Here is a 60,948-nt window from a genome sequence, read left to right as displayed (position 1 = left end):
CTTCTTGTTCGACGATCATGTTGTGCATGATAATACACGTGTATATGACATCAGCAATGCATTCGTCATACCACAACCATATTGGACCCTTCACCGCCGCCCATCGAGCCTGGAGCACACCAAATGCCCGCTCTACATCCTTGCGCGCCGACACTTGTCGTTGCGCAAAGTAGATCTTCTTTGGATCTGTTGGCCATCTGATAATCTTCACAAAGACGGGCCACCTAGGGTATATCTCATCCGCCAAATAGTAGTCGATATCGTTATGGTTGCCATTGGTGACGAAACTGATGGCCGGACCAACGCCCATGCACTGCTCGTTGAAAATGGGCGACGATTTGAAAACATTGACGTCGTTGTTCGACCCGGCTACCCAAAAATATGCATGTCATATCCACAGCCGGTAGTCAGCTACATCTTCGAGGATCATCGTGGGATTCTTGCCTTTGAAGCCGGTCGTGTACATCCCTTTCCAGGCGGCGGGACAGTTCTTCCACTCCCAATGCATACAATCTATGTTGCCCAAACCGCGGATGCTCAGCGAAATAGTCGTCTCACAACCGTTGGTATGCAGCAACGTGGTCCCGGGGAATTACAGCTCGATGATGGATGGGGCGAGGTACCGCCGGCTGCTGCTGCAAGACCGCTTGTATCAGACGATTTATCTTCAGGGACGTATAGGGCACCTCTTCATTAATTAACTGGCGTACGTCATCAGCATCCCCACCACTACCACCCGCATCAGCCATTTCCAAATGTAGAGTGAGAGAAGAGAAACTTGTTAACACAAGTGGTGCAAATGAAAATGAACTGCAACGAGCCGTATATATAGAGTTTTGAAAAAAAAATTGAAAAATCATTAGTCCGTGCTCTAGTCCGTCAGGAGCCCACAATAGCGGACAAGCGCCATATGCGATAGACGAGAGGTCGTCCGTCGCGCTAGCCGGTCACAATTGTGGACTAGCGAGTTCGCGCTCGTTAGTCCACTATTATGGATGCTTTAAACGAGAACGAGAACGAGAACAGAAAGTCAATAGGATAGCAAGTGTGAATTGAGAGGGACGGCAAAATAAGTAGATAGGATTGATGATATTAGATATATTTTCACAACAATCATTTGGTAAATATTTTCATCTTAAAAATGACTCAAACTACCCCATAATAAATGTGCCATTTTTTATGGGCACGAATTTTTTTTAAAGTTGTTTGACTTTATAAAAAAATAGATTAATAAAGTTATTGGAATATGAATCTTATTTTATATGTTAATTTAATACTAATAAAATGTGAATGAATGAGTTAGTATAATGTATTATGGTTTACATGTCAAAAACAATAAAAATAAAATAAAAAATTTATTGATAGAAGAAAAAAGGAAAAATAAATAAGACGTATAATGACATACGAATGAAGTAGAGTAGTATTAATTCAGAGTGCAAAATGCATTAGAAGTGTGCATGCATATATGGGTGTTCCAAATGCACTATGTACTTTATTCACAGTTTATACAAAGTTTGAGCTTGCTTTTCGTTTGAGGAGTAATTATTTTCTCGTATAACGGTTTCCTTTAAGTTTAATAAAGTATAGCTTTTAGATTTTCGTGATGCCGTTTATCAGTTTTTTGTGAATCATAAATTATTCTATCCTAGTATCATAAAGTGCATTTCCTAAATCAACACTTAGTTAAAAAAAAGGGCGGGACATGTGGATGATAAATTATAAAAAGTGGGTATAAAATGGATAAAGACAAAAGATTGGATGATAAATTATAAAAAGTGGGTATAAAATGGATAAAGACAAAAGATTGACAACTGTGGATAGGCTGGAATTTGTTCCATCATATATTCTGCTAATTTTAGTCGCTTCTTTCGAATAGCGAGTAGAACATATTTTTAAGGATGGAAATATTTATTTTCGCGCAAATACAATTTTCAATAGTCATCACTTCACTTAATTAAACGAACTAATAATTATTGAGTAAATTATTAAGTTATTCACATTTGGTACCCAAATTAGAATGGATTTCTTGCTAGTCAATTAATATGCCCGAAACAAGATCCTCTCTCAAAGGCGATATTTGTGTAATTATGCGTCTTGGACGAATTATGAAGGCTTGAATAATGTGGAAGATAAGTTGTTGACCTATTAAATCAATAATTCATACTTAATTAATAAAGTTCTTATTTCTAATCAGCGATGATCGTTTGCGAATGCAGAATGAAGTAATTAACAATAGAGAAATGATTTAGAGACATAAGAGCATCATTAACCATAGCCCGGTTTCAGGCCTTAAGTCCCCTTCACGTCATTATTTCCCCAAATTTGAGTCCCAGGCCCCAACTGCTCCTGCAAGCCACAACCCGGGCCGCAACTAATAAATGACACTATTCACAACTTCAACCTATTTTACACGTAAAATAAAAAATGCCGAAAATTTATAACACGAAAAAGTTAATTTTCAATCGAAGATTGAAAATTACAACATAGAAATTTAAAAATACAAAAAAAAAAACATTAAAAACATATCGTCAATGCCGGAATACGTTAGTGCGAGTCCAAATCTCTTCGATTAGATCGGCTTGGAGGCGAGTGTGTTGTTCCTCTTGGCGCATCACGGCTGAACGGGCCATGACATTGCGGATGTCGGGAGGAAGGCCTTGCACGGGCGAGGCGGTGACAACTTAGTCACTCGCGGTGCTGGCGAGTGGATCGTCGCTCCACAAAGTGACATTTTCTTCCTCGTCCTCAACGATCATGTTATGCATTATGATACATGCACACATGATGTCGGCGATTAGTGAACGCTGCCAACCACAGGCCGCTCCCTTCACAATTGCCCACCGTGCTTGGAGGACTCCGAATGCACGCTCCACATCTTTCCGAGCCGCCTCTTGCCTTTGGGCAAACAATGCCCTCCGTTCCGTTGTCGGACATGTGATAGTCTTCACGAACACGGGCCATCAAGGGTAGATCCCGTCTACCAGATAGTACCCCATACTATACCGACGGTGGTTGGCCGTGAACTCTACGTTCGGCGCTCGCCCGGCACACAAGTCATTGAACAATGGAGACTCGTTCAACACATTGAGGTCATTGTTGGACCCCGCGACACCAAAGTAGGCATGCTAGATCCACAATCGTTGGTCGGCTACGGCCTCCAACACAATCGTGGGATGTGTGCCATTGTGCCCGCTAGTGTATTGTCCTCTCCAAGCCGTTGGACAATTCTTCCACTGCCAGTGCATACAGTCGATGCTGCCAAGCATCCCCAGGAAGCCGTGGGTCCGCTCGTGCAAGTTCACCAACTTCCTAACGTTGTCAGTCGTTAGCTTTCTCAAGTATGTAACCTTAAATGCTTCAACGACTGCCCGACGGAATTTAGCTAGGCACTCCCGTCCAGTATGCTCGCTTACATGGATCGGGCGCGAGATCGGGACAACCGATCTTTCGGTCGCGTGGCTCGGGCTCGGGCGCCTGCAGTGGATGCTCGAGGACGCCAGAGCCCGATCTCTGGCGATCGGGCATCCACTGTGGATGCTCTTAAAATTTCTCATTTTCTTATCCTTGTCAATAAAAAATAACCCATTCTTATCTGTCATTTTCACTCTAAGAAGGGATAATATTATTGCACCAATAATGAAGTTTCACTAAAAAAAAGGGACAATATTATTGCACCAATAATGAAGGATAATGTTATCCCTCTTAACATGATTTAGCTTCCTTGCTATAGATAAGAATGAAGAAGAGGGACTAAAAAAATGAAAAAAAAATTATCTTCCATTTTCCCTTCCCACCAAAGTGAAACCCATAGAAATGTAATGGCTCAAACAACAAAACAAATTGAATTATACATTAAATAAAGAAGGAAATGCTATAAAAAGTTCTACATTGAGAGGTGAGATAAGAGAGAGTTCATGAATCGAATCAAAAGAAACAATCTCAATTTCTACTATATCCACAATTAGAAACTGCTATATATCCACAATTAGAAACAGCCCAACAACTAAAACTTCAGTCATTTTTACTTGTCCAATCTGGGATCTAAGATGACTCCACAGTTAAATTAACAGCAGCAGCAGCAGCAGATCAAAGCAAATAGTTCCATTTAAAGATAGGCATGTAGAGCATAAAAAGGTTCAAGTTTACCAGTTTCATCTGTGTCAATAGCACCCGAGAAGTGCAATCAACAATACTGGAGAGATAACAGAGCTGAGGAAGGACCAAAGCAATCAATCAGTCTAGGAGGACATCAAAAACCTATGATGGGAATCAGTAAAAGACCGATTCTTCAAGGATTCGGCACATCCTACTGAGACATAGAGGTGATCAACCAGGTTCAACTCTGTAAATAAGGCTATAAAAGAACCAATCTTGAAAATGATCATGGTGAACCTTTCTACGCTTAATGCTTTTCATCACGAGCTAACAACATTTCATTTCTAAGTTATACCTCATACGAATTTCTAATAGCTAAATTCTGATAAAGCCTCACAGAAATGGCATATATCTCATCCAGTCATTATAATGAACAGGCAAACGAGGCATACAGTGTTTTCACAAGGTCGGACACAAAGTATACCAAGCAGTAGCACACCAACAAGACATAGAGAAAGATGACAACAATTGTAGCAGACACCAAGTATTCTAAACGACAGGACGACTCATATCATTTCAAAAAAGAGCTACAAAAGTTTTTATTCACACTCTCACTACAGCTGCATCATACGATAATAACTGCCACAATCAGAGCAAAAATATACCTCTAGTAGGTTATTATCAAACAGCAAGCTAACAGAGCATCTACACAAAAAAGTAGCGAGTTTACCCAACTAAAAGCAGCAAGAAAACTAATCAACAAAACCTAAACTACACATGTAAACAAACTCGTATATGCACTATGCTTTTTCAGCAAAACGAGCATCCAGAAACTCCACCAAAGAAGCCTCGCCATCACGAATACATCAAAGAAACTCATGGGAACCATCTATCGAGTTTCTGGATAGACGAATACAGTTTCCTTCGTATCCCAACCTCATTAATCCCCATATCCTTGAGATCTTCAAGAGTCAGTAACGGCAGAACAGCGTCGTCCACCCCATGAATCTCAAACAGTGTCACATATTTTCCTAATCCCAAATCATTCAGCCACATTCTCACACCACTACTATCTCCATCTTCTTCCCCGGCCATCAAGGATCTCCCTATTTCACTGGAATGGCGATTATCACCCAATCCCCTCTGCTTTCCACCCACATTGTCACGATCTCCACTCAATTTTCGATTCTCAATATCATCATCGTCACCTAACGACTGATTAGGACTAGACGGATCAGAATCCTCAGCTACTAAATCGTTGCTAAACCGATTCCCACCCAAATCCCCTTCTTCTTCGACGTCTACGTGTTGTTGTTCGAGCTCCCCACTCTCACCATCACTAGACAATCCAAGATTTCCATTTTCTTGATCCCCAATTGCCCGAGATTTCGAATTGGACGACCTAACCCTCTTTCTCTGGAAATCCCTATCCTTATTCGCGGCAGTGAAATTGCTCCAACCCCCAATCGCCGCATCGTATTCGAAATCAAAATCCCCCAATCCCTCGCCCTTGCCACCCTCCTTAGCGGCGGCGTTCTTGGCGAATTTGGAATGCGAGGTTTTGGCGGAACGAGGCTTTCTGGGTGTGGGGGCGCCTTTCCTGGGCTTCCATTGCTGCTGGATCTTGCGATGGCCGGGGTTCTCGTAATAGGGCTGGTGCAATCTGACGCTCGGCCGCCGCATCCGCTTGGGATGCTCCTGCGGCGCGGCCGCCGCATCTTCGCCGTCGTGCTGCATTGCTTTCCACTCCGCAGCGGTTGTTTTTGTGTGCGCGCAAATTTGAGGAATATAGTGGGTTCGGAAACAAAAGAGCTAGAATCGGGAATGAATTATTAGTAATTCAATTGAGGCGGTGGGGAGAGGGGGAGAGAGAGAGAGAGAGAGAGAGAGAGAGAGAGAGACAGAGAGCCGGCGACGGGGCGCGGTAAATGAGTTACGTGTGCGTTTGTGTCTATATAGGGACCATTTTCATTTTTATTTTTATTTTTGTAAAAAATAGATTGTGGAATGACACATTTGATTGGACTTACTGTACAATATTTATTGCTATTGATATTAATAATGATTAATAGTTTCTACCTGTTTTTGAATAATTGCATATTCTATATATTTATACTCTTATCTGCTAGCGAGTCAAAAAATGATGACATTAGGAAAGAATTAACATGCCTGATAATGACAATGGAAAACTAATAGGGTGAATATTTTTGCGACAAAAAAAAATACGCAAGCTCAAACCTCACAACTACTTTAAGAATATTGAGTAGCATCAAAATTTTCTATTGCAATATATATGTGGTTTATTTTAGTACAAGAACACGATTTATTGATGCAAAAGAATAAAATAAAAATGCACTGTATACAACATAATGCAGTATAACATAAGCTAATTATTTAGATCTTGGTCAAAAAAATAATTCAGTGTAGATTGTAGGATACGATTTAGAGGGAGTTTCCTTGAAGGCGGTGTTTATGTATGGTTTGAGAAGTTTCCTTCTTGAGAAGAAAAGCGAAGCCACGTGTTGCTTATTACCTTTTGTGGTAAAGAAAAGTGGATAGGTGGAAACATAGAAACATTATGACAAGAGTTTCAATAGATTGTAGGTGGGGGCAATAAATCTTGAATTTATTCGTTGCTCTAACATCACTTAAATAAGTAAATTATTAATGTCGTGGCACAAGAATACAATAATACTTAACGGAATATTATGACAAGATAAAAAGCTCATGTCAACAAGGGCTCATTCTAAAAGCTACAAAAAGATGACCCTTTTTTTTTTCTCTCAATCATCAATGTTGAAAAGCTCTGTAATTTATCTTCTTAGTTTTACCTGGATGGAACTGTGCAGAGCTGGCCATGCCTAGATGGTGCTCCACAGGATACATCGTCATGCCTTTCACGTATTTTTGATGCTCAATGGCAGCTTTTCTTGAGCTCGATACTTGCTTTGACTTGCCCCTGATTTGCTTTGAGACGATGGAGCATTTGGCTAAGGGATCGGAAGATCCAGCTCCAACTCTCCTACGATACAACACGACACAAGTTCATTAGATGAAACGTAATGAATCAGAGATATCCATTACATATCGACAGAATTTAGTGGAGTCTGTGAAAAAGTATGAACTTTCGACCGAGTAATATTTACTTGCACAGATGATAAATCAGATGATCATTCATTACATATCGACAGAACTTACTCCAAGACATTCCATCATTTGATAGTATGCCCGACCATGCAGAGGGGTATGCCTTGTCGAGATTCTGAAAAGTACCTAGTCCTGAGATGAACAAAGGGTCCATTATTAGGTAAAGAGCATTATATAAAAATGCTAGTCGTTCAGCACATTCTCCAATCATACGTACCATTCTTTATAACCAGGATCAACGGTAAAACCATACATATCAACAGTGTCACAAATGGAGAGAGCAAATTCAAGAGCCTTTAGCCCGGTGCCTTTTGCAGCTGAACCAAAGGATGCTCCGAGCATCAGATAAACCGGATTTAGTATGGGAACTTCCTACAAAAACGAAAAAAGATAAACTTAAAAGTAAGAGTATTGCATGTTTAATCGCCTATATTTCTAAAATGAGTTCCATTTGAAGGGAAACACAACTGGCTAATGATAGAAAAACTCAGACGATGGATCTGAGGGAAAACAATAGTGACTTGCAACTGGAAGGGGAAAACGTATTCTGTAGGCAGAAGGAATATGATGATCCCATAGAATGAACCTAACATAATAGATGGAAAAAAGTACACACCCGGATCATCTTGTTCATGATATCATGGATTGTTGTTTTGACGATCAAGACCTCCTTTCCCTTCTCTGTAGGTTTAAGATCATTAATATGCCTGCTTATGTAAGCTAACAAGATGTGAAATGTGTACATACCATACAACTCTGCGACTTTATCAAGAGCTTTTGCAGAACCCCTGTTGAGGAGGCGAAACGTGTTTTTTGTACCAACGCATTGTGTAAAATTCTGCATAAAAGATTAATTTGTATGCAAGAAAAAGGATAATCTATATAAGTTAAGAATGTTACACCAGTATACAAACCTCTATAGGTGCTCCATTTTCTCTGAAAACAGCATCATAGCTATCTATTTCTTCTCCAAACTTGTTCCTTAGAAGATCACCAGAGTTACCAATGACAGCACATTGGCTATATTTCCATGGTGTAAAAGGAGGATTGTCCGGAAGCACCAGTAATAGTTTCTCAATGCACAGAGTTTTATTCTCACATTGATTCCTGCAGCAAAGAAAATCAAAATTTGGTCCATATAGCTTTATTTTGAGAAAAATCAGCATTAATTTACATTTTAGTTGCAAAGATGATCCAGAAGTTTTTCCCAAAGAAAAATTTTACATCTTCACCAAAGATTATATACTAAACATACAAGCAAGCTTGCAGTAAACTGTAAAAGAGAATGAGAATGTTATTTTTCAGCATTTGGAGGTTTCAGATTTCAAATTTCAATCAGATCTTCCAAGCCATCAGTCACCACGAACATAATGATGATTCAACAATCTAATTTATTAATCATCAATATAACGTATTTTTCAAGCCATGTACAAAACGATGGCATTTTAGGAGTCATACGAAATATCGAAGAGGGATAGGTTGTCTCTCCCCGTCCCCCCCGTAGCGCGTACGCTATCTTCAACCTTTATTTGTCAAACTACTAATTTCTTTTAAAAAAAGACATTGCATGTCATTCAATTTACGTTAATATGTCAATATTAATTAAACCTAAGGAGTTACTCCATTTAACAGCTACCACATAAAAGCTGCAATAGTAGTAATGATTTGGGCCACGTATGTGGGATCACAGCTTATATATGAGATTATTATGCAGGGTTTAAGTATCAAACTTACAGTAGTGCTCCCTTATTGATCCTCTGCCAAGCATAATCTCTCCATCCATTTGGCAAAGCATCAATGTATTCTCGAGTCAGAACAGTAGTACTATTTCGCACCTACAAAAGTCCCTCACTAAACATAAATCAACTATAACACAAGATAGTTTCCAAAATAGAATGCGGACCAAAGAGCTATTAAGTGAAGAATTTAAGATTATTCATCTACAGAAAGAAAGATGGAACGCTATTAAATTTACACAAGCTGCGCATTTAGAGACAAGTGGTTGTTTCATTCTGTTAAGTGTTAACGAATAGAACATGAGTATTCTATATATATCTTGCATAGCACACCAATAACACTAACCTGCTACCATGTAGCTACAGCTTCGCAAAGATTGAAATCAAAAGTCAAGCCTTCAAGTTCTCCCGATTTGGGATCTTTCTATTCAAAAAATTTAACAACAGTATCAGTGATAAAAACACAACAAAATACACCCAGGGGCCGAAAATATTAACTTTCAGATTTTTGAAAAATTATGGTGGGAAGACCTGCAACTTAAAAATAATTTGAAACAAACAATGACTGTTAAAGTACAGCATTTACTAAATGCATACCCATTTTGGGACAGTGTCACTGGGGAACTGCAGCGAAACCTCACAATCATCCCTACCCCTTACAGCTTGTAAACCTAATCCATTTGCACTCTGGAAGGTATCGAATGCATCAGATGAATGAACTACACAATACCAATTAAAATCTCAAACATGATTATTGTAGAGTCTAATGAGGGAAGCAATAAAATACTAGTAGATCTTGTCACCAGAAACTCAAGAGATGAAGCTAGGTTGTGCTGCTATTTTATCCTTCATTAGGAATATTAAGGTCAAAGTGGAATCTACCAATTCATGCAAGGAAAGGTTGTCCCTAGAACAGGCCAACTAACAGCAGAAAATCCTATGCTTGGAATACAATCAGGGACTGGGACTGCAATGGCCGCCATTTCATCCCACTTTCAAATAAAAAGATCATAACCCTTATTTATGCAACATTCTAGCAACCTTTCTAGCTCTACAATCTAAACTGAAAAGTACTATATAGCATGGCCATGAAACTTTTCAAGTATTAAACTTAAACAATGTTTTGATACTCAAGAATTAGTTTTGATATAAAAAAAACATTGTTCTTGATATATACAGTTACAATCCAATCAGAATATCATAGGATTAAACAGAATAACGAGTAAACGAACTTATTCACTTCAGACATAAATAAAATAGCAAAAACACCAACCACACACTTGCCGAAATGACTCTGTAAAAAACTCAATGCCTCCAGATCATCACTGGAAAGAGGAGCCCCATCTGCACACATATTCCCACACAAAATTTCAAACCGATCGAAATTTTGAATGCAAACTGAAACGAACCAAACTTGCATGTTGATTAACAAAATTCGAAACACCAGTAATGTAAACGAGAAGAGCTCCAATCCCAGAGGCTAAAGCAGCAAAAAAGGCCAGCTGCAACAGTCTCATCTAAACTCTGCAATTTCTCCGCTAATATTTCGCCTAATTCGAACGAGAATGCATCAAATCAGAGTTTTTTCTTTTGTTAATCACTTGGATGTGAAATTTAAGATTATTTATATTTTCTGTATGATCCTTCCTCTTTTGACAACTACGATAGCACCCCTAAATACTTTCATAATATAACAATGTGGTCCCTTTTGTTATTTTAAAGGACTAAATTGAAATTTACTAGGAAACCAAAACGGAGAAAAATCACAGGTTAGTCGTTATAACAGCAAGAGGAAGCAGGAGCTAATCGATTTCAATCATCACATTTCACCTTCGATCTGTGTGCGAATATTCGATCGAATCGCTCGATCTATCTGTGATCGGCGGCAATGGCGACTCGTTACTGGGTGGCGTCTCTCCCCGTTGGCCAAGGCGGCTCCGCCTCGTCTGTATGGAGTCGTCTTCAGGAATCAATCTCCAAACAAGCCTTCGACACCTCTCTCTACAGAGTATTGTTGATGCACTCTACGTTTTTGTTATTCGTTGCAGATCTCTTCCGAAACTCGTATTTTTTGCCAATCCTGATTCGCCAATTATGTTGTTTTGTTCAGTTCAACATACCGAATCTACGAGTAGGCACCCTGGATTTGCTTCTGTCTCTCAGCGACGACCTATCCAAGGTGAGTTGTTCAAAAACCTTAGCTGATTTGGTTTAAATTTCTATCCTGTTGTTTCGCTGGAGTGTGATTTATTGTTTTGGCAGGCTAACAACTTCATTGAAGGAGTGTCGCACAAAATCCGTCGTCAGATTGAGGAATTGGAGAGGGTGTCCGGAGTTGTTAGTAGCTCGCTAACTGTGGATGGGGTTCCTGTGGACTCTTATCTTACAAGGCAAAATTAGATGCAAATTATTGAGTTTTTGTTATGGTTGAAGTTTGTTAGCGTAAGGATTTGGTTAAAGGTTCATGATTTCTGTAGATTCATGTGGGATGAGGCAAAGTATCCAACAATGTCGCCGCTGAAGGAGATTGTGGACGGAATCCATGTACAAATTGCCAAGATTGAGGATGATCTCAAGGTAAGCACACTCTTTTAAGTCGAGGCCAGTAGACATTGGTTTTTATAACTCTATATGATATAGTATAATATAATCTCTTGATATTTTGTTTTCAATATGAACCTTGTCAAATAAACAAGCCTAGCAAATGAAGCTTTGGTGGTACTTTAAGTATTGGAGAGATTAGTTGTGTCATCTAACGTTAACCTTACTTGCTTATTGCGAGAAAACCACCAAAGTCGGTTGGTTACTCTCTAGTGCACTAGTTGCCTTGTTAGATCCATAATATTCAACAAGAGGTTCCAAACATGTACTATAAAAAGAGTAAGAAGAGATGTTTTCTCTAATATTTAAGATGTTGATGTTATGTATGTACTCCTTTCCCCCCCTTAACACTCATTTGATGTACCTAGTGCCAGGTGCTCCAAATAAGGCAATTAGTTTTCTTCTGACCCAGGTCTTCATTAGCTGCTAGCATTACGCACTTGGTCTTTATCCTATACTCCCTCCGTCCCATAAAAATAGACTACTTTACCATTTTGGTCCGTCCCATAAAAATAGACTACTTTACCATTTTTATTAACTTTTCTCTCTCTAATGAGGTGAGTCCCATTCTCCACTAACAATTCTCCAATCACTTTTTCTTTCTATCTCTCTCCTACTTTACCAATTGTGCATTAAAACACGTGTCATTCCAAGACGTGCTATTTTTATGGGATGGAGGGAGTATAAAGTATGTGGATGGCCCTGCGGCAACCACTTTGCGCTTCTTTCCCCATATGAAGCGGAATTAGTTGGTATCCTTTGAACTTTGAAGAAATCTCTCCAGTTTCATGATAAATTCTATCTTGCTAAAATCCATCTGACCTGACTGTTTTCTGGCTCGGGAAATATTCTATGCAGCTTTAGAGAAATAATATCATTAGAATAGACAGTGATGATTAAAAATTTAAAACTGCTATTATTGGTTATCTTGTGTCTTTCTCTGTTCTATTGTTGTGATTGTTGTCTTATAGTATGTTTCTTACAGTAACTCAAACCGCTAGAAGCATTCACTGGTTAATAGTAAATTTTTTTTGCAAACACTTTGTAAATCTTCAATATACACTTTTAAAAAATATTACAATGTAGTATGAAACAATAAAGCAAACTTTTTTGTTATTGCTAAATTTTCGGAAGCAATTGTGATCTTAGCAATTCAGTGCTAATATACATGCCAGGTTCAGTGTGATTATGTCAGTTACCTGGTAAACGGCATTATGGTCAATAGGTCTAAATAGATGTTCAGTCACTAGATATGATGGAATATTTGATTCTATGAGTGCATTGCTACTGCACACCATCCCTTTTTTTTGTCTGTTATGTATAGTTTTTGTTTATGTAAACAATATGTATCTACCCATGGTCTTGTATGCCTTGTATCTGGGCCTGGAGACATTAGAATGCGCATTAAGCTGGTTGATTTATTTCACAGGTTCGTGTCTCTGAATATAGCAATGTGCGCAGCCAACTTAATGCTATTAATAGAAAGCAGGCTGGAAGGTATGTGACTAATTTAAGCTTTGATATATCTGGGATTCTGGGGTTTTTGGTATTGTAAGTTTAAGAATGAAATAAAATATTCCCTTCGTCCCAGTTTAGGAGTGCAATTTAGTTAGGGCACGGGTTTTAAGAAATTGTTGGAGTGTGTAATAATTGAAGTGAGGTAGTGGAAAGTGGGACCTTTTGACTTTTTGTATGTTTAGGATTTTGTTTTGTTTTGTTTTGTTTTGTTTTTATGAAAGTAATGGCATTGAGTGTAAATTTCATCAACAATGAGGTTAAATTTTATGTTCAAATATGGTAAATTCTAAATGGGACTCTTAAACTGGGACGGACGGAAATGGCAAAACAGGACTCTTAAACTGGGACTGAGGGAGTATAAAATAGGAGTATTAGTTAATGAATAAAAAAATTATGCTTTGTAAGATTAAAGGTATATGCCGAAAAGCTGTTCTTTTGCATACCATATAACTATTAATTTAGAACGAGTTCAACTTTTGTTTGGATCTTGAATCCTGATTGAATGTTGTGAGTACTGGTATTCCTTGCTTTTCGTGTGTGACAAACATAATCACTTGTTCATAATGCAACCGGCAACCCTTGCTGACACAAGTTGTGGAATAAAACTTGGAAGTTCATTTGCTATGAACTCTATCAGGGTTAAGTTTCCCATTATGACTGTCTTGGTAGTTCCTACTGCTTTTGAATATAAATGCCTGTTTTCTCAATTTGGTGGCTGTTAGACGTGAGCGGTTTGGTGTCTCACTCACGAAAAGGATTATATCTTTAAAAAAGAAGTTGGAATAAAGTTATTTTGGTGTATTGAAGAATCATTTATGAGAAGGCACCTGGTTGAGGATTATAAGTCTATAATATAAACAATGCAGATGATGAAATGTCTTCTTTTGAGATGTAGTGGTTTCACAAGCTATAGCTCTAGTTTCTTGTTTGGTATAAATCCTTTATATTCCAAGATAAACCCATATCCAACTACAATTCCCCAAAAGCTGGAAAAAATTCAATATAGTTATACTATTTGTATCTATGATCTACATATATTAATTCAGTCCTCATAATTGGCTTCTGAGAGGTGTTCTTCTGGATACCCTTCTATCTTTAACAAATCACTTGAGACTTGAAACATCATTGTGAAATCTAGAAGTATATCAATGAGAGTTTCCTAATACTTTTATTAGGAAATCACCCTCTCAATAACTATTAAATGAAATATGCAGTTGGTATTTTAGAATTTTCTACTCCTTACTAAGACTTATTCTTAATTTGTTAAAGAAAAATACTACTTCCAGAATGGTCATTAGATAATTGTTAGAAAGGAGAGAACTTTGTGGTTGGAGGCTTGGTGTTCGTGTGTATTCACATTCTGCTGGAAACAAGAATGGTCTTCTATCTCTCTCTCTCACGCACAAACACATGCATGCATGCACGTACACACAGTTGCTTGCACTCAGTTTGTGCCAACAGATTTAAGTTTCTCGGTGATAATAGCACTAATTCATCACTTTATTCAACTATGAATGTATTCTAACTCCCGGTTCAAATGATTTCTGAATGCAGCTTAGCTGTTCGAGATCTTTCAAATTTAGTGAAGCCAGAAGACATTGTTAGTTCGGAACACTTGACAACCCTTCTTGCAGTTGTGTCAAAGTATTCCCAGAAAGACTGGTTATCAAGCTATGAGTCTCTGACATCATATGTGGTAATTACTCTAGTTACTAGATGGGAGGTTTTCTCATTATTCATCTTGACTGCAGTAGAAAACCTACCCGTCCTTTTTCCATTACTGATTTTATAGATTAAGTGCTGAGGAATAAAGAAGCTTCTCATCAAACAAATTTTTTTGGCATAGAGCTTGTTGTCATTTAACAGCTTAGTTTAGTTTCCTTAGTGGGTGTTCGGTTTGCAAAATTATATCCCATGATTAAATTTGTATTATGTTTGGTTCATGAGATTGAATCTCATGACTTAATCCTAGATGGATAGTCATGTGATAATTAGTCATAGCCAACCCCCCCTACTAAATAATCTCACAACTAAATCCTAGATTATATCTTCCTACTATTTTATCTAGGAAAACAAACACTACCTTAATGTATACTTTCAATTCGGATTTGAAAAATACAACCTCTTGATTATACTTTTTTGTTTAGGTTCCCAGATCTTCAAAGAAGTTACATGAGGATAATGAATATGCTCTTTACACTGTGACATTATTCAGTCGTGATGTTGACAATTTTAAAACCAAGGCCCGTGAAAGAAATTTCCAGGTAAGTAATGGTATATCCCATTTCTTTTACTATTTTTTTATCATCTCTATGTGGTTTTATAGTACACCTTGCAACTATTGCACCAGTTATGTTAAGATTTGTATTTCTCGAAAGCTGTATTTTTAATAAGACCCTTCACTAATTTATTCTTTTTTCTTTTACTAATATTGATATATAGGTTCGTGATTTTGAATATAATCCTGAGACACAAGACAGTCGGAAGCATGAGCTTGAAAAACTGGTGCAAGATCAGGAGACAATGAGAAGCTCTCTTTTGCAATGGTGCTATACTAGTTATGGAGAGGTCTTTATTCCCCCTTCTATTTCTGAAATTAGTTTTCTCAAATGTATATGTGTGGACATCTATGAAATATGTTCTCTGAGTCTCAGTGACTTCGATGGAAATAATAGAAAATTATCTGTGGAGTTAGATATGGACCATGTGGTTTCTTACATGGTTAAACATGCCTTCCTTGGGAAGGCTGGGGACATATTTTCTGAAATTGTTTTTTTAGGGACTTAAGTTTAGTCTTGTTCTGATGCACTTTCCTTGGGAAGGTTGGCGAGAATTTCCTGAAATAGTTCCCAACATAAGCTTAGGTCTGTTTGTATCCTGATTTATTCTCAAACTTGATAGGTAGTAAATTTTATTTTTTGCAAAGAGTTTAAACTGGGGTATTTGTATTCTAAATCCATTATATCCATTCCATGGATGTTGGATTAGCATATTTCCTTATCTTTCTTCCTTTAGATTTATACCAGTAGTTACTGGATTTATATTTTCGCATTCTGTTGCAAATTGGTTTAGCTCCATTTAACATCTTGTAATCCAAGGAACTATAATTTCATCATTAAAACAAAATATAAAGTGAAGATTCGTTAGAAATATTGAGATTTATGAGATTGGCAGTTTGTCATAATCATTTGTTCCAGACGGCGTTAAAACATAAAAGCAGCCAACAGATTTACTCCATCTCCAATTTTAGAACATTTCACACCTTTGTTAAAATCAACACCCATATGCTTTCCTTCAGAGCGTATAGCCAAGAATCAAATAGGCCTGGAAAGTAAACTCCATCAGAGTACTGAGAGATCATTCGCGCTGTTGTAATCTGGACTATAATCATTGGATCTACTGTATTTCTAATATTTTTTTATTAACTTGAGTCTACTAGAGATTATCATCTTCCTTTTCAGTTTTAAGCTATTTTAGTTTCACCTTCTTATCATGGAATCAATTTGATAACCACTTATATCTTTTAGGGTAGTGCCTAATTTCTAGCAATTTGTGTATGGACCAGGACTCACTAGCTGTTTTCTGGGATCATCAGCTTACTCCGTTGTTTTTCCATATGTTTTCTTTTATCCATTTGAATTTTGATTTTTTTTCTTTCTATTACAGGTTTTCAGTTCCTGGATGCACTTCTGTGCTGTAAGAGTCTTTAGTGAAAGCATTCTCCGATATGGCCTGCCACCATCTTTTCTGGTAATTATACTGCCTCTCTCATTTCTGTTGCCATTTCTAACTCATGTCCTTGTAGGGACCTCTTACTAACCATCTCTTTCTCTCTTTTTGTTCGTCGCCTTTTTTTCTCTCGTAGTCTGTTGTACTGTCACCTCCATTAAAAAGTGAGAAGAAAGTTCGCTCCATTCTTGAGGGAATGTGTAGCAATTCAAACAGGTACTACTTTAATTTGCTTTTTAGTTCTTCCTGAATCTCAAAATCTTTTGTGGACTTTTTTGTGATAAAAAACCCAAAGCCTGTGACTATGTTGGACTATAACTCGAACTATATTTTGCTGAACTAGTAGTTTTCTAGGATGAATGATTTCTGGATTGATTTATCTCCTGTCACCTCACGAGTCATGACTTTGTGGATTCTTTTTACTCATCATACAACATTTATATGAAGGAAATATTTCAAAGCTTTTAATGTGATATAAATGTATAGCAGTTACTGTTATAAAGTTATGAATAGCTTGTCACCTATCAATCTGAAGAACATGCATCACTTCTGTTTAACCAAGTCAAACAATTCCCTCTGTAGGCAACATTTGTTATAGTAACTCCCTGATCCTTTTGAGCTCGGATATTAGTAAAATATTCCACAGAAGAGTTCTGTTGTTTCATCATTATCTTCTGTGTTACTGCAGCACGTTCTGGAAAACTGAGGATGATGGAGGAATGGGTGGCCTTGCAGCAGGCGAAGCAGATGCTCATCCTTACGTCTCATTCACCATTAATCTTATTTAAGGTGAGACACTGAAGTGTCAATGTCCCTTTTTGCGGCCCGTTGTCTTGTTTTATTGACAATAATAAAGACATTCTGTCCTTGTATAATAGTATATTCCCGATTCTTTTCTTCCTTCAGAAGCATGTGCTTCCTGTACAACACTCCCCACCTATTCTTTTTCTGCAATTGCTCGCCGAACTTCTGTTGTCTGAAGTTGTGTTTTGATGGATGTTATTGAATGTATTATCAGCACCAAATAAGTTAATGCTATGAAAATAAGTCACTTTGCTCCGAAGCTTTCGTTTTGGCATCTTAATGTTGGGATGTTGACCTCCAACAACAGCTTTCATAGAGAGGTAGAACAGGGTAGATACTGTTAGCCTCTTATTTGTTTGCTAGATTACATGAATATGCAATCGGCATGTCGCAGAAAGGGAGGGAAATGCATGATCTCTGCAAGTTGGCAAATTGACAGTATGGTGTAAATGTAGTAGCCCCAAAGATGTGGAATATAGAATGGAACTCTGTGATTTTACTAATTCTCAGACAACATTGCACATGTTATGCATAACTTAGTATTTTATGAGTTTGTTGCATAGTGCAAGAGATAGATAGTATTTACCAATTTTGCACTTATCTTGCCAGTTGACACAGTCAGTATGAGAAAAACTGGTAGAGATGCCAATCACAAGCCACAGAAACACTGATCCTTCATCACCACACAATCTATGAATAAGATATGAATAGCAGAAAACATAACTAATTATTCATAGGCTAAATAGTAAATCATTTTATTATTTGTGCAAAGAAAATTATAGGCTTTTAAGAATTTCCAAAACTGAGATGCATTAATTTAGAATTTGGATTGATGTTGAGAGTGGATTTTGTCTTTTGTGGTATGTTTGAAGAAATTGAAATGTTTGTGAGCATTATGGTAACCTCTGAAATGTATTAATGGGAGTGGTCCTTAATCCTTCTAGCCTCCAGAGGCCATATTCCAAATTTTCAACTGTAATTAATCACAATTATTTCCCCTCATCATGCTTATTCAAGAGGACCAGTCTAAAACTAAACCAAAAATAGCCCTATGGCACACTAAATAATAGAAATATTTAAAGTATTGAATAAAGAATCATCACTCAATATTTTTACTGATTAGGTTGTATGGAGCTTTAAGAGTGGGCAGGCAAACTAAAATATAATGAAATACATCCAAGTGAAATTTCAAGATTCAATAAAATATTGAACATAGAAAGGGACCATTGTCCCAAGTAATCAATAAGACAAATTGATCATAAAAATATTAAGAAGACAAAGAAGCAAGTAGGGATAAAGAGAATAGTTCATATTAGGCCAACCCATGCTTTAGACATATCAAATTCGGACACCACCTTATTATATAAGTGTATATGTTAGCTTCTTCTCCCCTAAATGGATACAAAATTAAGGAGACAATGCGATTTAATATGAATATGCACCATCCCTCACCAACTACCAACCTTCACCAATTGGAGCTCTAGGTTGGCGGTCCGGTCCCATCAGCCTCCGCCCTAGGCTGCAGTTCGCGGTACTAGGCTGGGCCAACACGATGCAATTAAATACATAAAATTCGAGGAAATGGTTGACAAATTTGCGCGTTGTAATCGTATTATCATTAAGAACTTTTATTTGTTAAATGTATCAAATTTGTGTGAGGATGTGATTGAATGTGTGGTAGTGTTTGTCTGGAATCAAACATGTTGAGAAATGGTATGGTAGATCAGATAGAATCATTGCAGGAAAAAGACGAGAGAATGGAGAGAAATCGAACTTGGTGTTTTCTTCCACACAACAACATAACTCATGATAGGATATATCTCTACTAATTGCATGCTTTCAACTCTTATTTTATTATCATTATTCACAGTCTAAAGTTGTTAGTTATGGCAATGACTAGCTAGAGAGAGGTTAAATATGCATGGCAACAGATGATAACAATTTTTTTTAAATTAAAGTCATCATTATTTCATTGTGGTACTTACCTAGCATATGTAGTAGACTAGTACTATTATTGAATGACAACTTTTTTTATCACCGACAAATTATTTCCTTACAAGTTTTATGTTGAGTTTCATATTAAACTTTTAATAGTTCACCAACGACGTGGTTAATTTGAAACAATATAATTTATTTTGATTTCTTATAAAAATTGGACGACAAAAGTAATCTTTTTTAAAAATAAAAAGAGATCATAAACTTTTTAAAGATCTTATTACAGCTACAGTAGTCTACAGAAACAATTTGCTAGTTTTTTAATTAGAGCATTGTTGGACTTATTTTGGCCTTCAATTAAATCAAAGAGAAAAACATCAAAAGAATTGGAGACACTTTACACATGGATAAACTTCAAAGCGCCTTATGATTTATCCACTTCAATTTTCTTTAAATTCAATGTATAATTCTTCATTTTGTATGTTTGGTGGCAATTGGATGAAGTTCTGATTGACTCATCACATGTCTTTCTATAAAAATCGAAATAAGAAAAACGACACATCTATACCACATTTGATCAGAGGAATTATTTCAATCTCGTCAACTTCAGATATAGTATAAAATAGTAGTATTACACAAATGAATAGAGACAAAATTAAACTTGTGTTGTGAGCTCTCTCACATTTGATGACCTTCAAGTAAATGTTACTTCTTCCGTCTGTGATTTGAAGTCCCGATTTAGTATTTTGATCTATCCACAATGATCCGTGATGAAGAGTCTCGATTTATTATTTCGGTCCGTTCGTGACTAGGAGACCTATATACATATGGACATAAGGATAAAAGTGTCGACTTATAAGAAAGAGTTCATAATTAATTGTCCCAAAATATGAAGAAAATAGAATTTGTGGGTCATCACACCAATTGTCTTTTGTTTCTCTTTTTGGCAAGCTGGATCCGAATAAATTTAGGTGTTAGCAAATGGAGGAGCAAGATAGGCCAATCATCAAATCTTGGGGTCTAATACAATTAAAGTACCCTCCCAATTCATTAAACAAACCCATAAATGATCTTATCTTATTTATGGGTTGGATTAGACTTTTAGATATATACTTAATTAGGACCATATTAGCTTATTCATAATGTAAGTGATAAGTTGGAATGTAAAATAAAGCAATTTGCTCATAAATCATAAATGCCACATGCCATGCCTCCACAGCCAAACAACATTACTTTTGTATTTTTCCTTCCTCGATCAATATGTATTTAATTCTTCTTTCCCAATATCCCATTTGGATCGGATATTCAAAGACACCATGTTTCTTCATAATTTTCAAGACTTTTAATATTAGAGACAAATTTAATTATTACTGCTATAAACTTCTTACGTGTACCAAGAGTGAGCAACTATTGCTTTGTTAGTCGTCCACCACGACCACAAAACTTTCATTTCTAAACACTCATCTTTCTAATTTACGCACAATATACACACACGGTCTACCATCTCAACTCACTATTTGCTCGAGACTGGAACATTTTCTCTACCAACCAAATACTAAAATACATACCTAACATTGTATCGAACATATAAAATTTAGTAGTAATAATATTATTAGAGGGAAGACTAGTCAATCTATAGGTAATATATATCTGCATAAAATCTAAACTTACTGCATGGTTATTATTACTACTATTAGATATTCTCTCTCTCTTTCTAGTGCTTATATGTATAGCTGAGCCCTCTTGACATTGCAACAGAATCAGAACCATAATCTGATACCATAGAGAGAGATTGAAAGAGAGTAACAATCATCATCCAATTCTTGAGAATCTCTCTCCTATCCCTTTCTAAAAAATTTCCTTGTTCCAATTCAAAAAACATGGCAGCCTTTTCATCAACATCATTTCAGCAGCACCACCCTTTTCTCCTTGACTCTCTCAATTTCCTCCCAAACTCCTCCACCATTCATCACCAAAACCTAATTCAAACCACACCCAATGATTTTCTCCCAAACATGGATAACAATTCCTCTTCAATTGTGACTGATCATGATAAGCATGAAAGCAGTGACCAAATCACTCAACACTTCATGGATAAAAAGAGGAAATGCAAGCCGCGGTCTTGCGCGAATTCTGCTCAATCCAAGGTTACTATTTTTATTTCACATGTTAATTATTAATTTTTTTTCCTTTACATGGCTTGTAATTTTATGTGTATTGTTATAGGATAAGAGAGAATTGAAGGGAAAGAAGCAGAAGAAAATAAAAGATGATGAAGAAAAGAAGAATAATTCCAAGGAAAATAAAGCTGCAGACTACATACATGTAAGGGCTAGGAGGGGCCAAGCTACTGACAGTCACAGTCTTGCTGAGAGGGTATATTAATTTCACATATTTTTTAATTTGATTTATTTATTTTAATTTGGACAAAAATTATATAGTGCTGTGTGTATATATCAGGTAAGGAGAGAGAGAATAAGTGAAAGAATGAAGCTCCTACAGACTCTTGTTCCTGGTTGTGACAAGGTGAATTCTTCAACTTCATCAATTTAATTTGGGAAAAATATTGATATTATTAATTAATTTTAGTTTGTTTAGATGTGTTTTGGTGACAGCTTCATGTGGTTTTGTGTGACAAACAGGTAACTGGGAAGGCCCTCATGTTGGATGAAATTATTAATTATGTCCAGTCCCTCCAAAATCAAGTTGAGGTGATTATTTATTTATATAATACCATGCTAGCTAATTCTTTTTATATTTCACTAATTTATATTTTTTGCAGTTTCTCTCAATGAAGCTTGCTTCTGTGAATCCCATGTTCTATGACTTTGGGGTGGATTTAGAATCATTCATGATCAGGCCTGATCAGGTACACATATATGTTTTCTTTAATTCAACAACTATTTAATTTTACTTTTCATGTTTGTTTCTAATTATATATATATATATCCAATGTATAAATCTGATAATGAAATTTGCATGCAGGAACTAAGTGACTTGCAATCTCCAATGCCAAGCATGCAAGAATGCAGCCCTACAACAGCCAACAACTCTAATTTTCTTGAAAATCCTATTGTATTTCAACAACCCCAACTTCCATGTGTCCTCCCACACCCACAGGTAAATTATGCATTTACATTTAATAATTTTTTTAGTTTTTGTATATAATTTTTTTAGACTATTTTAATGTAAGATGGATAAATTATACTACTATCATTTTCAGGGAAGCAGACAGACCTTGTGGGAAGTGGATGAGCATCGGATTCAACAACAGCCTGTTTTCATTCCATTAATATAAATTCCAGCATCTGCCCTACAACCATCTGGTTAGCACTCATTCACTGTCTCAAAATAGTTCTACTATTATTTTGTTAAATAATTAATCGAGTGTATACAGTGGTTTAATTTGAAAGAGTTATTTTGCCATTTATTTGATAATGGACTAAACATTTATGTCTTTTAATTTATAACTTGATATCTATGCTAAAAGTGTTTAATATTTTTACTAACAAATTGTTTTCTCCCATGAATCTTTTCAGGTATGTTGTAAAAAATTGATATTGATCGAGGAAGAAGGACTGGGAAATCAAAGCTAATGCTCATAATATTTCTAATTAAAAAAGGGGGAAAAATTCAAGTCGCGTTTATAGATTTTATGAGTATCAGATCCCTTTGTTCCTCTTTAGAATTTGACTCTCAAAATGGCAGCACATTTTCCTGTGCTTGTAAGTTTAGGCACAAATTATGTAATAGGAAAAGATTTATAATTAGCATTTCCATGCGTTGAGAATATAGTACTGTATTTAATTAATGTTGTGAATTAGTATATTATATAATTTTATTATATCTTATTCTTGCCGACATATGGTTATTTCAATGAATTCAATAGATCAACTTATTTTCTCGTATATTTCATTCAAAAATATAATGTATTTTTGTTAATTCTAGTAATTTAGTCGTGAGATTATAAACCGTGCATTAATTGACCATTAAGTAGTAGGATACGTAAATTTTCTTATCACAACATGATTATGTGACTTATGTCTGATTAAGAGGACAAATCTCTAAAACTATATTTTTGGGTAGGGGTGGCCAATTTTAAGGGTTGGTTTGGATTGTTATCGTGTCAACCCGATACGATCCAACCCGATAATGTCTAACTTGTTATTGAAATTCTAAACTCGAACATGAATCCGGTATGTTACCTTCAAACTAGGGGTGTCGAAACGGGTACCCGTACCCGGAGAACCGGGTACCCGTACCCGTTTGTAGCCAAAATCTTTGTCCCGTTACCCGACCCGCACAGTGACGGGTACCCGCCTTGTCGGGTACGGGTATCCCGTACCCGACAGGTGGGTACCCGTACCCGACCCGTTTAAAATATATTCATCACGTTGTCCTAAAAATCATTCGGATTCGAATTCGCCCAAACACTTACCCTACCTCATTCAAAACTGAAATTCAAAGTTAGCACCAACAACTTCTCACTAATAATGTTACCCAATCAATCAATATATACAGAACACCGAGGTTCCTAACACATATTATAGTTTCCCATGATATATTCTTATATTAACAGAATAGTATCAATTGCTGACAACCAACTCACCATGCACCAGCTTGATAAAAAATTAATTTACCAAATACTCATCCAGCACATAGGTTACGTGTTATAATTTTAAAACTCATCCCCAAATACTTGCCACCTAAATCTATATTTTAATGCATAAAGAGGTTGCATGAGAGAGTATGCAATATTTTGTAAACACAGAACAAAATCTTATTTCAGTTTTAATAATTTCCAACGCCGTTTCTTAGGAATTGGGGCAGCAATCTGGAAGTTATTGACTTGAGCCCGCTACCCGTTTCGACACCCCTACTTCAAACACAAACTCGTTAATGACATGATATAATATGTGTTGACATACATGATGACGACCTGAACCTGATTTACACATTTAAAACTAGATATTATACGATTAAACCCGATTTCCAATAACTTACAGATAAAAACTAAAGTCTAATTTTATATAATTAAAATAATAGCATTATTTTTAATGGACCACCAATCTGAACTCAATCCAATCCGAAATTATCAAGTATATGAAACTAAACTAATGCATCCCTGATAGGATACCTGCAATGCGTCCCTAACACGTTTCATCCCCCCGAAACACGATACATGGGACATATTTTGGATGCCTAGATGCATGATTGCCAAACTATATACTCGCTCTATCCTTTAAAAATATGAATTATTTCTATTTTTAAGTCCGTCTTTTAAAATTATAAACTTTTTAAATTGAAAAATTAATGAGGTAAGACTCATTCTGCATTAATATTATTTTTAATTGCTTTATTTTTTTTATCTCTCTTATTTTATCCATTGTGAATTAAAACTATTACCCATTCTAAAGTTTATATTTTAAAGTAATTGTTGGAGTATATGAACTAATTTTTTTATAATTTTTAAGTGCTGATTGGAGTATATAAATAACTTTTTTAATTTGGTTTAAATATAGAATGGACATCTGACCAAGTCTGTTTCAAATAAAAGATATGATCTACAGAGCTTTAAAATTCTTCTAGGCGACAAAATTATTAAATAGTGCTATGAATTATTGAGAGCCGTGTTTTATATCACGTGACAAAATTTGTTATCGTGTATATAGGTAATACTCCCTCCATTTGCCAATAAATATTTTATATTAATATTTAGAGATTGTGATCATCGCTAAATATTCTATTTTATTTTTAGTTTTAGTAAATAATTCGACTAATTCATATCACTATAAAATAAGTTAGAAAATTTTAAATTCGAAGTATGACTTTTTGAAAAGATTACTGTATTAAATTAAATTCTAACAGAAAATGTACAATTTTCTAACCGAAAGTTGTCGCACATGCATGATGTTTATGAACCTTAAGATGGTAGTGGTAGGGTTATTATGAAGATCCTCGTTCTCGGCGATATGAAATGACGATTTCTGAAAATTAATAAGAGGCATTTCCACCTCTGATCCTTCACTAGATAAGTACTCCTTCCATACACGCTCTCAAGATTGAATTTGGTGAGAATCATTAGCTGCATTAAGCTTTGATGCTAGGAGTTGTAGTCTAACGCATGAATTAACTCGATAGAATTTGAGTATAACATGCATGATGCATGAGCTATGTAGGGTCTAATAATGTATCCCATTTAACAAGAAGAAGCAAGTCAACCTCGAAGGGGTTGGATTAGGGTTAGGGTTAGGGTTAGGGTTAGGGTTAGGAGGTAAGGTTAGATCCGAAGTTGAGTCAATTCGATTGCGAGGTATAGACTTAGTTAGTCCAAATGTTAACAGCTGAATGTCAGATTGCTTTTTTTTCATAACCTTTAATACAATCATATTGAGAGATGTGCATGCGATTCTGGTAAGATTAATCATTACAAGACAACAAAATAAATCAATTATTCCTTTCCTTCTTTCGAAACAAACATAAAATATTTTTTGCTTTTCTTAATTTAATTCCATTTAGTAGCATATAAAGTCAGACAAGTGACATTAACATAAGAAGTCCTTAAATAGCATTAACAAAAGAAAGGGACTTCTATCAAAAATCATAATCAAACCAATTCAATTCAAATAACCTAAACCAACCATAAATTATTCCCTCCGTCCCAAAAAAAATAAGGACAATTAGGACGGTACGAGAATTAATGCATGATTAGTTAAATAAGAGAGATGAAGAGAATAATAGTTAAAATAGTATTGGTGGATTAGTGTGACCCACATTATTATTAATGTTTATTAGTGGGCCCTAGATAGTGGTATAAGTTGTAAACAAATTCATTTATATGGGTAATGAATTTGAGAGAACTTTCCTTAAATGGAAATTGGATATTTTTATGGGACGGGTGAAAAGAAAAGTATCCTTATTTTTAAGGGACGGGGAATATGAGTTTTCTCTCTAGTTCAAGGGATTGCAAGCCAATAAAAAAAGACCACACTCTTCATTTTAATATGATAATTACTAGGTTTTTATAAGATGATTATTAATTAATTATTTAACAATTATGTAAGTCTACTAATTAGAACTAAGAGATGATTCTCACGTCTGGATATAAAAAATGGGAAGGCTATCATAATCTTTATTTTCATCTTTTACTAGGACATCTTAATCATTTCACAGCTCTCATATTTTTTGTGTATTTTTAAATGTAAGTGGTTTTTTTCTTGAATCTATTGAATATTTCAAAATAAGAAGAATAAAAATAAAGATGGACAGTAGCTACTATTATTAAAAATATTAATAAGTCAGAATACATGAATATAAGTTACAACCATGCTTAAAACAAAAGTACTAATTAAGAATCACACAAGATTAATCAGAACAATAAATGCCTATACAGTGATAATAAATCAAAACACTAAAAACCCAAAAACCTATTGTGTAATAAACCTATATATGTTAAAGAGTGAACTACAAAATTAGCCTCTGTGTATGGGTAATCGAACACTGGAGGTACCCATGTTTCAAAAATGCGCCAGACGCCTCTATGTATGGATATAATATCATTTGAAGTCATTTTTCATTATTTACGGTCTTCCATGCCCTTCTCACCGTCCTTTTTTCCAAAATGCAACTAAGGACATTTCGGTCTTTTCAATATTTCATCATTACATATCATTAATATAAATAAATTTGAATTTTAAGAATATTGTAAAATAAATTATTAAAATATTAGTTTTTATATAAACATAATACCAATAAATTATAAATACTAGAAATTATAATACACATGTTATCATCGAATGTTTTAATGGTAATTAAATATATTTTATTCTCCAATTATTTTTCTTAAGAAATACTAATAAAGATTAAAGTATACTAATAATATATAAAAATCATTTTCCCTCGCTCTTTTAAAACTCATTTATACTAGGAATATGTGAAATAATGGAAAGACATTAATGCCCTTGGACTGGCATTTTGGAAATAAATTGAGGATGAGAAAGGCATGAAAGACCGTAAATCGTGAAAAGGGACTTCAAATGATATTATACCCATACGCAGAGGCGTCTGGTGTATTTTTTGAAACATGAGTACCTCCAACGTTCGATTAACTATACATAGGGGCTAATTTTGTAGTTCACTTTTTGTTAAAAATATTAATAGTCAAAAAATATATAGCAACTTACTTTTGTGTAAACACATGTTATTCACGAATTGATAGCTTTAATTGATCACCTCCAAATGGATTACAAATTTCCACATTGCATGCTTAAAAAACTTATAGCAAAAGTTTTCGAAAAGATGCAAAACCAAATATATTTGATACCAAAAACTACATATTTCCAACAGCTACTTTACTCAAAAATGGAAGTTGAGTCATTGTTGATAAGGGGCTTCAAGATTTTTGCCACTTCTGATGGAGCCACCGTCATAAAGAAAAGAGACGAATGAATTGCGATAAAAAAAAATTAAGTATTCTGTATTGCATATGTCAAATCACACACACACACATGTATATATATGTGGCGTTATTACATAACTAAAACATCCCAGAAACAACTGGAGAAACATGAACAGTATTGATGAGATCTATGTCGAAAAAGAAAAGAAAATAAAGCATAACTTGTGGCTTCTAACTTGACATTTCAAGAAGTGATAAGAAACTGATTAATTAGTGGTTTAATTCGTCATATCTAATTAAAGTAAATGGATGAGTTAGTATTTATTATATTTGATATTACTAGCTACGCGCTCTTATAGTCTTATATAGATGGACAATCTATGAGCCCACTATTGATTAAGATGAGACATTCATATATTAAAAACACAAGAAAAAAAAAATTGTGGAAGCGTCTCGAACATCTCTGTGGAGCGCTTTGTACATTTAATGCTTGCTTTTACCATACATTCACATATTTTATCCATGTACAATTCATTTACCATGCAATTTTATACTATATGATGTATGTATATTAAGGAATTGTCAAGTCATTCCATGTAAAACATTTGAAAAATGTGAATATTTAATGTATTTTGTTTGCTGCTGAATTTGGTATAGAGCATTTTTTAAATCAACTCTTGTTTTTCATCCTTGCAGTGGAAATGAAATGGGAGAGAATGAATTGAAAAGAAAAGTTAAAAAGTGTTTATATGTATATGTAACGTAGCTTTCGAAATGACTAGAATTATAAGTTAATGCATGTAGTAGAATAGGAGGTTTGATTGAGATCTGTCATTTCGTAACGCTTTAATTGTGTTTCGTTGAAACATCCTAGTCATGCCTCGAAGCACCTAGCTAGCCACCTAGATCCACATCTAGGATTTTTTATATACTCTATATAAATTCTTTCATATAGTACGTGATAGTTCACAATTATCTCAGTAGCAATTGTCATATGCAAGAGAAAAGATGAACGTCAAAACGATGTAGGACAAGAATTAATAAGAGTTTCAACATATCTATCTAAGTGTAGTTTGGAATGCATATTGAAATTTTATGCGTGAATTAAATCTAGAGATCTGCACGAATGAGCCAATGTACACATCGAACTTTGACACATGAAACAAATTAAGAAATCCATCGTTAATTTGGGATTGCTATGATACATGTTAAAATGGCTAGTTATAATTTATAAAGCCTCATAAGATTGTAGGATTATTATCCAATAATAGTACTCTCTCTGTCCCATAAAAGTATGCACTTTCTAATTTTGGAAACTCTTGTAGATAGAAAAAATAATTAAAGTATTGCTAGTGGAGGAGAATGAGTCTCACCTCATTATAAATTAGAGAGAAAATAGTTTCTAAAATTAGAAAGTGCATACTCTCGTGAGACGGAGGGAGTAATTATTATCAAGTCGACAAGAATGAAGGTTTCAACAAATTTACGTTTTTCCCATGTAGAATTCTTAAGTTTAGTATTTGCATACCCAGTAAGAGGTGGGGGAGGGCTTAAGCCCTTACCCAAATAAAATTTCTACCTTTTTTTCTACTTCTAAAATTTTCAAAATTTTCGAGAACCATCACCAGCCCTCACCAAACTAATGCAATTGAAGATTGAATCTTCGAAAATTAAATGATAGGGAGGGGCTGAAATAACATGGGAACAAAAAGTTGAAGAGGAAAAAGAATAACAATGGCTGCAGCGCGAGGAAGAAGACAATTCTAATAAAATTAATATAGTTATTATAATAATAATAGCTTTCTTTATTAGAGCATCAGTAGTGGCGTGGAATTCCCAAAAACACCTTCTGCCACGTCATACGGACTTCCCACTGCATAGTGACGGACATCCCGAAGGACTTCCCCGAAGAACTTCCCACAATTAAAAAAATCCACAAATTCACAAATTAAATAATTTCCGGAATTAAATAATTTACGGAATTAAAATTTCGACACAAATAGGGATTCCATTAAATAAAAAAAGAAAAGTACATTTCACCAAATTAAAAAAACATTTCAATAATTAAAAACTATATCAACGACGACCCATCCGCTGCCATACTTCTTCAATAATATCGTTCTGGAGCCGAACATGGGCTTGTCTTTGGCGCATGTCGGCAAATGCACGGACTCGGTCGACATCGTCATGGGGTATCCCCATGCGTACATTGCTAGTGGCCATGTCGTGGCTTGGACCCGCAGCACCAGCATCATCATTGGTCCAATCAGTCAGTGTTGGACCTTCATCTTCGACAATCATGTTGTGCATGATAATACATGTGTACATGATGTCGGTGATGCTGTCAACATACCACAGCCGTGTTGGACACTTCACTGACGCTCATCGAGCCTGGAGCACACCAAATGTCCGCTCCACATCTTTGCGCGCTGCCTCCTGGCGACCCGTAAAATATATCTTCTTTTCATCTCCTGGGCATCTGATCGTCTTCACAAAGACGGACCACATAGGGTATATCTCATCCGCCAAATAATAGCTCATATTGTGCTGGTTGCCGTTGGTGACGAAGTTGATGGCCGGACCAACGCTCATGCACTGCTCGTTGAAAAGGGGCGACGAATGGAGGACGTTGATGTCGTTGTTAGACCCGGCTACTCCAAAATAGGCATGTCAAATCCACAGTCGGTAGTCAGCTACCGCTTCAAGGATCATCGTGGGATTCTTGGCCTTGAAACCAGTAGTGTACATCCATTTCCAGGCAGCGGGGCAGTTCTTCCATTCCCAGTGCATACAATCTATGCTGCCTAACATCCCCGGAAACCCGTGCTGATTCCCGTGAATATCCAGCAGAGCCTGACAACCTTCGGGGGTAGGCCTCCGAAGATACCTATCCCCGAATATCTCCCTAACGCCCTGAAAAAAATACTTCAGGCAATCACGGGCAGTCGTCTCGCCGATGTGGAGGTACTCGTTGAACATGTCGGTCGCGCCTCCGTATGCCAGCTGCCTGATTGCGACAGTGCACTTTTGAATCGGCGTGTGGCCGGGTTTACCAGCTACATCCTCCCATACTCTGAAATACTCGTATCGACGCTCCAAAGCGCTCACGATACACAGAAAGAGCGGACGATGCATCCTAAACAGTCGTCGGAACAGGTTCTCCCCAAACCGTGGCTCCGGCACAAAGTAATCCTCATACAACCGAGCGTGGGCAGCGAGGTGGTCACGGGGTATTATAGTTTGACGATGGATGGGTCGAGGTACCGCCAGCGCCAAGGCCGCTTGTTCCTCCCTCTCCGCTGATTCCCGCACACGTGCATGAATCAGACGCATCATGTGTTCATAATGTCTACCACTACCACTACCACTACCACTACCACTACCAGCCATTCCGGATATATAAAAGAAATGTAGAGAGAGAAACTTGTTAAAATAAGTGGTGCGAATGAAATGCAATTCAACGAGCCGTATATATAGAAATTTTTAAAAAAATTAATGCAATAAACGGGAATTCCGCGCGGACGTCCGTGTGAGTCAACGCAATGGCCGTCGCGACGGAATTCCGCGTAACACCGCGGAACTGCGGTGTCCTCGGCGGTATTCCGTATCCGTGCATACCATGCACAATGGCGGACGTCCGCTGCGGAATTTCGGCACGCCGGTCGAAATTCCGCCGGGACTGGCGCCATTGTTGATGCTCTTATATTGGGAGTTGTGGTATCGTACTTTTCAAAATGCGGTTAATAATGGAAAAATAAATGTGCTGTGTTAATTTTGTCAAAGAAAAGTAAAATGTGATGTGTTAATTTAGATTTTTGTTTAGTGGACATAAAATTTCAAATTGACTACTTAGTTTTAAATAAATGATGGCCGATTAAATTATGGAAAATTTTGTTTAGTTTTCATAATTTTTCATGTATACTAGTACATTATTATTATGTGAAATTAAGAATGAAAATATGAAAAAATGTGCATTAAAATTGTAATTAAATTTATATAGGATATTGTGATTTATTATATAGAATTAATTTTACTCACTACTTTATGATAACATTTTAATTTATGCATTGACTAGTTTTATGTATAAAATTGTCACTAAATTTATATAGGAGTACATACGACCTTCGTTTTTGAAAAATTGAAATTTTTGAAACCGCACATGTTTTATTAAACAATTATTAAAGTAAACAAAAGATAAAAAGAAAAAGTGATTAAAGTATTCTTAGTGAAGAATGAGTTCTAGTTCATTAGAGAGAAATAAAATTTCTTAAAATAGAAACTTTCTAATTTTAAGTGTTGAACCAAAATAGAAATAATTTCTATTTTTAAAAGACGGAGATAGTATAATAAAGCCCCTACAACCAAAATTTTCTGCGTCTGCCCTTGGGTGTATCCATTTACACATTTTAAGCATTACTATAACTGAAACATCAATTGAAATCACGTATTCAAACTGGAAATAGACACTATAAAATCTTCAACGTGTGTGTGTGTGTGTAAAGATGAATATATATGTTGCGGGTGCATGGTACAATAAAATAGTGTGTAGGCAGTGTATATTAAATGCAATGAGAGAGGTGGTGTGGTTCAAAATTAAAGAGACGAAGTGTCATGAATCAAATTAATCGACGTAGCAGTTTTTGTTGCAACCTAAACGACATTTCTCTGATAAAGAAATCACTATACACGTCTCCCCCACCTTTTCTTATATTTCAATTTCTTCCATCACTTTTATGAAATTTAGTTAACATGTATCCATATATAAAGTCATAATGAAATTAAATACTTTACTAGAAATCATTTTGAATGATATAGCTAGCGACTCAAGTTGCTTCTTTTTAGGAAGCTGCATGAAAACATACAAAATTTGTTAATGTGGAGTGTGAATTAATATATAGTTCAAACTTCAAAATGCATGCAAGAATGATTTAGAAATCTCTCTCTTCACGAGTAAATATATCAATTCAATACTATTATAAGATGTCAGTTACCAAAATTATAAAATAAAAATAATAAGATATGTCGATTTCGCCGCTGAGTACATAAGTACTAAGAGATTATTATGTCACAAATTTGGTGATAACAATGTTTCCTGGCTTCAAAGTATCACCGTCCATCCATACTGTACAAGCTTCAAATATATATATCAACGAAAGTGTCGCTATTAAATCATCTTTATATCTATGGATAACTCACCATCAATATTGTAAACTAGTACACTAGCTATTTCACTTACTGCATTTCTTTTGTCAATGTAAAGTAACAACATACCACCTCAAGGAATAGATTTTTTTATTTTTCTAAAATTAAAAGTTACACCATTTTTTTTTTCATATCCGAAGAGATCGATGCATTTTTAGGAATTATAATTATTCGTTACTAATTAGTAGTAATACGAATATGAACATATAGAGGGAGTAATAGTATTGGAGAGGTAAACTAATATAACTACGATATTTACCATTTGATAAACTAATATAACCACCATATTTATTTTTTTTCATAAAAAATCATTCTCCAAGGAGAGAGGTATTTGAGAAGGTATTATACATTTTCCCATTTTGAAGAGGTATCTTTACCTCCCCATCAATGGAGAGGTAAAATCTTATAATTACCATATTTGCATTCTTTTCATGAAAAACCTTTCTCCAAGGGAAAGGTATGTGAGAAGGTATTACACTTTATATTTTTTAATGCATTTTGTACTACTCTCTCCGTCCCACCTCAAGTGATCAACTTTCCATTTTGGGTTGTCTCATCTCAAGTGATTGATTTCCTTTTTTAGCTAAAAACAAAACTTCAACCATCTCTTACTTTATTCTCTCTTTCTTATTTTATTCTCTCTTACTTTTTCCTCCCTCATACTTTATTCTCTCTACTTTAACTCAATACATATCATTTTCTTAATTCACGTGCCAAAAGAAATCCATCACATGAGATGGGACAGATGGAGTACTATTTTATTTTTAAAAAATAATTTACCTTTCTATATATCTTTTCCCTTTGGAATGTGTTACTTTTTAGAAGGGTGTATTTCACTTTTTAAGAATGCAAATACATAATATACCTTTTTTATATACCTTCTCCCCTTGGAGATAAGAGCATTTTCAATGGAGGAAGGTAAATTGAGAGGTAAGGTCCTATAACTACCATATTTGTCTTCTTTTCATAAAAGTAATAAATTCCAAAGGGAAAAAGGTAAATACCTCTTCCCTTGGAGAATGAATTTTTATGAAGAAAAAGGTAAATATAATAATTATTTCTTTTACCTCTCTCCATTTACTCTTTCCCTTCGAGATGTTATAAGGAGTAAGGGAGCATTATATCTTGGCAGTGGGCACACATATTTTAACATAAAATTAGTAAATTAAATAAAAAAATTATTGAAATTAGTTGGGACTAGAAAAATATACTAGAATTTAGAAGAGATAGAAAAAGTAGGAGACAAGGTATCCATAACTAATCTGCCTAATTATTCAAAATGAAAAAAGACTAAATTTTATGGAGGAAGGAAGCTAAAATAAACAAAGAAAAACTATTGAATTTGGAGGGATATGGTGATAAATATATATACTCCCAAAAAATATGTAAATTCCTGAATCGGAGTGTGCAAGAAAAGGATATTAGGATGTATGTTGTTTTAGTCCACCAACTACGACAATGGTTAAAGAAAATGTGAATATTGTAAAGATACTCCAATAAATTGATATTGGTGAGCCTGATATTAATGTGGTCCGACTATTTCTTCCCTTCAATTTTCGGGACTCCAATTTCGTATACTGCACAATGCATGCTTATAATAAATGAATGAAATGAGAGTAAGTGTAGGGTTTCACACACGGATTTGGATTTAATTCTACATTTAAGCATTGTTTTAGGTATCTCCGTCATTATTATTCTCTCCATCTCCATCTCTTAAAAGTAAAGATTTTGAGTATAACACGAGTTTTAATATGAAATTTATAAAATATCAGATCAAGAAAAAATAATAATAATAGCAAAAGTAGTGAAATTCACATAGCTGATAGGTATAATGTATAGATAGTGGAAAGTCCATCAATACAAGTTGACTAATTTAAAAGAGAAATTGACAAAATAAATTATTTTTGGACGATAGAACAATTATTTCATTATTGCCGTTCCAAATATTTTATTTACAAAATGCACGTGTTAATTGCCAACTACGAGTGAGATTTTTTTAATAAGCCCATTTTCTAACCCTCTCGTATTGGGCCCAGGCCCACTTAAACCCATTTCGTTGTCTCCCAAACTCCCAATAACACTACATGAAGATAAATTGAGTTCATATCCATTTTCATTTGGTATATTTGAAAAGTGTCCACTAACATAAAAAAAAAACACACACACATAAATTTACCAATTTTTTGTAGTATAACATATCAAAAAGTAGTTAATGATAGTCTAAAATCTCTCATTTACAACCAATAATATTTTAAGTTGTAAATGATAAAAATCTGCCATGTCCTACAACTTAACTTAACAATGATTCCACGAGTCCTGTCTTTTTAGTAGATATAAGATCCCAAACATTAGCAATCGTAATAATGAAATAAAAAATGTACTGAATATATAAATGCCATAAATTTATTTGGAAAATTGTATTTTTTTAATCCAATCCAAAATTTGGTATCGTTGTTGGCAGAAAAAAACCACAACATAAATAGTTGGGATTACGAGAGAGATGGATAATAAGAAGGAAATAATTAAGGATGGTCAATACAAACTAGTATAAATTTATACGATGACTATCGTTAAAAACAATGTCGACTTCAAAAGAACGGATATATTTATCTGATATATTCATACATTTATTCTTAGATTGCAAGGATAATTATTTAATAATCTTAAATTATTTATACATAAGTTTATGGTAAAAATACGAAAACAACAATAATAAATAAGTGTAGAATGAACATATTCATATATTATAAGTGAAGAATTTAAATATATGGGAAACAATAAGCATAATAAATGGAGAATATAATATATGAAGAGTATAAAAATAAATTGAAAAAAACCCCTAAAAGGGAATTTGAACCAATAAAACTTTTTTTTTTTTTTGATACCCTGCATCATCTAATATATTGTACTAGTACTATATTTAAGCTACAGATTATAAAGAATTTCTATTATAATTTTTTAATGTGGGACATTCTCTCATTTGTCACTCTTTGTCTGCTTGAATAACTGAAGCTTGTTTGTTGTCACTGTTTTACAATGTAAATAAATTCAATGTGATGGTTACAACACAAGCCCAACCAAATTCTGATAGCGATGAGATGATCCATTTGTAGGAGTACTTGCATTATATTAGATGCCTTTATCTAATATAATGCAATAAATTGTTTGATACAATACTAGTCCTAGTACTATTTACTCTTTACTTACATGTTAAAATATAATCAATTTAAAAGAATTAAAATTTAAATTATATATTTTCTAATATTTTAATTACGTAATTTTAGACATTTTAGTTAACTAATTTATTTTTTAAAGCCGTAAATTATAAAATATAGCACTCCCTTCGTTCCTGAAAAGTATGAACTATTTCCTTTTTAGTCCGTCCCTGAAAAGTATAAACCTTTTAATTTTTGAAACTATTTTCTCTCTAATGTTAACAATACTTAAAAAAATTTCTTTCTATCTCTTTTTACTTTTTAAATTATGCATTAAAATATGTGCCGACCCAAATATTTATATTCTTTGGGAACGGATAGAGGTATAATTGATTTGAGTTGGATGAGATTTGAGCAATAAATGGAATTAGGCAGATTTGAAATGCATGTGGCTTAACACTCACTTTTATATCTTGTCGGCTCACATGGATAATAATTTGTAAGTTGAAAATATCTTTATTGTCCAACTCAAACTGGAAATTAAATTTCCCCTTAATTAAGCTAGTGCCAAATTAAAGTTCCCATCACAATGTCTACGGCACACCCAACTTTATTTTTGTTGAATATAAAATTAGTTTATTGATTTATGCTTACGTGGCATCACGAGATTCACTATATAATACTCCATATATGTCCAAAGTAGTGTTGAATGGATCCATATCGTCAAGTTTAACCAAATTTTGAATTTACTGGTGTTATATGTCAAAAAATAGATGTAGTACTAACAAATTTTGTTCTTTTAAAAACTATGAAAAGATACAATGAACATCAATTCTAGTACATCAATAGAGGATTTCAATAGTAAACAAGACATATGAAGGGACGTTTACCTAATAGTACTAGCATCATTAATTCCTGAACACAAATTATAATAGGGAAAATGAGGAAGAATACAAAAATAAATCCGCGGCATACTATACTATACTACATAGCAATAAATTCTAAATGTAGAGAATTTGTATCAAACACGATGCCAATTGCATGTATATTTAAGGTGATTTATTGCTATTTTATCGTCCACTCCAAAGCTTACCATCCTACACGATTTGCATTCTTGGTTATAAAATGCTACTATATGATTATATACTAAAAACATTACGTCAATTTTCGTCTCACAATAATTGACTAAGAGTATCCAGACACCTTCAATTTTCGCCATGTATATTTAGTACCGCCAATTAGATAAACCACTTGATTTGGCAACACTAATTATTTGGCAACACTAATTATTGCTCTCGTTCCGTTCCAACAGTTTGAAGTGATAGAAATACTACTCCCATTTCTTTTAAAATAAAATTAATATTCCATGAAAATATAATTCTTTTTTTTTAAATTTTTGAGCATCCATCAAAATTACTAGTAAGTATCTACTTATGATAAGTTTTTATTTATTTCTGAATCACATTTTTTTACTAACAATAATTCAATTACTGCTATATTTCCGTTATTTCTCATTTACAACTAAATCTATTTTTTTTTCAACACAGTAGATTCTTTGCGATAATTCAGATTCAACTTATGAAATTATATTTCATAATTGCTTATTAAATTTTCGTTTGAAATCCCTTTTGCAAAATACTTTTAATTTCAAAAACTAGTTTTCTTTTATAGTTTGGTCATACCTATAAAATTAGTCCAATTCTATTTTTAAAAAAATATTTTTTTTCTTTTATGATAGGAATTTATTTCCAGGTAACAACATTTCAATCAGTTTCTCCTTTTATCACTTTTATTTTATCAATTTCATAGTACCAAAACTTGTGTAGTCTCCAGGAATAGTGGCATTAGTTGATTAGGCATGCATGCACTTACTTATATGATTATACATTTAATTATTTATATACATGTAGATGTATGTTTGTCCAAATCTCCCTCCCTCTCTCTCTCACTCACTCTCTCTCATCACTTTATCCCTCACGTTTTCCCACTGGTTTTGTCGCCCTCTCTCTCTCGTTTACCCCTTTGTTTCATCCCTCTGGATTTCCAAGACCACACTTTTGGAGCACCCTAGTGTTGCTATCCACCTATACTCCTCTTCGCCGAACAATTTTCATGCCAGATTAAAACAGTTTCCAGAATTGTTTCTGGCCTCTTCTCTTCTGCAATCAAGCTCCCTTGTTCTTCAATTCTCTCATGTGATCAATGGATGCTCTGGCCATAAGTTCTGTGCCTATTTATGTTGATTTTAGAGTAAGTTTGCTCAACATTTTTCTCCACTGCTGTTAATTTTCTGGGATTTGCTTTATGAGAAAACATTCCTTTTTTTGCTTTTATTTTTGTTTATATTTTCTATGCAAAATGTATGGATTGAATTATTTCCTAAATTTCGGAGATTCTAATTTTTGCAATAAATTCTAGAGATGTGGTTCCACTTCAGCCGGCCTATATATGTGTGGTGCATTTATTCATGATGAATTATGTGCTTATCTTCATATGCAAGCATTGATTTCTTTGATTTGTCACAGTACAGAGGATATAATTTAGTACTACTATTTTATTGGGGATAATCAAGTGCTTAAACCATAAATTTTCTTTTGATTTGTTTTTTCAATTACTGTCCCTGCTCTATCTTTTGTATTTTGCTAAATTGGTTGATGTAAATCTGTACATTATTGTCTTATGATTCTAGATTTTTGGGACTTTTGGCTTGTCTGTATTTTTCAGTTTCATGAATACTCCTTAATAGTATTGGACTTTAACTATGTATCTGTTAATCGTGGATATGCAGAAAGACACATGGATGCAGACACTCATTTTGTCATTTCAAAGCCTCGGTGTAATATATGGCCGCTTGAGCACGGCTCCCTTATATGTACTTGAATCAATTGACCCAGGGGAAATTTCGTCACCAGATGAAATGCACGAACTCTTCTCATTTATTTTCTGGACCCTAACCATCATTCCGTTGCTGAAGTATGCTTTCATTGTATTGAAGGCCGATGACGATGGAGAAGGTAATGATCTTGATGCTTTATTGAGCTGAGGGATTGACTGTAAGTGTTGGTGTGCATTTTGAAACTCAGACTTCATTGATCCTTTTGCAGGTGGTCCATTTTCATTATATTCGTTACTATGTAGGCATGCTAAAGTGGGGCTGATTCCATCCAATAGGGGTTCGAGCAAGATATTGAATCAAGAAGAAGAGGAGGTATCTTCGGATCCGTCCAAGGGAAAACCAGAAAATAAAGCAAGAAAGGCTATAGAGAAATATAAAAGCAGTCACTATTTGCTGTTATTCCTTGCTCTGCTCGGTGCTTGCATGATATTAAGCGATGCAGTTCTTACGCCAGCAATTTCTGGTTGGCCTTTTGTTTGATAAAGTTATTACTTCAAATATATTTTTCGTTGAGTAGACTACAATTATTTGCAACTGATAAGACCGGAAAACTAATCTTAAATTGTGTTCAAGTGCAGTGTTATCAGCAACATCTGGCCTTGGACGATCAATGGCGAAAATATCAAAAGGTATGAGTTTGATGCATATACCAGAAACAGCAAAATTTTATCTTTTGAACTATAATTACTATAGTTGTATACTTGTATATAAACTAAATGTTGTTATTTGTTTTCACCAGTTTTCTCCTCGCATGAAACAAAGGACCATGTGGCAAATGCCTTGAAGAAATGTAAGTTGTTGAGTGGATTGTAAGTAATTTTTTAAGCTATTCATTCAACGTTCTGACTTCCTCTAAATATATCCAGATGTACCGACTCCTGTCGCATGTGCCATATTGGTTTGCCTCTTCACTTTGCAGCATCATGGAACCAAGAGAATTGGGTGCTTATTTGCTCCAATTGTCATCACATGGCTTATCTTCATCAGCGGGTTTGGCCTCTATAATATTATTCATCATGATGCCCAGATCCTCCGTGCAGTCTCCCCAGTATACATGCTGAGGTTTATGAAGAAAATTAATCTCCGACACTGGAAACTCTTAAGCAGCATCGTCTTATGCATCGCAGGTTGGATCAGGCATCTTAATTGCTTCAATGTCTGCACAGTCGTAACATTTCATTATTGACAAGCTCATTGACATTAAATATTCCTTTTCGTTGCGTGTAATAATCAGGGTCGGAGGCAATGTTTGCAGATCTAGGTCATTTTTCCAAGAAATCTATCAAGGTAGGTATAATTTGAAACATCGATCTCTTACAGAATCTAAAGAGATGTTGAGAAGTTCCGTTCCTTGTCACTAATATTGTGAACTACAAACTCTTCCTCTTGTGCAGATAACATTCATATGCTTCATATATCCAGTCCTTTTATTAACATATGCTGGACAAGCTGCATTTGTCTCAAAGAATCTTCGTGTTGATGGTGCATTTCATCTAAGTGAATCTATACCTAATAGTAAGATTTGTTTGTCCTCATATGTCCTTCTGTGCCATGGATCATCAGGTCTTATTAATTATTATTGAAATGATCGATTTTCAGGGAGTCTTGAGCATGTATTTGCTGTGTTGTCGCTATTTGCTTCGGCTGTAGGAAGCCAAGCAACCATTACGGCTGGATTCTCCATCATACACCAGTGTCAGGCACTCGACTGTTTCCCCAGAGTAAAAGTTGTTCACACGTCGGATAAAATTTTCGGGCAAGTCTATGTTCCGGATGCCAATTGGATGTTTATGGTTTTGAGTATAGCATTCACCATTGGCTTGCATGATATATCAGAGCTTGGAAAAGCAACAGGTACCACTCTCGTAGCATTATCTCTCTATCTTATCTTGTCGTTTTGGGTAATGATGGCAAACACATCTCAGCTACCAACAGAGCTTACTCGACCTTTTCTTAGTTGAGAATTTTGTTCGTTTCTGATGGCAGGTTTGGCTGTCACTGTGGGCTTGCTGGTAACGACTTGTTTAATGTCGCTCGTGATTGCACTGTACTGGGAGAAACATCTGTTTGCATCAGTATGTTTTCTGCTCTTCTTTGGCTCCATCGAGACGATATATCTTTCATCAACGTTGACGAGCTTTTTCCATGGAGCCTGGTGCTTGATCATCCTATTCTTATTCTTTATGACGATCATGGCCTCCTGGCACTACGGCACTCTCAAGAAGTATGAATCTGATGTAGAGAACAAGGTATCGATCGAGTGGCTAACGGATTACAGTCCTGGCCTTGGGGTTTCAAGGGTGCCGGGCATCGGCTTCGTCTATTCCGATGTCGACATGGGAATCCCTGCTTTCTTCACTCATTTCATCACAAATATTCCTGCATTTCATCAAGTCCTGGTTTTCGTAACCTTCAAGGCTTCACCGGTGCCGTACGTCCACTCGAGTAGGCGGTATCTCATAGGCCGAGTCGGCCCAAGAGAGTACAAAATATACCGCTGCATAGTGCGCTACGGATACCACGACAACGTCAGGGACACGGACGACTTTGAGGACCATATAATCAGCTCGATTGGAGAGTTCATAGCGAGGGAGGAATATGATCAGGAAGCTCTGAATTCACCCGAAGGTCGGATGATTGTTCTGGGGACCCCGTTGAACGACGGGAGCGGGCTGATCACCGTGACAGAGACGAGCTCGGGTGAATGCGGTCCGAACTTGGGGGAGAGCGAGTCTCGACGTGGTCTGCTGCATGGTCCATCGGGCAGCGGTGGCAGTCCTCCTCCTCCAGTGAACAGGAAACGAGTCCGATTCATGCTGCCCCCAAAGAGCCCGCAGATGCGCGCGTCGGTTAGGCAGGAACTGGAAGAGATCATCGACGCTCGGGAAAGCGGGACGGCATATATCTTGGGGCAGTCTCATTTGATGGCAAGGCAAGGCTCGAATTTGTTCAAGAGACTGCTGGTGATGACTTATGTTTTTCTTGATAAGAACAGCAGGGAGCCTCCAGTTGCACTCAATATTCCTAATGCTGCTCTCTTAGAAGTTGGAACTGTTTATAAAATATGATACTATACAATGTGATGAACATCAAGAACAACAAATTTCGTATTTTTACTACCAAGTTTTAAGTTTGTAGAAAATTCCAAAGTTCAGCTAAATTTCATGATATTAACGACCAATTTCCCTATTGAAAATCCTTATATTCAACATGATTTGAAAATATCAAATCCACCCCTTTGCTTGATGTATGATGTTGGAATTGTATTGTAGCATGAAGGCAAAATGGAACACAGAGCTGCTTTTGGAGATGACGAAACAAGTAATTTAAAAGAACAACCGGAGCTCTCCATTATTGAATTTTGTGTTGCTACAGACACGGGCATACACATGAAAAGATTCACATTTTATCAGGACTCATCAGTTTGATACCATACTCTCCGACTCTTTGACAAACCCGTCGCCCGTCCAGTCTCTATCCGACTGCAGCCCTTTCTTGGTGGCCTTCCTTTCGCGAATTGCCTCTTGTTGCCTTGCCACCAAATCCATGTGGGCCGTGAAGTAGTCAAGCGAAGCCCTGATCGTATGCGGAAAAGAGAACAACAGAAGAACTTGGAAAAACACTTAGGCTCCTCCTGCACATGTAAAGATGTTGAGAAAGTTTTGAGTTCATACCCCCTGAAATCTTCTATACATGAAAAGTTATGCTTTTTCATGAACTCCTGCAGCTCAGAGCAAAGCGTCTTCACGAGACCGTATCCATGCATCATCACGCCCGTGCATACCTAGAAAAAAAAATGCATAATTTTTGTTAGCTACTGATCTTAGTTAGAAATAAGCCTCATACTTTTTTTGTGACCAACCTGAACTGTATTGGCTCCAAGAAGTATGAACTCAGCCGCGTCATTCCCCTTCTCAACTCCTCCAATAGCCGAAAGAGAGAGATCTTTACCAGCATATTCCTTTTTCATCATCTGTGCAATGCTCATCACTTTTGCAAGTGCAATAGGATGGACTGCCTTTGCTGAATAGCCCCCAGGAGTTGAATATCTAAGTCCATACACAACGCGAATATTCAGAAGCTTGTGGAGACAGTTTATATCGAGAAAAAGTTAGTACGTTCAACACTGTAAATTTTACCCCTCTACACAAGGCTCTGGGCGCAGGGTGTCGAGATTAATCCCCATGACACTCATGATTGTGTTGATCGCAGCAACCCCTTCGCATCCAGCTTCCAGAGATACTCTGGCTGGCTGTACAAACAGATAACATTGCACCTTATGTATAATAAACCAGCAGAGCCATCCTATACCATCGCTTCATTTTCTAACAAGTATAAAACGCAAAACCTGTGTGATGTCTGTGATGTTCGGAGTCATCTTTGCCCAAACAGGAACACTAGCTTTGGCATTGATCCATCCACAAACTTCTTCCAAAAGTGCACAATCTTGCCCCTCAGCAGCGCCCATTCTACGCTCTGGCATCCCGTGAGGGCACGAAAAATTGACTTCGAAAACATCCTGCAAAAAGAGGCCATTAACACAGTAACAAGGAAGCTGGCATCAGTGAAAGATGATCACTGCCACCAACTGTGTGCTTACAATTCCAGTTTGCTAGACCCGGTCAATGAGCTCCTCCCACGCAGCCTTGTTGTACTCCTCCATGATTGAAGCAATAAGTATCCTGTCCGGAAACTCCTCCTTCAACTGCTTAAACTCTTTCAGCATAGTTTCCAGAGGCCGGTCGCTTATGAGCTCGATGTTTTGCCAGCCTATGATCTGCCCTTTGGGCGATCCATTCGCTCCAGCCCGTAATCGAGCATATCGAGGGGTCACATTCACAACTTTTGAAGCATCCAGTGATACCTACACATGTTGTTCATGATCAAACCTCTCTCCTCCTTCACCATTTCATCAGATCTATTCCTATTTTTAAGCATGCTTTTTGACATTGTAGGCTATAAAAGGTGAGAGATCATGCATAGTTTTGCCTATTCTGAAATTCTTCACCACATTCATAAACCAAAAACACACATTTACACACACTAAACGTGGAAATCTATGATTGATTGTATTTCTCTAGACACAAATCCAGATCACCGAGTTGCAATTACTTCCGATTATTATCCAGAATCGTAAGAATACACACAATCTATCACGAAATAATCCAAATTCAGCGAAAATTTTGCAATGGCGAAAGAGGTGTAGTAAAACGGTACCGTTTTGGCGATGACAGCGCCTCAGCCTTCATTGAAGGCGCGCTTCATGACAGTGTAGTTGGTGCCGGGAGGGCCCGACCCGATTGCGAAGAGGTTCGGCATTTTCAACCCGTTCACAGTCACACTGAGATCGGGCTCTGCCTCAGCCTGCGCGGAAATTCTGAACCCGACCCGGTTTCCGAGGCTGAGCCTCCGAGTTACCGGAATGCCGGCCACCGGAGTGCTGAGGTGGGAAGCAAATCTGAGAGATTCCATTGTTATTGTTTCGTTTGGAGATGAACATGCAGGAATCAGAGTTATATCAGTATTAAATAGAGTGAATTATGAGATAATGTCAATAATGAGATACAAACAGCTCAAACTCGCATGATCATAACTCAAAAGTTTCTTTTTTTCCTCCTTGTTTTTTTCCATTTTTGGTCCAGCACTGAGCCTCTAAGGAAAATCTACAGAGTCCTGTCGTAATGAAAGAAAATGGGAAATTGCCAAACATATTACTGAATTTAACCAGTTCATCATTATGCTATGGATGTGATCATTTGCTAAAAAACCGCACAGGGAAAGCGACGTGAACTCTCAGAAATTTCTACATAAATAAAAAATTTCAAATTAAAATAGCTTCACGCAACTTATTGCTTATCATCACTTTAGTTAATAGTAGAAAGTTGTTTTAATTAAAATAATTGGCATGTGTGATGTGTTTAATTAAAAAAACATGGTTTAAAGTAATAAGACGCAATCTTTTTGTGATTTGGCTGTTGATAAAAGAACGGCCGATGTACCATGTCATAAAGACCTATTCATGTTTAATGAATTGGAATATGGAACCCACGACATATGTAGATTTCAATGAAATAACGATGCTGGTCAAATGCCACAACGACGTCCTAATTAATGGCGTGCATGGATCTGGAAATTGATGGGTGGGAAAAGTGGAGAAGGTGCGTGCAGGTAGGAAGGGCATTTGCAACAGCGTGCTTAGCGAATGAAATAAGCATGTCCTCGTGTGCTTATTCTTCGGTAAGAACGGCCCTGCAGAGGGAAGAGCTACACCAATATTTTGAAAATCCAGTTGTTGCTGACTCCAAAAAGGCTACAACATTATGACACAAAGTTGTCAATCACTACAATCAGTTATGAGGATGCCCTAACCATGTGATTTCTTCATAATTGGGGCCTCCCAAGTTGAATACTCCCTCCGTCCACGAAAAATAGGACACATTTGTCATTTTTTGTTGTCCACGAAAAATAAGGCACATTCAAAAAAGAAAAGTTTTCAACAACTTATCTCTTACTTTTTTTCCTTCTCTCTTACTAATAATATGGACCCACATTCCACTAACACTACTTCTCTCTTACTTTTTTTCATTCTCTCTTACTCTACATATTCTACATTAAAACACGTGTTATTCACAAAGTGTCCTATTTTTTGTGGACGGGGGGAGTATAAAATAGGAAATGGATATTTTGGTGTGATTCCGAGCTAGTGTTGGAACGGTACAGTATACCGCGCCGAAATGGCCATACCGTATACCGTACCGTGCGGTATGACCAAAAACCATACCTTTACCGTACCGCTTTTGTCGGTATACCGAAAAGTCGGTATACCAAAATTTAGATATCGTTACCGTACCGCTTTTGTCGATATACCGTACCGTGATTTCGGTATACCATAATATGCGGTATACCGCGGTATATCGTGATTTCCAGTATATACCGCAATTGCGGTATACCGTGTTATTTGCGGTATAACGCGGTATGATACCGTACCGAAAAGTATGGTATACCGAAAATTCGGTATTTTTTCGGTACGGTAAGTGCGGTATTTCGGTATATTTTCCTAGCCCTATTCCGAGCACAAAGATCTGATTAGGGAGTAATTTTTTGCTGCATAAAATGCTTCAGAATATGTCTTTTGTATTGGTCCATTACTCTGAATTTGGCATCACAACTGATTTTGGGCCGAGGCTATAACATTATTTAAAAGCAACTTTAATTTGGGCCAAACCAGTTCAAATCCAAAATAATTCTAATATGAAGATTATATAATTTGGGTACTTCCTATTGAATTGTGTGTGTTAGGGTGGTTTATTAATTTATTTCTTTCTTTCTATATATACTAATTTTTTAATTATTAGAGCGAAATTTGTAATCATTACGTATTTCAAATGGATTTTTTACATTCAAAATACTAATTATGGAAAGTAAATCATTTACATAGGAGAATATATTGGATGTGGATGTTTAGTAGACTCCCAGTAATATTGTTAATTTCGTTGATGAGGTAACATCAATATGCACTACCAATACCCATGATTAAATAATGACCGATTTAGAAACCGCAATAACGGTACATAATCACGCGAATTATAATTGACACCCAACAAAATCACAAATACTAAATTACACAATTAGTTAATGAATATAATCACTAATTAGACTGTTGCATATAAAAAATAGAAGCCCATCCATACTTGTGCGTTGTAAGGTTAAAATAATACAATGATTTATTTTTTATTATTTTTATTTTTATTTTTTTGTATTCAAGCCAACAGGCGATAGAAATAAAAAGGCTATGGCTATATATAGAATCTCCTTTTTTATTTTCTTTTTAAACGGTCACAATGAGAGTAACCCAAATCATTTATTAGATTGACTTAGATATATGTACTTAAGATAAATGTAGGCATAGTTTGGTAGCTATGATAACGGTAGATTAAATTATTTAACTTATATTATTGATCATTTGGTAGCATAAATTATTTATGTCTAAAGCCTATGATTAAGGATGTGCCCGATATAATAAACTCTCATATTAGAGACAAAACTATCTGGTCTCCATTGTCTGATTATTTATCTGTATCAATTTTAAAACCTGACAAATCAATTTTAAAACCTGACAAATCAATTTTAAACTTTTTTTTAACAAAAATCGTTTCTTTTTTTTCTCTACAACCGTTCACTCATTCACAAACTCTTTGGCTAATGTACTGAAACTCTTTCGCTGATGCACTTTCATTTGCATATTGATGAGGCATAGCATTTTGGCAATTTTTTATTCGTCAAAGCTACTTTCCCTATATTACTATATGCTAGTATTTAATTAATAATTGTGGAGCTGAGCATACGTGTTGATTTTAATCAAATTGAATAACAGAAAAGCTTTAAACTCTTTCACTAATCTACTTCAATTAAACTCTTTGAACTCGTGAAATAATACGCAAAACAAACAATACAAATTTCGCACGGGAAATAAGGAACGAAATTAATGCATGAAACAAACACTACAAATTTAATATACCTCCTGCTGCAACTTTTGTTGGACTGTAAATTAAGCAAATGAGATGAGTCCTATTTATAAAAACTTGGAGATGGAGACATGCTTCATGAAAACGTGGAGAGAGTGGGATTAAAATCACTTGAAATGGAGTGATGGAATGAGTAATGGAGACTTGAGAGTTGAGAGAGTAGAGTAATGGAGATGGAGGCTACACGCCTGTTTCTTAATTTTTAAACTAACCCTAATATTATGAAAGTTAATTAAAATGATAATATTGTCTTTTACCTATTTTATTCTATTGTTTTGGAATCCTATCAAACAACATAAAAAATGAAACAAGTATTTCCTATAATCTACCAAACGTGTAGAATAGATTATTAATCAAATTTATTAAGATAATTTGTATAAAGATAATTTACTTAGGATTGTTTCAACTAGTGTACCAAACTATGCCGTAGTTTTTTCGTGTAAGTAAGACTTGCGGATACTTGATTGACACTGTTTTTTTGAAGTCATCTTTGTTGAACTTTCGCTTATTACTTTTAGCTGTATAGGATTATTCAATCATATTTGTTCCCCATCTACCTAAAGGTGCAAAAGTATATACGTAATTGTATTATAATTGTTTTATTGTTGCATTACATGGAGTACTTATCGATAGAAATCTATGGATTTCATCCTAAAACCAATTGGTGATAGGAGTGGTCCATGAGATTTATATAATAGTTTCAGTTTTCTTTTGACATCGATGTGGGACAGTTATATATTTAATATTTCGTCAGTTCTTTAAAGTTATCTAACCAACATTGGCATTCCTCCTCCAAAAAAATACCACACTTTCCTTTATCCTATATTAAAAGTCGCATTGCAAATTTCACTTTAAACAAATCATCATTAATTCATTCAACTATTCTTTCTTCCTTTGTGATTATTTCAATATCCTTTTTTCTCTATATTATTATATTTTTTTTTTCTTTCTACTTTTCGTACTACTACTAAATAACATTCGCTAAAATTATGTGTTATCCACAAAGTATGTCTTTCTCGAGACAATTAAGATTAAGAGTATTATTTTCCAAAATAAAGCTACGTATGCAAAAAAAATGAAAAAAGAGTATAGCTTTATTCTTTGTATTGAATAAGTATTACACAATGATTGATTTATTGCATCCGCGAGTATGATTTTTTTGTTACTAATATAAAAGTATTATTGGTCCATATTTAAGTTTAATAATGAGAAAAATAAAAAGGTAGGCGAAGCTACAAGGTGGTGGAGCCAACAAGTGGATTATTTCAAATCATGAAAGCAACGTGGCAACCAAAGAGTAAATAATAAAGTTAGCATTATGGATAAATGTCACGTGGCCCATCTTTAATTAAAACGTGCTTTAAATTAAACCACTATGTTTTGGAAGGTAGTGGCGGCGCTTCTTCTACCCGACCCGACCCGACCCGACCCGACCCGAATGAATCTGCTTCGAAACCACCTAACTTTCTGTTTGTCTTTTTTCCGTTACGTAATCGTTTCAAAATTATTGAATTGGATGTGTTGCACAGCTAATTCTCTGCAATACAATGATTGCATTAATTTTTAGGAGTGAGTGAACTGCTACACAATATATATAGCATAAATTTTTCATTGAAATTACATTAATAATTTAATGAATCAATATTTATGTTTGGAGATTTCAACTGAAATTGTAATTTTGCAACTCGCCATGCATTTCCCGAATAATTTCCAAACCGCATCCAACATATAAAAATAGACTATTTTCAATAAAATAAATTTTATTTTTCAGTAACAAACCTCAGATTATTTTTTATCTTTCTCTCGTATTACTGTTAAAATTTCACAAATTGAAAATCTACCCAATTTTTATAAAATCTATTTTAATGAACTCAATTTTGTAAGATTGAAAACAGAGTAAATAATTTGAAATTTGAATCGAGTGCTTGTTACTATTGAATACACTAAAGCAAATTAGATTAATTTCTCCCAATTTCTACAGCAATTCAATGGTTGTTTCATTGTACCGTCGAAATGGATCATGATTCAGAGAAAGAATATACACCAGAAATTCTCCTACGATTTTTCCATAGAAAAAAAAAATCGAACAAAAAAAAAGGAAGGATTCGCTATATCTCAAATCCCCTCCGCCGTCGACCTAAAAATTCTTCACGCCGACGACTGCAAATCAACGCCGCTGACGAAAGGGTGCGCCAGCAGCTGCGTGGCCGTCCACCGCTTGCTCGAATCCTTCTGCAAACAGCACTCCACAAAGCTCCTAAACTCCCCCGACGTCCCCTCCGGCAAGGCCGGCGGCTCCCCGAAGCATATGGCGCACATTAGCGTCGCCCAGTCCGGCCTCTGTCCCGGCGCCAGGTACGGAAAATGGCCGACGTAGAGCTCTAATAGAGTAAGCCCCAAGCTCCAGATATCGCCGGCGTAGACATCGTAGTTTTTAGATCCGAATGAATCCGGGTCGAACCGCTCTGGGCTCATGTAGGCGCACGTGCCGACGTAGGAATTGCAGGGATCGAGCGTCCGCTGCAGGATTTTACTGACGCCGAAATCGGAGATTTTGATCTCCATTTTTTGATCGATTAAGATGTTAGAGGGCTTCAAATCGCGGTGGATTATCTTGTGAGAGTGTAAGTATTCGAGGCCGGTGAGGATTTGGCGGCAGAGCTTCGAAATTAGGGATTCGGTGAAAACGACGCCGTTTTTTAGGAGGGTTTCGAGGGTTCCCATGTCCATGTACTCCATACAGAAGGCGATGTCGCCGCCGGGGAGGTCGAAGACGCCGTGGCACTTGATGACGTGGGGGGAGTCGGTGCGGCGGAGGATCGAGGCCTCGCGGAGGACCTGGCGGCGGACGGCGGGGTCGCTGTTGCCGTGGACGACTTTGAGGGCGTAGACGGCGGAGGTCTGTTTGTGGCGGACTTTGTAGACGGTGCCGCCGTTGCCGTGGCCGAGGACCTGGAGCTTCTCGAGGTCGGCGGCGGAGATGGCGGAGGTGGTGGGGGCGGGGGCGGAGGGGGGGAGAGGAGGGGGAAACCGGGAGCGGTGCTCGGAGGGGGAGGGGAGAGGGAGGCGGAGGTTGATTTGGCGGCGATCGCGGACGAGGGCCATAGGAGGATAACGTGCGCAGGAGGGGAGTAGGATAAGAGCGGAGAGGTGGAGAAATGAAGAGAGGGAGTGAGGTGTGTATATAAGTGGAGCACGTGAGATGGCGGGCGGAAGGGGGTGGGAAGGGGGCCTCTTTTTTTTTGGATTTTGTTGATGATTTATTGATCTAATTTTAATTAGATATTGCACGAGTTATTACATGTAATCTTTTGAGATTTTTGTTTTTTTTATAATTTTTGTTTTTGTGGGACATGTGAACTAACGGAGAAGAGACAAAAGAATAGGGAAGTTCGATGATTAATGGGTTAAATATACAATGGGCCTACCGATTCTTACCAAATACTAATAACCAACTGCTAATTAACTGTATGTAATCGCATTACAATTTTCTTCCTATATTTCTCGACGGTTAGGACAATGTTGTAAGAATTCCCAAATTAAGGGGGTGACAATGGATATGTTCGTTGTTAATTGACTACTTAATTCATTTGGCTGAATATACAGAAAAATAGATCATATAAGTTGGACGGAATCTTGTTTTTGGAAGTATAAAAAATAGATCAGCTAAAACGCTTTAAAATTCAACGTTTATTTTTATTTTTTTGCAAACGAGAGTGATTGTAGAAAATGTGCCTAAGTCCCCTTTCTTTCTATGTGTATGATTTATTTTTATTTTCATTTCGATTTTATATCGAATTTGATCCTTACAAACTACTACGTCCGGTAAATGTCACGCTTTGATTATTTTCCATAAAAGTGAAAAAATGAATAGAATGTGTGTCTTATTTTAATATATTAATCTTATAATAAAATATTATTAAAATAAGTTATTGTAGCTTGAAATCAAGTTATTAATAACACAAATTAAATAAGATATCTAATGGTGAATATCAAAAAGGTACAGTATGAAATATTTAAAAGTAATAAATAAAAAGTAAGGTTTTAATTTTATAAATTAGATAAATAGTCCAAACTCCTACACTTTTCCTAATTGTGTAGGTAATACGCATTGCACTTTTAGAACGGTAAACTAACTTGTCATATCAACAAAATTCTTGATTGTTTTTATTTTATAAAGGAGTATCCATTTTGTTTAATCCGACTTTTCTTGGCATAATCCTACAATAGTACAGTATCCATATGTATAAAGTGAATAATTTTGATATATTGATCAGAAAGTGAATAAGAATATTCTAGCTAACTGGGCCTATATATATGTACACAAAATACGCATTTAAAGATTGTGAATCTATTTGGTGACGTTCGGTTTCCAAGATAAGGTAATACAAGATACAATCTAGGATTGAGTTGTGAGATTATTTTAGTCATATGGGGTTAGCTATGACTAATTATCTCATGATTATCCATCTAGGATTGAGTTGTAGGATTGAATCTCATGAACCAAACACACTACAAATTTAATCCCGGATACAATCTTGCAAACCGAACACCCATAACTATATAAAATTTATATAATGAATCTCGATTTTGATACATCCTAGTACCTCTCTTCTATTCTAGAGGCTAGAGCCGCCTATTTATGAACACAAAATACTCAATTTAAAAATGCGAATCATACAATTTACACTCAATAACCACTCCCATTTGTTTCGCGTATTTCAGAAATGTTTCTATAATTCTATACCTTGAAGATGTGGATGCTTTATGCCTTTATATATATAAACAACTAATTTTATAAGTGTATGAAAGATTAATTATGTTGATCTTGATAATTTGTAATCCTTAAAGTGTGTATAGTATTATGTCATCTTCTCAATTATTTTCGTAATTAATATGGGAGGGTAGCTGGGGGCCCTAATTATAAATAAACTTGTGGATCAAGTGGACAACTTTTTATTTTCTTGTATGTGACGTGCAAGTTGTCTTGCAAATATAATATGACATTTGATAATTACGCATGCGCTGTTTCTTATCGCAATATTTAATTTCTCCTAAATCATCAATTCGCGAGGTTCTATCTTTCCAGCTACAAGACAGAAACAAGGTGCCAAATTATTTGCATTTCAATTTAAATGTCACTATATCTACGCATATTATTTATTTTACATATACATATATTGAGATTCTGAAAAACATGTACAGCAGGAGATCCTCTTTTACACTTGTTTTATTCTCTTCCATTTATCGACTCAAGAATGTTACTCGTGAGAAACGAATTACCACTACTCATGTCGTTTCCAACGTGTTTCCTATGTTGAATATTACACACATCCCAATTTTGAAGTTAGTGGGAGAACCACCATAGTCCATGTGCAAAGCATTACTAGATACTATAGTGTTCACATAATTGAAGGGTTTATATGTAACCAACATGCTTGAATTTCAAGAAATATTATGCTACGTACATACTTTATTCAATACTATTCTAATCATCACTCTTCGGAGTGTTTCATTCTTGTCCTCATTAAAAGTCTCATTTTTTACTGATGCAAGTTTTAAGAAAAAGTTATAGAAAAAGTTAATGGAATGTGATGCCAAAAATATTAAAAGTGAAATAGAACTTGTAGTAATTAATAGGGACCAGATGAAAATGACAATATCAAACTTTTACTGATAGGGACTGGAGGAAGTATACGCTATAATTGATTTTTATTTTATTTATTTAATTCGATTATAATACCTCAAAATAGTTATTGATTTCATTAACTACAAATTATATTGCATAAAAATTTAAACTCAATTTGTTTCATTAGTTTATTTGATATTGTGAAAAAAAATAGATTAACTTAAAATTAAAACTTTGGGTCTAATGTGGAGTAAATGAGAATGATGCTGACAATGATGCAAGTAGTCAAATACAATAAATGTAAAAAAAACATTTCTCCATCAATATGCAAGTATAAAACTAGGCAAATTAGGGGGTGTTCGGTTGGTAAAATTAAATCTCATGATTAAATATGTATCATGTTTGGTTCATAAGATTGAATCCTTCAACTTAATCCTAGATGGATAGTCTCATGATAATTAGTCATAGCCTCCCCCCTTCAACTAAAATAATCTCATAACTTAATCCTAGATGGATAGTCTCATGATATTAGTCATGACAATCGAACGCCACCTTAAAGTATAGATTACTACTGTAATAATGAAATTATGTACATTGTATGAGAATAACAGTAATTTGTAACTAAGGGAAGTTTTATCCGCAGATTCATTGTATCTTGGATTTAGGCGGCTATATTACAAAGTATATTTTCTTTTTTTCCCGTTAGATTTTGGTGGCATTCATTGAATCATGGTCAAGTCATTTTCCATTTCTTCCAATGGTCAATGTCAAAAATGACCTACAATATTTTGTAATGTAAAGAGTTATTGATATTTGTAACTACATAATTGCACAGCAGTCTACTTTTAACGTCTTCTCCTTGCTGCAATATAATATTCCTCGAAATATTAATGTTTGGTTAATTATTTATGTTGCAACTAGGGCTGGGGAAAAATATCGAAAAAATGATATATCGCTCGTATCGTATTGAAAAATATCGAAAAATTATCGGATTTTCGATATATCGTAATTTTCGATACGAAACGATACCGTATCGTAAGTTTTCGATACGATAACGATATGAATTTCCTTATATCGCGATATATCGTTTTATATCGAATATACGATATATATCGATATTTTCGATATATCGTTTTATATCGAATATACGATATATATCGAATATACGATATATATCGATATTTTCGATATATCGAATTTCGGTACGATATATCGTTTATATCGAATATACGATATATATCGATATTTTCGATATATCGAATTTCGGTACGATATATCGAAATATCGATACGATAACGATATAGATATCCTCCATATCGAAAGTTCGATATATCGAAACTTTCGATACGATAACGATATGAAATTCTTTCATATCGATATTTTCGATACGATATACGATACAACGTTTTCGATACGATATATCGTATCGACCCACCCCTAGTTGCAACCTCGCAATTTCATAGTGGAATAATTCAATTATGTGGCGCAATTGTGTAAAGGCAAGTGTACTGCCCACTTCCACGTCATTTTCAAGCTTACCTACGATGCTCGCAATCAAGGTTACTGGTTTGTATTTGACTTTTCAAATATATACTGTTTAAATATTTTATGTAATCATAAATTTATACTTTGTTTAAAATTAATAAATGAGTTTGATATATATAACAAAAATAAATAATACTCCTTCCGTCACATAGAAATAAGTCATATTTCCTTTTTCGTCCGTCCCATAAAAATAGTCCATATCCAATTATGGTAACTTTTTTCTCCTTCTCTTTTACTTTTCATTTATGGGTCCATCATCCACTACACAATTTTAAGTATTTTTTTTCTTTCTTACTTACCAATTTGCATTAAAACTCGTGTCAATCTAAAATGACCTATTTTTATGGAACGGAGGGAGTACATGCATATTTATTTGATATTGATGAAACATACGCAAACGGTGTAGAACTCGATAAATAAAAAAAATGGGTTTCAAATAGTATGATGCAAGCACAATTAATTTTCATATAACTTATCATACATCCTACATTAATTTGAAGAAAAAGTCATTATAAAATGGAAATAGCCGTTATTGTATATACAAAATTCTAGGATGTGGATCGGCGGAGTCCTTTTCAACTTTGTGTAGACATTTTTGTGCAATTCCCTTCTATTTCTTCCTTTGTTCCATTTTCTTTTCAGTTTGATCCAACTAAGATGTCTTTTCCATATTTTAAAAAAAATCTATTCTTTCATTTGATTAAAATATTTCTATTATTTTTACTCTATTTTACTTTATATAATAAAATCTCCGTGTAGCAGTTTTATTGGGATGAATAAAATGAAGAGAGTAACATTTTTAATGGGATGATTGATGGTATAATATCGAGGCCTGAATGAAATGAAATAAGAAGGCCCAAAATCTTTTAATTCCGTTAAGCCCATCTACCTATATATGAATGCCTAAAAGAATTTAGCGGGCCTTCAAGCGAATTTCGGGCTTCAACCCTAAAAAATGACAATAAAAAAAGAGTAAACTATATAAATGGTACCTGATCTTTCAATCACATAAATAGTACTTGATCTTTATTTTATATCATTTTTTATACCTATAAATCACATTTTTGGTACTTGATGTAATTTTACCCTCTAAACAAATTCATTTTTTCATTTGTATCATAAATAATATTTTAGGCATTGACAAAACTAGTACCAAAAGTGATATTATAATATCTTCTCTCATTCTCCTCACTCTTTATACTATTATTATTAATCAATATTACTATATTATTTTGATGTTATAAATTAATAACTAATTTATTTTTTAATATCATTTAAATATACTTAATCATAATTATAGTTATAATTATATTTAATTATTACAATAATATTGTTGTTATAACAGTAAAAACTAGTATAGTAATTAATAAATAATAATTATTATTTTATATTAAATTAATAACTAATCAATATACTCTTAATCAAAATTTAAAATTGTGAATTGTATTCATAATGATAAAGAGTTGATTATTTTTGGTTAGGTGTTTCAACCCTAAAATGAGTATAAGTAATTTAATTAAAAATATTCAATTGATTTAATAACTTTAAATAATTAATTTAATTAGGTGTTTTGTTATTGATTTATATTATGGATGCAATTAGATGTATGTATAAAACACTAAAAAGAAAGAAGAAAAAGGAGGAAACACAAAACTAAGGAGAAAAAAGAAAGAAGAAAGGAAGATAAAACACTAAAAAGAAAGAAGAAAATGAAGAAAAAAGAAAGAAGAATAAACTAAAAGAAATAAAAAATAAAAATAAAAAAATAAGAAAGGAAGGAAGGAAGAAAAAATCACATATTTAGTTCTATTTAATTGAAATTTCCAAAAATATCATTCATAACAAAAAAATCACATGTAAACGATATAAAATAAAGATTATGTACCATTTATGTGCGAAAGTAAAAGATTAGGTACCATTTATATACTTCACTCTAAAAAAAGCCTAAAAATATCACACCTTTGAAATAATATTTTAATAAGTTTATTAACTCGATATTATGGAAATGTAAACAATATTAATATAAGAGTCGACCATTAATTTTGCAATTGCATTTATTAGTTTGTGATTTGTAAAGATTTTATTTTGATGGCCTTTTTAAAATTTGAGAGTTCATGGATAAGTGTTATGACACGACGGTGATGCATAATAATAAGATTAGAGGTGGTAATTTGGAAAGGTTTGTGCCCTATTGTTGGTAGTTTTCCTGTATGAATTAGCAGTAATTTTGTTAATTAGTTGTACGTGATCAGTTTTATTTGTGTCTTTGATAGTTTTCTTCCCTATATTAAATAAGGTGATGAGAGGTAGCGAAAATTTGTATAGAGTTTTTGAGTGAAAAAAATAAATCGGTGGATGAAAATGGTTTCATCAGTGCATAGGTTTGGAAGAAGAGGTGCTTCAATAAGAAGGTGAGCCAGAAATGCGATGCAGTTGAGCAGAGGTATCTGTATCTCAACTCTGTGATGCGGCGGAGGAGGAGATACAACAGCAGCGGATTGACCTTCCTTTCACATAGGCCTATGCCCAATTATCATATTGTTTACTTTTATGCTCTTTTCAATTTGTTTTTGTTTTTGTTTTCATTCATAGTATTCCATGTTTGGATATTGTGAACTCGATGCAACATCAGTTTGATACCAATTTGTTTGAGTGGTTTTGTATAACTACTTTGTTTTGCAACTTTTCACAAAACTGTGAAAGCATTACTACAAATTTGAAAAACACAGATGATTGCAAAACTACCCTTGAAGCCTAGCAAACCTTAAACATCCCTATTTGTAAGGTTTAGGACTTGAGCCTTAACGGCAGTTTTGCCATAAAACTATAAAAGAGTTATAATTCCTCAGATAGCAAATCACCATCGCTCATCGCATAGATACCTCCAATATTGTGCTCCTCCCAGTCCATGATTTCCCGGGCGTACCTGAACGCCTCATCCACAGACTGTTGCTCGCGGCCCTTCACTTGCCGTACATACAGCTTCCTGCCCGTGATGGAGGCGTACAGCTCCTTGAATCTCGCAGCGATGTAGTGAAACGCCTGGTGTCCCAGCGACGTATTCTTGCCGTGAGTCTTCAAAGGATTGAAATCCTTGAACCACTCGCAGACAATTAGAGGGACCTGCTCGATTTCATCCTTGAACACGTCGTATTTGGTCAGGAGCAGGAGGAAGGGTGTGTACTCGAAGCAAGAACGACGAGCTGCACTCTTGAAGAAATCCCGGCTCACCACCATTTTGTTCTGTTGAAGGCCACAACTGTCCGTCCATTGTCGGTTATAGTCAGTCAAGGAAACGCACAAGAGGCCAGTGCTCATGCCTTCGAACATGTCCAACCATTTCGGAGAGCTGAGCAGAATCAGTTCATACCTGCAAAATGGAATGGAAAGAAGCTGGTTTAGCAGTGTCTTTAGATAGAGCAGATGACGAATAACTCAACAGCGAGGGTCTCTTACTTTGGCAGAGGTTGTTGATTCTTCGAGTCTTCGTTGTATAACTCAGAAACTGCGCTGTCATCACCAAACGAGAATTCGATGTGTGCTATCCCGTTGGTGGGAGTAACCCCTTCAGCAAATAAAACGCCGTTCTCTGATGGTTCATACTCACTGCTCGATATCTCCATCACCTGAGCAAATCAGCAACTGCATTAGATCGCATATGGAAAGAGATGCATGCTAAAAAGATTCAAGGATGTTGATTTGAATTGAGAATTGAAGTGACATTGCTTCCCTTCATACCCGGTCTAAGAAATAGGCAGCAACATCGGGAAGATATGGCAGTTCCTCCCGTCTCTTGTATGTTTCCTGTATGGCAGGATCCTTCCAAATTTCATCAGCTACAGGAGCATGTTCGCGTGCAGCAGCAGGAAAGACAGTGTCGAAATTCCCGGAAGCCATTAGATCCAACAACCAGTCGCAGAAATTACTAATTTTCTGGTTAACCGAATAGATACATTGCCTGCTTCCATCACATTCCGTTTCTCCTGACAATATCAACACCAGAAAACCATCAGCAACATGATGCTTCGACTGAGTTACTCTAGTCTAAAAAATCAAGAGATTTATCTCATCCTATAGACAAGCACAATAAGCAAACTATAGTTTCTCGGGGAAAATGGAGACGAGCCTAGGTAAGTAATCAGTGAAATCAGGGCAAGTACCTGGTACAGACCTGTCAGCAGCCAGACCAGAACAAGCGTCTTGCATCAAGGTCTCCTCTTGAAAATGCTCCCTCCCCTCAAGTAAAATTCTGAGATATTTGTACATCTTACTTTGAATTATAAGCTTAATGTTCAGCAATTCGTCAGGGGTATATTTGTTTGCATATAAAAACTTGGCCTGTTACAATAAAGATATAAGCAAGGGAATGAGTTCATACAATGGTGCTAAATCACAGTACATCAACCAACACAGTCTGAGTTCAACCCAAATTACGAGTTTTGTTATTGAATCTTATACGAAAACATAAAAACATCAGAAAGCCAGGATTACCTGCTTGAAGATGGTACTTGTCCCAGAGCCATCCAATCCAAGAAGAAGAAGTTTCTGGACTTTACGGTCCTCCAGATTCTTGGGGAACGATCTAGCTGACAACAAAGCGGGTTCTTCCTTCGTTCTTTGAGCACGTTCAGAAGGTACGGCCAGTGAAAACAACGAACAAATGAAACGAACAGAAGCCTGCCTAACAAAAGTTCCAACTCAAACTCTTCAATAGGACATACATTAGACACCAAAGCAAAATTCAAAACTGAAATGATATGTATTCTCCTCTGTATATTATCAAACAACCTTTTCCCATATATTTCCTTTAATGTTATTCTGGCCTTCCTCCTCATAGGACCCATCGTCATACAGCCAAAAGTGTGTATCCGGAAGGCACTGGACCTTGGCCAGCTAAACAGAAAGGAAAGACAAGAATTTTATAACCTGGTTAGTAACAACTAATGAAGATCAAAGTTTAGCCCGAGTATGAAGCAAACGAAGAGATACTACGCATCGTAGAAGAGGCAGTTATACAAACGAAACAGGTGACACACAACAAAATAATAGTATTAACTAAACAATGGCTGCCTCTATCCACAAAGAAGGAAATACTATTCTTCAGAGTATAGATTGTTAACATGCTGGTTCTTTTGGAGCGTATTTCAAGTGCGATCTAAGTGGCTCGAGCAAGCTTCTTGAATACCATTCATTTTCTTTCTTTTCAGTCAGGTCATCGATAGGTGTTGCAGTTATACAGAATTCAGAATACAAATAAGCTATATTGCTGAAACTAACTAGAAACTTTCGAAATCTTTCAGGTACAACAAGAGTATCGCCAGGAATTTCCTGATTTACGACAAAATTTTGTACATTACCTTCAAGACTCGGAGCTCAACTCTAGTGATCTCACGGCCGTTCATGTAAACCCTCGTATTACCATTGCTCGCTCCAATCTGCAACTTGGCTCCCACATTCAGTTTCGAACTAATGATCCTCTCCGGCTTCGCTCCCTCCTTCAGATAACATCCAAACAAGAGATTAAGAACCTTAACAAAAAAAAAGCATTAAAAAAACCAAGATTTCAACAAAAAATAATCCAAACCTTTCCCCAAAGCCCAGAATCCTTATCATACCAATATCTCCCCGGCCTCAAGTCCCGGGGAGGCACGAGACAGCCCAGCAACTCATCCAATTCCTCCTCCCTCAGCTCCTCCCCATTCACAACAACCTGCTCCGGCCTCACCTGATTAGCCTTGCACTCCCTCTCCACCTGCATTATCGCCCGAACCTCCACACGACCGCAGAGCTTCACCAACACCTTCGAAACCTTCCCCAGCCGCCTCCTGTTCGCCTCATTAATCGGCCTCCCGATGCACCCCACGCACTTCCTCCCCTCCGGCATCGCCCCCATCGCCCTCAACACACATCTCTTGCAATACTCTGCCCCACACACAATGCACCTCTCTCTCCCTAGCAAGAGCTCATTCCCCCCCTTCTTCCCACACCTCCCACACCCCATAACCCTAACCCCACCCCCACCATCACCAGTAA

At 35.6% G+C, this 60,948-nt stretch overlaps 6 protein-coding genes and 2 pseudogenes across 6 annotated transcripts in view; 3 read left to right on the top strand and 5 right to left on the bottom strand.

Annotated features, from left to right (window-relative positions):
• Positions 1-4,971: 4,971 nt before the first annotated feature.
• LOC121748151 lies at positions 4,972-5,832 on the bottom strand. The gene has a single exon (XM_042142376.1). The coding sequence runs from the start codon at positions 5,830-5,832 to the stop codon at positions 4,972-4,974; it is 861 nt and encodes a 286-aa protein (XP_041998310.1).
• A 1,053-nt stretch (positions 5,833-6,885) lies between these two features.
• Positions 6,886-10,564, bottom strand: LOC121748150 (annotated as a pseudogene).
• A 162-nt stretch (positions 10,565-10,726) lies between these two features.
• LOC121748757 (V-type proton ATPase subunit C-like) lies at positions 10,727-17,889 on the top strand. The gene is made up of 11 exons (XM_042143256.1): positions 10,727-10,986; positions 11,089-11,157; positions 11,241-11,368; positions 11,456-11,555; positions 13,009-13,076; positions 14,652-14,793; positions 15,245-15,361; positions 15,540-15,665; positions 16,764-16,847; positions 16,963-17,042; positions 17,515-17,889. The coding sequence occupies exons 1-11, from the start codon at positions 10,867-10,869 to the stop codon at positions 17,612-17,614; spliced, it is 1,134 nt and encodes a 377-aa protein (XP_041999190.1). The 5' UTR covers positions 10,727-10,866; the 3' UTR covers positions 17,615-17,889.
• Positions 17,890-21,312: 3,423 nt separating this feature from the next.
• On the top strand, positions 21,313-23,409 carry LOC121747298 (transcription factor bHLH137-like). Its single transcript, XM_042141307.1, has 8 exons — positions 21,313-21,712; positions 21,792-21,941; positions 22,026-22,091; positions 22,208-22,276; positions 22,348-22,434; positions 22,551-22,685; positions 22,789-22,891; positions 23,105-23,409. Exons 1-7 carry the CDS (start codon positions 21,446-21,448, stop codon positions 22,861-22,863), a joined length of 849 nt encoding a protein of 282 aa, XP_041997241.1. The 5' UTR covers positions 21,313-21,445; the 3' UTR covers positions 22,864-22,891; positions 23,105-23,409.
• Positions 23,410-38,236: 14,827 nt separating this feature from the next.
• Positions 38,237-42,412, top strand: LOC121746892 (potassium transporter 10-like). Its single transcript, XM_042140849.1, has 10 exons — positions 38,237-38,570; positions 39,109-39,334; positions 39,425-39,679; positions 39,795-39,845; positions 39,956-40,006; positions 40,083-40,343; positions 40,451-40,503; positions 40,611-40,731; positions 40,816-41,070; positions 41,203-42,412. The coding sequence occupies exons 1-10, from the start codon at positions 38,523-38,525 to the stop codon at positions 42,282-42,284; spliced, it is 2,403 nt and encodes an 800-aa protein (XP_041996783.1). The 5' UTR covers positions 38,237-38,522; the 3' UTR covers positions 42,285-42,412.
• A 129-nt stretch (positions 42,413-42,541) lies between these two features.
• LOC121746893 lies at positions 42,542-44,838 on the bottom strand (annotated as a pseudogene).
• Positions 44,839-49,680: 4,842 nt separating this feature from the next.
• On the bottom strand, positions 49,681-50,878 carry LOC121746894 (mitogen-activated protein kinase kinase 9-like). Its single transcript, XM_042140850.1, has one exon. The coding sequence runs from the start codon at positions 50,844-50,846 to the stop codon at positions 49,890-49,892; it is 957 nt and encodes a 318-aa protein (XP_041996784.1). The 5' UTR covers positions 50,847-50,878; the 3' UTR covers positions 49,681-49,889.
• Positions 50,879-57,562: 6,684 nt separating this feature from the next.
• LOC121747245 (extra-large guanine nucleotide-binding protein 3-like) overlaps positions 57,563-60,948 on the bottom strand; it is a 3,942-nt gene continuing 556 nt past the window's right edge. Inside the window, exons 1-8 of the mRNA XM_042141248.1 lie at positions 60,500-60,948; positions 60,273-60,410; positions 59,704-59,808; positions 59,407-59,592; positions 59,076-59,253; positions 58,654-58,898; positions 58,372-58,541; positions 57,563-58,285 (exon numbers count right to left, since the gene is read on the bottom strand). The exon at positions 60,500-60,948 is cut by the window's right edge and continues 556 nt beyond it. Of these exons, the coding sequence (XP_041997182.1) occupies positions 57,751-58,285; positions 58,372-58,541; positions 58,654-58,898; positions 59,076-59,253; positions 59,407-59,592; positions 59,704-59,808; positions 60,273-60,410; positions 60,500-60,948 (2,006 nt within the window). The 3' untranslated portion in view covers positions 57,563-57,750. The remainder of the gene's footprint in view (positions 58,286-58,371; positions 58,542-58,653; positions 58,899-59,075; positions 59,254-59,406; positions 59,593-59,703; positions 59,809-60,272; positions 60,411-60,499) is intronic.

The sequence above is a fragment of the Salvia splendens genome, chromosome 9 (assembly GCF_004379255.2).
Source record: "Salvia splendens isolate huo1 chromosome 9, SspV2, whole genome shotgun sequence".
NCBI classification, from domain to species: Eukaryota; Viridiplantae; Streptophyta; class Magnoliopsida; order Lamiales; family Lamiaceae; genus Salvia; species Salvia splendens.
Note: the sequence above shows the minus strand (reverse complement) of the source record. Positions and strands in the feature narration are given on the sequence as shown.

Coding starts and splice junctions, on each gene's coding strand:
- LOC121746894 (XM_042140850.1), bottom strand. CDS start 50,846: ATGGCCCTCGTCCGCGATCGCCGCCAAATCAACCTCCGCCTCCCTCTC.
- LOC121748757 (XM_042143256.1), top strand. CDS start 10,867: ATGGCGACTCGTTACTGGGTGGCGTCTCTCCCCGTTGGCCAAGGCGGC. Junction 11,369..11,455: donor GTGGACTCTTATCTTACAAG/GCAAAATTAGAT, acceptor TGATTTCTGTAG/ATTCATGTGGGATGAGGCAA. Junction 17,043..17,514: donor ATGTGTAGCAATTCAAACAG/GTACTACTTTAA, acceptor GTGTTACTGCAG/CACGTTCTGGAAAACTGAGG.
- LOC121748151 (XM_042142376.1), bottom strand. CDS start 5,832: ATGCAGCACGACGGCGAAGATGCGGCGGCCGCGCCGCAGGAGCATCCC.
- LOC121746892 (XM_042140849.1), top strand. CDS start 38,523: ATGGATGCTCTGGCCATAAGTTCTGTGCCTATTTATGTTGATTTTAGA. Junction 39,335..39,424: donor GGCCGATGACGATGGAGAAG/GTAATGATCTTG, acceptor ATCCTTTTGCAG/GTGGTCCATTTTCATTATAT. Junction 39,846..39,955: donor AATGGCGAAAATATCAAAAG/GTATGAGTTTGA, acceptor TGTTTTCACCAG/TTTTCTCCTCGCATGAAACA.
- LOC121747298 (XM_042141307.1), top strand. CDS start 21,446: ATGGCAGCCTTTTCATCAACATCATTTCAGCAGCACCACCCTTTTCTC. Junction 21,713..21,791: donor CGAATTCTGCTCAATCCAAG/GTTACTATTTTT, acceptor GTATTGTTATAG/GATAAGAGAGAATTGAAGGG. Junction 22,277..22,347: donor CCCTCCAAAATCAAGTTGAG/GTGATTATTTAT, acceptor TATTTTTTGCAG/TTTCTCTCAATGAAGCTTGC.